Source organism: Pseudoliparis swirei, chromosome 11 (assembly GCF_029220125.1).
Source record: "Pseudoliparis swirei isolate HS2019 ecotype Mariana Trench chromosome 11, NWPU_hadal_v1, whole genome shotgun sequence".
Lineage (NCBI taxonomy): Eukaryota > Metazoa > Chordata > Actinopteri > Perciformes > Liparidae > Pseudoliparis > Pseudoliparis swirei.
This window is the reverse complement of record NC_079398.1, coordinates 16,179,019-16,251,107: the sequence shown is the minus strand read 5'-3', so window position 1 is coordinate 16,251,107 and position 72,089 is coordinate 16,179,019. Positions and strand designations below refer to the sequence as shown.

At 41.9% G+C, this 72,089-nt stretch overlaps 1 protein-coding gene across 1 annotated transcript; it reads left to right on the top strand.

Annotated features, from left to right (window-relative positions):
• Positions 1 to 16,145: 16,145 nt before the first annotated feature.
• Positions 16,146 to 61,398, top strand: prkd1 (protein kinase D1). The gene is made up of 21 exons (XM_056426332.1): positions 16,146 to 16,394; positions 30,269 to 30,407; positions 37,970 to 38,101; positions 38,209 to 38,378; positions 38,808 to 38,831; positions 38,981 to 39,191; positions 39,348 to 39,425; positions 39,916 to 40,117; positions 40,205 to 40,328; positions 41,577 to 41,654; positions 42,238 to 42,402; positions 42,969 to 43,080; positions 44,631 to 44,683; positions 50,767 to 50,839; positions 51,140 to 51,246; positions 51,737 to 51,898; positions 53,001 to 53,099; positions 54,536 to 54,696; positions 55,057 to 55,163; positions 60,345 to 60,430; positions 61,165 to 61,398. Exons 1-21 carry the CDS (start codon positions 16,146 to 16,148, stop codon positions 61,396 to 61,398), a joined length of 2,766 nt encoding a protein of 921 aa, XP_056282307.1.
• The last annotated feature ends 10,691 nt before the right edge of the window (positions 61,399 to 72,089 follow it).

Genomic DNA, 72,089 nt, shown 5'->3' with positions numbered 1-72,089 from the left:
AATTAAAGCGAGTCGGCGTGTGTGCACCAGCACTGCAAACAAAAACATTTATTTTGCGGTTTTTTCTGCGGCGCCGCCCCAAAGAAACCTCCTGAATGTCAGAATAAGTGTGTTTGTGTTTAATAAAGTGATCACATGGGTCTGCTGAACACTACCTGGGCCGTGTCATGCTTTTATTGTGAAAAGCCTGGAGGCTGCAGCAGGGATTTGATCAGAGCATCAGTGAGGTCCAACCAGGTTGAATGCTAAGGTGTCAGTGTGTGGGTCAAAGGGGGTTCAATGGGAGGTCAGTGGGGGTCAAAAGAGTGTCAAAGGGGGGTCAAAGGACCTTTAAATGACACCGCAGACCTCCTGGAAGCCTCAATTGCAAAACTTCACAATAAGACAATTCATTGTTATTTTCAAACAGACCTCTGTCGTCACCATCTTGGATTACAGCCGTGGCCATGTTGTAGTTGTTGTTGTTGTTGTTTTTTGCAACCAGTGAACAGAAAGTGACCATATTAGGACTGATGTAGGGACGTTGTACACTGAAAAAAACGATTCAAGGCCTTCTTAGAGGGGACACATTTAAATATCGTTTGATACATTAAAATAAATCAATTACAAAAATAGATATTTATATTTAATGGGTGTAACACAAAATGTAGGAATACTTTCATTTATTAGATTTATTTAGGTTAGATGGTGTGCATATCAACGCAACATGAATGTGTTTATTTGGGGACTACCCTTTGCGCATGCGCCTTCTGAAAATCAGTTGTTTGCATGAGGTGAACACACTTTAAGGGCTGGTGTAGTGGCTAGCACTGTCACCTCACAGCAAGAGGGCCGTGGGTTCAATTCCCAGTCGGGGCGGTCCTTCTGTGTGGACTTTGCATGTTCTCCCCATGCCAGTGTGGGTTCCCTCCGGGTTCTCCGGCTTCCTCCCACAGTCCAAAGACATGCAGTCAGGTTAATTAATCTCTAAATTGCCCATAGGTGTGAATGGTTGTCTGTCTCTATATGTTCCCTGGATGGACTGGCGGCCTGTCCAGTTGACCCTTCCTTCCACCTATGTCAGCTGGGGTCGGCTCCAGCGCCCTGTGACCCTAATGAGGATAAGCGGTATGGAATAGAATATTTAATTTCCAATTTATATTTCGAGTTGGACAAACACAAATTAATTTAATGAATGTCTTTATTCTAGATGTATTTGATACAAATGAGTTGGACTAACTTAATTACATTTTATTGCACTGATGTGCTAAATTTGAGTTGGAGTTGCATATAATTATTGGATGGAAAACCTGCCAACACTTTAATTGAGTTCATCCAATGAGTCATTTCTTTGAGTGTATATGCCTCAGGTAGACATCTGTCAATCACCGTGTAGCCCCGCCCCTAAAGCGTCCCCTGCTTTTTGACTCTAAATGACCATAATGTATGCAATAAGCTATACAACCAGAGGAGTCGCCCCATGGTGGTCAGGAGAGAGCATGCAGCTTTAACACATGACACATAGACTTATATACAACCAGAGGGTTGTATAGAGGGCTCTGCTGTCTTCTCCCATGTTATTATTAGAGCTTGCAGGTTGAATGGTGAACACTGGGTTAAATAAAGAAGTAGAAACCAGTGAAGTCTGGAGTGTGTTAGAAGGAAGTGAGACCTCTTTAGCTGCCGCTCATCTGTTGTGCAAGATCCATTAGGTGATAGAATAACACCGCCATCGATCAAACAGCTGTTTGTGGTGGAGTTGCATTATGGGTAATGTAAAGCCACTAAAGTGTGGAATAGAAGACGATGTCTGCTGCATCGATTTAGATCCTCTACTTGGTCATAAACAGGTGTCATATTCACATACAGACACTAGGGGGTGCTGTCACTTGACAACGCAGTATTTCTGGGTATTTTCTGAAATGACACATGACACAGACACACACACACACACACACACACACACCGTCTGACTCACATGCGCACTCCAACACCTGTGCTAATGAATCCGAACTGCAGCACACACCGTCCTTGAGTCTGTCAATCAAGTGCTTACTAATGGGCCTCTGCACACACACACACACACACACACACACACACACACACACACACACACACACACACACACACACACACACACACACACACACACACACACACACACACACACACACACACTCACAGCTGTACCTTCCTATTGAGAGGAGGGGTTTCATTGAAAGGGCTGTAATCTGCCCACACAGACTCAACCAGCAGGATAATAAGAGAGAGAGAGACAGAAAGAGAGAGAGACAGAGACAGACAGAGAGACAGAGAGACAGAGACAGAAAGAGAGAGAGAGAGACAGAAAGATAAAGAAAGAAAGAGAGATGAGGAGATGCTACATGCTACATCATGATGCTAGTACATGTAGCATGTGTGCTGGTGGGAGCTGTCCGGTGCTGAAGTGAAGAACCTCTCTTCATTGTCGTCACTTCCGTTAAAAACGAAATGTATATTGAATATGCTGTTTGCCATATTTCATTTGATTTAAAACTCACTAAATCCGTAACTCAGAAGTCATGAACATGAAATGTTCTCTTAGCAGCGCCACGTGAGACTGCAGGTCACGGCGCGAGAAGAGGAAGACGAGGAACAGTTCACCACCGTGTTTAAACGGGGGAGATGTTAATAGACACACACACACACACACACACACACACACACACACACACACACACACACACACACACACAGTGTGTACGAGCTGCTCGTCCTGCTGGTGTGTCGTTTAACTTTTCCTCTGACACGGAAAACATCATCAGAGATCCCAAAGAATCATGAAAAACAAAGAATCATGAATCACTTTGATATGAATGATACATAAAACTAATCATAATTCATACATTAAATCTACTTCTTTGTCTACATCATAAAATGCAACTTAAGTGAATTGTGACATCGACTTCCTTCCCCGTTGGACCGTGGCGATACTGGTCTGTGATTAGCTGACAGGTGTCGGTGGGTCACAAAGAAGGCGGGGCCTCGGAAAACATGTGCTTATCTCTGATTGGTCAACAGCAGCGACCCGTTTGTCCCTATAGGTTTTCTAATGGTTGCGATGGTGCGTTCAAGAGGACAGTAAATAATCTGAAAAACATCAACAAGAGGGGTCACACGATGGAGAGAGAGGGAGGAGGAGAGGAAGGAGAGAAAGTCTGGATAAAATAACACATTGACTTGAAAATAAATGATTGTTTTCCCATAAACATGTATTTTTTTGCATGGTAGTATATTTTACTTTAGTTATATCTGCTATGAAGCACTTTGTAACCTTGTTTATGAATTACTTTATAAATAAGGTGTATTCGACTTGACTTATGACTTGACTGAGAGAATAAACATGTTGGTCAATAAGCACCCAAAAAACAAAGATAGGCCAATAAAGGACAGTTGTTGTTTATTGGTAAAAATGCAAATATTACATCCCATATCTTTAAAAAGCATCTTTATGCTTTTAAATATGAAAATAAGTTTTTTTATTTGTTCTTTTTTTAACATTCTAAATTATTACACTTTTACACGATAAAAAAGAGAGAGAAACACAAACAAGGACCATGTGTGTGTGTGTGTGTACATGTGTGTGTGTGTGTGTGTGTGTGTGTGTGTGTATGTGTGTGCATGTGTGTGCATGTGTGTGTGTGTGTGTGAGGGGGTGAGGTATAATTGGTGTGAGGTTGTTTGGGAGACAGATGAGAGCAGCGTTAACGAGCTGAGCCTCCAGCACCAATTAACCAACAACCTGCAGCCGTGGACAGAGCAGGGCTGCTGCAATTAAACACACACACACACACACACACACACACACACACACACACACACACACACGCACACACACACACACGCACACACTCAGCCAGTCAGATGACCTTTTTATTTCCGATTCTTCAGGCACAAGTCAGCTAAAAGTAATTTAAAGTACTTACAACTTTAGTTTTTACCACATTTTGAGGTAGTTGTACTTTACTGAGCGTTTTCATTTATATAAACCTGGAGCTTTAAACTACCTACGATACTAAGATCTATTTTTACAGACAGTATGCAAAATAAGAAACATTAATGCATATATATATATACTGTAAATTATATGACTGTAAATTCAGAGTAAATTACTTTTAGTTGCATAATGTTTAGATATTTATATGAATAAAAATCATTCATTCTCATATCTAGAACATAATATTTCTACTTTGAGTTATTTTGTGTATATATATGTATGTATATACAAATATATATGTATATACAAATAACATACAAAATATAAAATTATGCCAATAATAAAAGGATGTCAGTAAATATATTTACATATATTTATATTAAATATTAAATATTTTGTATGTTATTTGTATATATATATATATATATATATATATATATATATATACTGCTATAACAGTTATATACTGTTGTATGGGTTGCAATAGTCATATGTAGAATTAAACCGTAACATTGCATTATAATTATAATACATTTATATAAATGGGTAATTCTGTAAAGTGTGTATTATCTTTGGTTCTTTAAGGGTAATTTAATATTAATTAATTATACTTCCCTGTGGTCACTTTGAAACAAACATACATTTATGTTTTATAGTTTAAAATACGACTTATTGTTATACATCGTACAGAAAATGACTAAGTTCTTGACTGAAGTGAAAATATGTAAATAAATCTGATGTTTGTGTATTTTCAGTTTAATTTTAATTTATATTAATATGTTTGTTTCAATGACACAAATATGGGAACTGAAGACGGTTAAAAGCTCCATAAAGATTAATGCTGCTGTGCTACTGGATGAAGTGTGTGTGTGTGTGTGTGTGTGTGTGTGTGTTTGAGTGTGTGTGTGTGTGTGTGTGTGTTTGTGTGTGTATGTGTGTGTGTGTGTGTTTGAGTGTGTATGTGTGTGTGTGTGTGTGTGTGTGAGTGAGAAATGATAAGGCCTGTGGGAGAGATAACAGTTATTATGTCTCTCTATGGAAACCCCCTTCCACACACACACACACACACACTCAAACACACACACAGGTCAATTTACAGCTAGCAACTGTAGACTTGCTCGTGTCCCAGCGGAGTCTATTACTGTGTGTGTTGGGCTAAGGACTGATTGACTACACACACACACACACACACACCAACACAAAGACACACACACACATACACATAAAGAAACACACACGCACACAGGCTGGCAAGCAGGGAAACATGCAGAATCTGGTGCAAACATGGAGTATTATGTGTGTAACACCGTGTGTGTGTGTGTCTGTGTGTGTCTGTGTGTGTGTGTTTGTGTGTGTCTGGGTGTGTGTGTGTCAGTGCAGAGGTGAGTAGACAATCATAAAACACACAGAATTAAACATAAATGAACCAACACACACACACACACACACTAACAAACAAACTGAATGTGATTGTTAATGAAATATTCTAGATTATTAAACAGTATGAGGTACTTTAAGTCAATGTTGACACAAGGAATATGTATATAAAAAGTACTTATGTGTGTTGGGCCGAGGACTGATTGACTACACACACACAAAACAAACAAATTAATAAATCATGTAGTTGTGAGTGTGTGAGTGTGTGTCTGTGTGTGTGTTTGCGTGGGTGTGTGTGTGTGTGCGTGTATGTGTCCGTGTGTGTGTGTGTTTCCTGCGGGTGGTCTGCTTCTTAAGAAACACACACACACTCATAAGCAGCTGATGCAATTGTGTCTGTTGTTGTAGTTGTTGTTGTTGTTGAGTGAACATGTTTATTCATTAAAGCTCAACAACATGAACACAGTCACAGCGGGAAGAAGAAGAGTTGATCACATCGTTGTGTTGTTGTCATTTAATTTCATCGCATTAAGTTCTATTTTATTTTGAGAAGCGAGCTCGTCCCTGTGTGAGCCTCGGGGCTTCCTGTGTTTACGTTGGTGCACACAGATGTACACACACATACACACACAAACACACACACACACACACACACACACACACACACACACACACACACCAGTGTCTCAACCTCCCTCTGAGAAGCAGGTTGAGACAGGAAGTTCCTGTCTGACACTTTATTCTGAAGGTTGTGGCTCTGAAGGAAGGGGCTCTGATTTGTTTACATTGACATGTTTAGTTGTCATGTTTGTTCTGAACATGTGAAGCTTGCTGCTCCTCCTTCAGCATCGATGTTCAGAGTGTGTGAAACATCTGCTGGTCACACACACACACACAAACACACACACACACACACACACACACACACACACACACACACACACACAGGGAGATGTGAAGATTTTATTCTCCATAAAAGGAGGGAAAATTAAAAAAATTGTTTCTTCAGAATAAAATAATATATAGATATAAATATATTGTGTATATATATATGTGCATATACATATATATATATAATACCATAATGTGTATATATAGACATTATTTTGTTATTTTCATCTGTATATACATATACATATATACATATAAAAACAATACATACAATTATATGTGTAAATATTTACAAACAAATTATTGTTATTGTTCATATTAGTTTACTTATAAATATATATATATGTGCATATACATATATATATATGTGCATATACATATATATATATATATATATAATACAATAATGTGTATATATACATATTATTTTGTTATTTTCATCTGTATATACATATACATATATACATATTAAAATTGTTATTGTTATTGTTCATATTACTGTTTATTTATATATATATACAGTATATATATACAGTATATGTATAAATAACATACAAAATATTTAAAAAATATATGTTGATATACATATATCATTTTATTATTGGCATACGTTTCTTTCTAATGTTATTTTTATATACATATATATATATATATACACACACCAAATAACTCAAAGTAGAAATATTATGTCCTAGATGTGAGAATGAATATTTTGTATTTTATATTTATATTAATAAAAAGAATGCTCATTCAATTTGGACATGTGACTTTCTGACCCCTCCCCCTTCCACCTGGACCTCCTCTTATTACTATTATCACTTATTCACGTCAAAAAGAAAACTTCACCCAGTGAAGCGTGGTTAGGTCATGTGACTCAGGAGTTTAAGATCCACTTCCTGCTTCAACCAGGGATTAGTATTGGATTATTATTGGATTATTATGCCTTCACATTCATATTGGTCTTTTTGATGTGAACTTAATATTCTTGAGTTATGGTCCGATCACGGTTTACTAATGATGTAGTAATAATTAAATGAATCATAATCACGGCTTTGTGAGTGTATTCGTCCACGGGGAAGATGTCACGACTTCAACAGGTCAAAGGTCAAAGGTCGGCGCTCCAGTCGCTCCGATCGGACGTTTCATCTCCGGGTTATTTTTAACGTACGTTAGCGCGTCGCTAACAAAAGGCTCCTCGGAAGAAAACGACACCGCTCCCGCCGCAACGCGTTGGAATAAATTACCAGCAGTCAGAACGGCGTGTGGGAGGCTGAACGTTGTGTGGCAGGCGGGCGCCGCGCCCAACGCCGAGGTAACGAGACGGAGATTAATGTTTCATAAATTAAAAACTAAACTTCAAGACATGTTAAAATGATCATTAACGGTCGATTTTTATTCATATCTTGTGGTTGTTTTGCATATTTCCATAACAATTCGGTCAAAATTAATCTTTAACAACAATACAGATACAAAAGTATTTAATTTAAATGTGATATGTATGAGATGTTTTCTCTTTAAAAGAAACGGAGCGTCTCCGACATGTTGATACATTGCAGCGAATATGGGTCGTTACGTTATCTTTACCTTCGCATTGAAAATGCCGGAAGGTTATGTTTTGATCGCCGTGTATTTATTTATGTATTTATTTATTTATTTATTTATATGCGTGTTATTCGCAAAACTCAAAAAGTATTTAACCGAATTGCATGAAATTTGGTGGGATGATTGTTTATTATCCGGGGACCAGTTGATGAGATTTTGGGATCGATCGGGTCAAAGGTCAAGGGTCAAAGGTCAAGAAAAGGTCAAAATCTTTCGCAGAATTCAAAAAGTATTGAACCGAATCGCATGAAATTTGGTGGGATGATTGTTTATTATCCGGGGACCAGTTGATTAGATTTTGGGATCGATCGGGTCAAAGGTCAAGGGTCATGAACAGGTAAAAATGTTCTTGAATCGCATGAAATCTGGTGGGATGATTGGTTATTATCCGGGGACCATTTGATTAGATTTTGGGATCAATCGGGTCAAAGGTCAAGGTCATGGAAAGGTCAAACTCTTTTTTTACCATAGCACGATACATTTTTGTCCAATTGGCATCCAACTAATGCCAAAATGTTCATAATTCAATCCCCAATCTTGTGATATGCGAAGATATGCGCTCTACCGAGTGCACATTCTAGTTACTTATTGTTTACATCATGATGCAATGTATCTGGTCTTTATTCATCAAACTATTCATGCATAACATTTTATAACGTTTTCATAAATAGCATTTAATAAAAATGTTATAACATTTTATAAAAAAGTCAAAAAACTTCAGAAAATAAAGAAGAAAAATACAATTTAAAAAAAGAAGAAGAAAAAATAAATACAAAATTAAATTAAAAAATAAATAAATCGTTTCATTTCGTAAAAAATAATCCCCCCCCCCCCCCCCCAAATGAACCAATTGACAGTTAAACAAACCAGGAGTGCAAACAATAGGAACGATCGACTTGTCTGATTGGTCGATCATCGAGTGCCGGGTTCAAACCGCCGGGCCTGCCGCCCCCGACCCCCGGAACCGTCTCCACAAGATGAAATCGGTGTGCAGAGATTTGTCATCTTTTTGTTTTTTGTTGCACCACCACCTCCATCAGCACATATCAAAGGAAATGAAGTGAGGAGCCGACAGCTCCTGGAGGTGCCGACGCTCGTCAATATTTACATACAACTCACCGGGGACACAGCCAAGGCGCCGCCGGCACCCTGAGAGCCTCAATCCAGTGTGTCTGTGCGTGTGTGTGTGTGTGTGTGTAGGTGTGTAGGTGTGTGTGTGAGTGTGTGAGTGTGGAAATCGTCATAACTTCTAGACGTGTAAGCGTTGCTGCCTGGAGGATCAAAAACAATGAACTCATGAGCGTGATCCGACCTCTCCGGCGCCGTCGGGTGATTAAAGAACCACAGATGGAAATTTAATTTAAACGTGTTTCTCTTTCTTTCTTTCTTTCTTTCTTCTTCTTCTTTTTCTTTTTAAATAGTTGGGATACAGAACCAGAGAAGGTATAGCGGACCGATGTTAGTGTGAAAATGTCCGATCGTCCACGAGGTGGAGCAGAATTGTAGAAGTGGAGCAGATTTGTAGAGGTGGAGCAGATTTGTAGAGGTGGAGCAGACTTGTAGAGGTGGAGCAGACTTGTAGAAGTGGAGCAGATTTGTAGAGGTGGAGCAGACTTGTAGGAGTGGAGCATATTTGTAGAGGTGGAGCAGACTTGTAGGAGTGGAGCAGATTTGTAGAGGTGGAGCAGACTTGTAGGAGTGGAGCAGACTTGTAGAGGGGGAACAGACTTGTAGAAGTGAAGCAGACTTGTAGAGGTGGAGCAGACTTGTAGGAGTGGAGCAGACTTGTAGAGGTGGAGCAGACTTGTAGGAGTGGAGCAGACTTGTAGAGGTGGAGCAGACATGTAGAAGTGGAGCAGACTTGTAGGAGTGGAGCAGACTTGTAGGAGTGGAGCAGACTTGTAGAGGTGGAGCAGACTTGTAGAAGTGAAGCAGACTTGTAGGAGTGGAGCAGACTTGTAGAGGTGGAGCAGACTTGTAGGAGTGGAGCAGACTTGTAGAGGTGGAGCAGACTTGTAGGAGTGGAGCAGACTTGTAGGAGTGGAGCAGACTTGTAGGAGTGGAGCAGACTTGTAGAGGTGGAGCAGACATGTAGAAGTGGAGCAGACTTGTGGAGGTGGAGCAGACTTGTAGAGGTGGAGCAGACTTGTAGAAGTGGAGCAGACTTGTAGGAGTGGATCAGACTTGTAGGAGTGGAGCAGACTTGTAGAGGTGGAGCAGACTTGTAGGAGTGGAGCAGACTTGTAGAGGTGGAGCAGACTTGTAGGAGTGGAGCAGACTTGTAGGAGTGGAGCATGCTTGTGGAGGTGGAGCAGACTTGTAGAGGTGGAGCAGACTTGTAGGAGTGGAGCAGACTTGTAGAGGTGGAGCAGACTTGTAGAGGTGGAGCAGACTTGTAGGAGTGGAGCAGACTTGTAGGAGTGGAGCAGACTTGTAGAGGTGGAGCAGACTTGTAGGAGTGGAGCATGCTTGTGGAGGTGGAGCAGACTTGTAGAGGTGGAGCAGACTTGTAGGAGTGGAGCAGACTTGTAGAGGTGGAGCAGACTTTTAGGAGTGGAGCAGACTTGTAGAGGGGGAACAGACTTGTAGGAGTGGAGCAGAATTGTAGAGGTGGAGCAGACTTGTAGGTGTGGAGCAGACTTGTAGAGGTGGAGCAGACTTTTAGGAGTGGAGCAGACTTGTAGAGGTGGAGCAGACTTGTGGAGGTGGAGCAGACTTGTAGAGGTGGAGCAGACTTGTGGAGGTGGAGCAGACTTGTAGAGGTGGAGCAGACTTGTGGAGGTGGAGCAGACTTGTAGAGGTGGAGCAGACTTGTGGAGGTGGAGGACGGTTCTCAAGCGGAGACGGTTGTGTTTTCTCGTGTTTGTTTGTGAACACTTGAAAGTAATTAAGATAAACTTTAACACGAGGTGGGCGTGGCCTATGACATGTGACAGGTTTCCCGCGGCGTGGAGCAGTCCCCCCCCCCCCCCTCCTCCCTATCCTGTTGTACCTCGCCACACGCCGCCATCGGCAAACTTCCCCTCAAAACATTTGCACAACAACAACATCAAGTTCAGCGAGTAGAAAACTGGCGGCTTTTTATCACTTTTGCAGCATCTCGCACGCCCCTCGGTGACAGGGATAGCACCCTGGGGTGGGGGAGGGGAGGAGGGGGGGGCTGTAGAATATAACAACGGGTGGTGGGTGTCAAAATCTGTCAGAGTGGTGTTTGTAAGTGTGTGTGTGTGTGTGTGTAGCTTCAGTGATGAGTGTGAGTGAACAGCGTGTGTGTGTCCGTGTGAATAACTTAGTGTGTGTGTGTGTGTGTGAGAGTGTGTGTGTGTGTGTGTGTGGTTCGAGGTGTCTGAGCATGAGGAGTTACTCTAAGAAGTCAGACGTTTAAATCACACGTTCTCGTTGTGTACCTGTGTGTTGCTCTCTGCAGGCGCTCCTGTTGTCGTGTTGTGTTCAGGGCCCGAACAAACAAACAAACAAACAGGAAAACAGCTGCAGTCCATGTTTTGAAAAAAAGGAAAAGTTCAACTGTTCTTGATCTGAGTGTTATGATCCTTCACTGGAGGGAGAGTACCAACACTCCTACCGTGTCTCCTTCCCCCTCACTGCCGAAAAACAAAGTTGCACTCCTTTCTTCCTGAACACTTGAACACTCCATCACATCCCATGAACTCCTGGAGCTCACCGATAGGCTCAGACATGTGTTGGTGTCCGGGCCCATTCCATTCTGGACCACAGAGTTCACTTGCAGCCGGATTCAGTGTCTCCTTCAATGTAACCTAGCGGTCTCCTCAGTGCCTCCTCACTTCAGTGTCCCCTCGGTGTCTCCACAGTGTTTCCTCTGTGTCCCCTTATTGTCCACTTAGTGTCTCCTCAATTCCCCCTCGGTGTCTCCTAGGTGTCTCACCAGCGTTCCCTATGTGTCTCCCAGTTGTCTACTTATTGTGTCCTGGTTGTCTCCTTATTGTGTCCTCTGTGTCTCCTCGTTGTCTCCTCATTGTGTCCTCTGTATCTCCTCGTTGTCTCCTCATTGTGTCCTCTGTGTCTCCTTCAGAGCGGAGCAGCTCACTGACCTCTCTCAGAGGAGACAGCCGAGTGTCCTGCTGTTGCATTGTGGGAAAGTGATCAGCTGCTCCTCTTATTGGTTCATTGATCAGCTGCTTTAAATTGATGAGTGGATCACATGTTTGATTGGCTGATTGATCACATATAACATGTGATCGGTCTCCATGATCAATACATTTATTCTTTAGTTTTTGTGTCGACTCCATCACATCAGTCTGAGCTGTCGTCTGATTGGCCGGTTCTCTCTCAGGGAGATCACCTGACGGAAACGGTCCAATCACACGGATGCTGCTGCTGTTGTTGGAGAGTTGCAGGGAGAGGCACACACACACCTGGATACACACACACATACCTAGACACACACACACACACACACACACACAACCACTTTGTTGTTACACAGATCTCCGTGGCAACAGGTTCGCTTATTGTCTGACCTGAAATCTCTTTTGTCGAATGTACTGTTCCAGGAGCTGTGACACGAACACACACACACACAAACACACACACACTACTTGTGTAATAACGTTTGTTATTCACAGATTCCCAAGAACAATAATTCAGATTGTTGAGAGAAAGCACACCATCTGTCATGATCTGGAGTTTGTGTCTCGTTTTGTGTCTTGTTTTGAAGTCCTTGGCTGTGTCTACTACCGCGCACTTGAGCACTGAAACCAGCAGAAAAAACCAGCAGAATTCAGTGCACTGAAAGTACCCGGATGGTGCACTGCAAACGGGCAAAAAATGTAGTGTAAAACAATGGACACTACTTGCCCTAAGCGGCCGCCATCTTGGTGACGTAGCGGAAGAGGAGGAGCCCTTTCGCCAGCTTTTCATTTTATTTCTAAAACAATGGCGGACGAGATGGCTACGGTAGCACAAGCGGTAGACCACGGAGGCTCCTGCCGCGATTGTGGAGGTATCGCAGTTTCCACATGGGGTGGAGAAAGGGGTAAACAAGGGACAACAAGAGGGCAAGAAGTGCATTCATTTTGTCACTTTAAGGGTTACGGGATCGCAAGCAGATTTGCATATGTCACTCCCGGCTTAATTTCGCGGGTGCCGTGAACAGATTTGCGTCCGTCACTTCCGCCAAGTGGTTAACGGTTAAGTGTTCCATTTGAGACAGCACTTCATCAGCGACGCAGTGCACTGCATTGCAGTGTACTTCGTAAAGTGCGCGGTAGTAGACACAGCCCTTGTGTCGTCTGTCTCCCTGTGATTGTCTGCCCTGTTCCTGATTGTTTCCTTCTGTGTGATTGCTGGTCCCGCCCTCATTGTGTCCACCTGCGTCTCGTTGTCCAATCACCTCCGCCTGCCTGTGTATGTGAACCCTGTTCGTCTCATTCCCAGTGTGGCTTCGTACTGTTTGGTCCGCGTGTTTGTCGTCCTGTTAGTAGATTGAAATTTAATATTGGTTTTTGCAGAATATGTCGGCATTTGGGTCCTCTCTCTGCGACATCCGTGACTTATCATGACACCGTCGTTATGGGAGCTGCCCAGAAGCCTTTGAGCAACGCAGACACACACACACACACACACATAAGATCAAATAAACATTAAAGAGCAATTTATGCGTTTTTTTACTTTAAAAAATCCATTAAATGACGGATGGATCGATAGAAGGAATGATGGATGGACTGAAGGAAGGATGGATGATGGATGGATAAACAGATGGATGGATAGAAGGAAGGAAGGATGGAAGAACGGACGGAAGGACAAACGGATGGATAATGGATGGACGGAAAGAAGGAAGGATGAATGGATGATGCATGGATGGAAGAATCGATGGGTGATGGTTGGATGAACAGAATGAAAGAAAGGAGAAAGAACAAACGGATGATTGATGGATGGACGTAAGGAAAAGGAAAAAAGAAAGGAAGGATGAATGCACAGATCATAAATGGATGTAAGCAAGGACGGAAGTACGGAAGGAAGGATGATGGATGGATGGAAGAAAGAAGGACAAAAGAAAGGAAGGATTAATGTATGGATGATGGATGGATTGAAGCAAGGAAGGAAGGAAGTATGATGGATTGAAGGAGGTCTCTCTGAAACATGGCGGTCACTGAGTGGAAGTGTCTGAGCGTCAACATGATGATCAGCTGTTCCTGCAGCCGGTTAGTCCACCTCGAGTAAAGATTCAGGGAAAGAGACGGAAGGAGGAAGCTGCTCCTCCACCTCCTTCACAGAATATACAGGTGTGATGGATTCTGATGGGGGTTCAAGTGAAGGAAGGAAGGAAGGAAGGAAGGAAGGAAGGAAGGAAGGAAGGAAGGAAGGGTATTGGTAATCGTCAGACTGAATAAAGACACTATTCAAGTTTTAAATGAACACACACACAAACACACACATACACACACACATACAGACACACGTACACATAAACACACACACACACATACACATAACACACACATACACATACACACACATACACACACACATACACACACACACACACACACACAGTAATAAAGGAAGTAGATGGAGGTCCGCGCGTGGGAGGCAAAGAGAGTCTTTGTGTTTATATTATCTGTCTCCTAGCAACCAACTTTGAGGGATAAACGGGAGGAAGAATGGATGGAAGGAAGGAAGGATGAGGATGATGGAAGGAAGGATGGGTGGGCCAATGAAAGGAATGATGGATGATGGAAGGAAGGAAGGAAGAATTATGATGTTGATGATGATGAATGGATGATGGGAGAGTAGGTGAGTGGATGGAAGGGTGGGGGGGGGGGGGCAATGAAAGGAATGATGGATGATGAAGGAAGGAAGGACACAAGAATAGAAACATGATGAAAGGAAGGAAGGGAGGATGGACGGATGGAAGGCAGGAAGGAAGGGTGGATGGACAGGAAGGAAAGATGATGAAAGGATGGAAGGATGGACGGATGGAGGGAAGGAAGGAAGGAAAGAAGGACAGATGGATGGACACAAGGATGGAAAGATGATGAAAGGAAGGAATGATGGACGAATGGAGGGAAGGAAGGAAGGAAAGAAGGACAGATTGATGGACACTAGGATGGAAAGTTGATGAAAGGAAGGAAGGTTGTATGGGCGGATGGATGGACTGATGGAGAGAAGGAAGGAAGGAAGGAAGGACCTCTTGCTTTTCACCAACGCTTCTTTCTATTATTCGGTAACAATTCCCCTGGCTCAGATTCAAGAAAATGACATCATCGTTGAACGATTAATCGATTATTACATTAGTTGCCGACTTATCGATCGGTCGATCAGTCAATCGGTCGAACGGTTCATCGGTCGATCAGTCGATTGATCGTTGCAGCTCGAGGGAGAAGAGAGATGAAGTTCTGAGATTAATATTTTAATCTGTGGCGAATTTTTAATCAGAACAAAAATAAACCGACAGTCTAAACCGTCTTAAATAATTCCATTAAATTGAATGAAAATGATAAATAATATTAATATGCATATTATATTAATATAATGTATTAGTAATAATATTAATATCATGAATATTATTTAATAATTAATTAATAATATATATATTATTATTTTTAGCTGGATAACTCAGACCCGAAACATAATTTATGTGGATTATATTTAAAGTATTTTAATGTCATAAACTTCACCAAAAAACTTTTTGTAAAAGTTCTATCAATTAACCCAAACATCATTTATCGATTATCCAACAGGGGATGCCAATAACATCAATAAATATTATTATTTCCATGTTGAAGTGAAACTCCAACAGCTCCTCATGCACATCTCCACCTTAAATCACCATCACCCATCAGTCCAGGAGGCTTCCCTCCCTCCCTCCCTCCCTCCCTCCTCCTCCTCCTCTCCAGCCTCTGTTGACGTCCATGGCTCCGTCACGCGCATCACGGGTCTCCACGCTGTCCTCCGGTCCAGTCATGTAGTCCCGATGGCTCTTCTTTTTCCTCTTCTTCTTCTTCTTCCTCTTCTTCTTCTTCTTCTTCTTCTACTTCTTCTTCTTCTCCTCCCCTCTGTATTCTGAGCGTCTCTCTCGTCTGCGCGTGTCCTCTCACTTCTGTTGTAGTTCATCCGTCGGAAACTCTTTTGGGTGTGTTTTTTTGCGGGGTTGTTTTCTTTCCCGCACCCCTGACGCTTTGAGGAGTTCAGTGCGTCCGTAGCGTCCCGCACCTCCTCCCGGCGGCTCCACCCGGACCCCAATTCAATCAGCCCTCCGCGGTCATTTATCACCGTCGTGACTCTTAATTGTTTTTTTCTTCCCGGCGGTGTCGGAGGGGGGTGGGGGGGGGAGGCTCACATGAGTGCGCCTCCGCTGATCCGCGCGCCCAGCCCGCTCCCGTTCTCAGGGGGGACGAACAACACCACCACCGGCACTGGGGGAGGAGGAGGTGGAGGTGGTGATGGAGGAGGAGGAGGAGGAGGTGGCGGCGATGTGATCTCCTTCCATATTCAGATCGGCCTGAGCCGGGAACCGGTGCTGCTGGACGCCGCAGAGCTCAGCCTCAGTCAGGTCCGGGAGGTGGCGTGCTCCATCGTGGACCAGAAGGTAACCCCCGAGTCTAGACCGAGTCCTGCACAGACCCCTCGAGTCCTGACGAAAGTGGCACAAGTTAAAGTAGCAACAGTTCAAAGTGCATGGAGGTTCCGGTGATGCAATACATGCTAAATCAACCTTTTTTTTAAAACTTAAAATGTATTGTATTTTCAGAAAATATTTCCATACTTTCAATAGTATACAGACAAAAAAGAAACACCAGTAAGTAATACAAACAAATGTAAAATAAAATAAATAAATTATAGGTCAAAACTTTCCTAACTCGGTTATTTGGGGAATCATGCAAGTTTCACCTGCTCAGGGAACCCCCCTGAATCTGATTGGCCAGAGTCAGAACGTTTGCTTATAAGGATCAGACTCAGTTGACTGTTAATAATTGATTTGAGAGTCCAAAGAGAAAATAAAAAGACCACAAAACAACCACAGAGATGCAAACACACAGCGTCTAAGAGACTCAGAACTACTACAAGATTAAAAACACCTCAAATTTAAGCAAAACCATCATAAAGTAATGTAAAATGATCTCTCAAAATTAGAGATGCACCGATCAGGTTTTTTGTGCCGATCACCGATCACTGAAATCAGTATCTGCCGATCACCGATAATACCGATCACCGATCACTGAAATCAGTATCTGCCGATCTGATAATACCGATCACCGATCACGGTGTCGATTGACGCATTCTATTTATTGTGTAGCATTATTGCCTAGGACTATGAGGAAATACATATATAAAGCACCTCAAACATTAAAGAAATTACAGATTTCTTTAAACATTTAGGACTTTTACTTTGAAAAATGTCCTAATTGATACATTAAAATTGTTTGATTGCTATTGTAGGGGATTTCAGATATGTATGGAACACATCTGCATTATTCATTTCCTGGAACTCTTGGGGAAATCTATATACAGGACTTTTTTTAACATACAAAAGTCTGACTTATTTTTATAAACTCTTCCTTGGTCCAGTAAAAATGTTGTAATGTTTGCATAATTTAAGCTAAATCTCAGAAACGATCTATAAAGATACAAAATCAGTTCATTGGACCTCTCACTCTGCGGCCCTCGCCGGGCGCATCGTCTCCGTTGCGATGCGCCGCGATTGAAACGTCTCTGATAGTTCTCGCAGATGTTACGTCATCTGATCGGCCGTTTTGAGAACGCTGATCAAAACCGATAATGGGAATATTGGCCGATATGGATCGGCGCCGATCAGATCGGTGCATCCCTACTCAAAATGACCACAAAGAGACTCAATGCAACTAAAAACTACAAAGAGACTCAAAATAAACAAACAACTAAAACTGACACAAATAACCACAATCTCTAATTACTACAAAGAGACTCAAAACAACTACAAAGAGACTCATAACGACAACCAAGAGACGCAAAATAACTACGGACATGTACACCGTTTATAAAGTGAAAATCAAAAGGACTATAGATAGCAACACTAGCTATAGTTAGCAACACTAGCTATAGTTAGAAAGACTAGCTATACTTAGTTACACTAGTTATAGATAGCAACACTAGCTATAGTTAACAACAATAGCTATAAAGCCTAAAAAAGGCAGGGACTTAAAAAAGAAGATACGCTTGCTTACGTCGAATATCTTACGTCGAATCTCTTACGTGTCGCTTACAATGCTCATCTAACGTAGCATCTCTTACGTCACAATGTTGCCTCGCTTACGTAGAAACACTAGCTATAGTTAGAAATACTAGCTATAGTTAGCAACACTAGCTATAATTTGAAACACTAGCTATAGTTAGCAACACTAGCTATAAAGCCTACAAAAGGCAGGGACTCAAAAAAGATGATACGCTCGCTCGCGCCGCCTCGCCTGCAGCATCGCAAACTTGCGTCATGTCGGTCGGCCATATTCTCACCGAGGTGTAAAACATCGTGAGACCCTGAGGAGGAAGATGGAGGCGGTTTTGAGACGTACTGTGTTTCTCAGATGCTCTTGGCTGTGTTTCAGCGACATTTCCCCCGTTAAGAAACACGGAAGCCTGTAAACGGGCGATTTGACGTTCGTCAGAGCGGTGACTCGTTCTCTTTGTTGGTGGAAAACGGGATGAATTCTGCTTTTGTTCGCTTTGCAGGGTTCTGTCTGTTTTTCTGGCTTTTTGCTGTATGAACCCGACGCTGTTGCCAAGCATTCACAATTACACTGCTAATTACACTCTCACACACACACACACACACACACACACACACACACACACACACACACACACACACACAGACAGTGTCAGCGTGCCTGTGAATGTGTTAGATGTCCACGATCTCACACACACACACACACACAAACCAACAGATCGGCGATGAGTTTGTGAATGCACGCTCGTTTCTGTTTCTCTCTCGTGAAGTCATTATGAATGTTTCCGTCTCGGCACCGAAACGGACCAAGAATTCACAATATTTCTTCTTCCCACGTCACACATCGAAATTAGTCTCCGTCAATCAGGCGCACGGAGGATTCGGGATGTGACGGTGTCCTGATGGTTTGGACCGCATCGGGAGGAGGGGGGAGGGGAATCGGATGAGACCATAAGGAGCTCGGGGCTGGATCAACATTGGGAAGAATGGAACCGGTGGCTGGGCGGATGGAAACCGGGTCGGACCGGTACACACACACACACACGACATGTCCATTATGTCTGTTCAGAGTCACTAATCGTCTCATTTCACCACAGTGAGGCTTCTTACACCTGAGCGCAACACACACCTGAAAGGACCACACACACACACACATATATACACACACACATACACACACATATATACACGCACACATATGTGTTGCTGTTTATTAGCAGAGGAATCTAAAGTACAGCAGGTCAACGTGACACATGTTCACACACCGATACCTGTGGGACGTCGCTTGCAACGCTCAATACTTAACACGCTCAAATAGCACGAAATTAACTGATTAACCAAAGGTGTGTGTGTGTGTGAGTGTGTGTGTGCGTCTGTGTGTGTGTGTGAAAACAGGTGTGTTGGAAATTTATTTCTATAAATGTTCTCAAAGGGTTTGCAGAAACTTCTGACAGAAGAGTTTCTCTTTGTCTACTTGTTTGATTGGCAGCTCTGAGCACCAATCAGAGCTGAGCCTGAGGAGTGTAGGTTACAGAGCTGCGTGCTGATTGGCTGAATGGTCAGATTGAGGCGACGATCTCTGTTCAAATATAAAAGCTGCTGGTTTCCTTTTCAACATGAGCAGGATCGGGAGGCAACGGGGAAACGTTCCGGTTCCTGTTAGTGGTCCAAGTGGCCTTGAACAATCATGGTGGAGCTGGCTTTTGGTTGATTGAAATGCATTCTGGGAGATTCATCTTTCTAACTGGTTTATAGTTAACTCTATTTTCTGGTCTCAACTGCATTTCCAGTCTCACGTCGCTATGAGAACCTTGTCCAACGCTGTGGTGTCATTGTACACATACACACACACACACACTCACACAAACAAACACACACCTGTGACAGTAATAATGAAGCCGTGTTTGTGCTGTGTTTCTGTCTGGTAGCGTTTTCTCCTTGTTGCCTGGCAACTGGTGATGATTGCGGCCATGAAGTGTCCTTCTAAGGGCCATTATGACACACACACATACACACACACACTGTATGAAGCAAAAGAGATCCAGTGTGTGTGTGTCATTGTTCTCTCTTTCATCTCCTCCCATTTTCATCAATTCATGTCTCTTTATTCATGTTTCTCTTCGTCTCTTTTTCCTTCTGTCTTGCTTCTTCCTTCTTTCCTTAAAATCTGATGATATTATTTCTTCTTTTCTTCTTGCCAACTCAAACATTGACTGTATCTGCTCACAAGACTTGTGTGTGTGTCACAGACTGATAATATCTTCGACAATAATGTATTGAATGAAAAAAGACAATATTTCTGCTTGGTTCTGGTGTCCCCTGTGGACTAAAGTGGTAGTGTTGGTTCTGTCGCCCCCTGTGGACTAAAGTGGTAGTGTTGGTTCTGGTGCCCCCTGTGGACTAAAGTGGTAGTGTTGGTTCTGGTGCCCCCTGTGGACTAAAGTGGTAGTGTTGGTTCTGTCGCCCCCTGTGGACTAAAGTGGTAGTGTTGGTTCTGTCGCCCCCTGTGGACTAAAGTGGTAGTGTTGGTTCTGGTTCCCCCTGTGGACTAAAGTGGTAGTGTTGGTTCTGGTGTCCCCTGTGGACTAAAGTGGTAGTGTTGGTTCTGTCGCCCCCTGTGGACTAAAGTGGTAGTGTTGGTTCTGGTCCCCCCTGTGGACTAAAGTGGTAGTGTTGGTTCTGTCGCCCCCTGTGGACTAAAGTGGTAGTGTTGGTTCTGGTGTCCCCTGTGGACTAAAGTGGTAGTGTTGGTTCTGTCGCCCCCTGTAGTCTAAAGTGGTAGTGTTGGTTATGTCGCCCCCTGTGGACTAAAGTGGTAGTGTTGGTTCTGTCGCCCCCTGTGGACTAAAGTGGTAGTGTTGGTTCTGTCGCCCCATGTGGACTGAAGTGGTAGTGTTCAGAATTTTACTTTATACATATTAATATACAAACACACACATGTAAACATGCAGATGTATAACTGTATCTGCTGCTGTCACTGCTGATGTCACGAAATAATGATGACAAACACACACGCAGCGCACCCCGTCGTCATGGCGACAGCCCCATTAGGCGGTCTAAGCCGGTTCATCATCTGTGATTCAGATGATTTCCACGTCAAAGTCAGAGGATTCCTTTTGTGGCTTTCCTTGCAGCCTATAATAAAAAACACTAACATATTGGTCTCATGTCTCTGGTCTCTCATGTCTCTGGTCTCTCATGTCTCTGGTCTCTTATGGTTATCGGGAGCTCTATAGTCAGGAACGTGAAAATAGCGAAGCCACGGACCAGAGTCGTGTGCCTCCCGGGGGCCAGAGCGGGCGACGTGGAGTCTTGTTTGAAGCTGCTGGCTAAGGATAAGCGGAGATACAGTCAGATTGTAATACACGCCGGTGGTAATGACGCCCGAGCCGGCCTCGGAACTCACTAAAATTAATGTGGAATCGGTGTGTGCTTATGCCAAACGTTGTCGGACACGTAATTTTCTCTGGCCCTCTCCCAAATTTGCAGACAGACGAATTGTATGGCCGAATGTGGTCTTTCAACCGCTGGCTGTCGAGGTGGTGCCCAGCGAATAATGTGAACTCGTAGACAACTGGAAGACTTTCTGGGAAAACCTGATCTGATGAGGAGACGGCATTCATCCCACGTTGGACGGAGCGCGTCTCATTTCTGCGAATATGACCAAGTTGATCACCGGACTTAATCTATGACAACCCAGGGTTCAGATCAGGAACCGGGAGCAGAGTTGTAGTTTAACACCCTTCTCTGCTCTTCCATTCGAACAGTTACCCACCCTTGACTTTAGAGTAGAGACTGTGTCTGTCCCACGGCCACTTCAATTAAATAAATCAAAAGTAAGCAGAAGAGGAGTGGTACACAATAACCTTATACAAGTTAACACAATTATTTCAGCAGTGCAACAAAACAGGTCTATTAAATGTGGTCTCCTAAATATTCGATCTCTGTCATCTAAAGCTGTGTTACTGAATGATTTAATATCAGATAATCACATTGATTTATGTTGCCTAACTGAAACCTGGCTGAGCCATGAAGAATATGTCTGCCTGAATGAATCGACTCCTCCAAGTCATATTAATACTCACATTCCTCGAGGCACCGGTCGAGGAGGTGGAGTATCAGCCATCTTTAAATCGAGCCTATTAATTAATCCTCAACCAAAATTACACTACACCTCATTTGAAAGCCTTGTTCTTAGTCTTTCACATCCAACCTGGAAAACACTACAGCCAATTCGATTTGTGATTCTGTACGGGCCACCAGGTCCATATTCAGAGTTTATATCTGAATTCTCAAATTTATATCAAGTTTGGTTCTTAAAACCGATAAAGTTATTATTGTTGGAGATTTTAATATCCATGTGGATGTTGATAATGATTGCCTTAGTGCTGCATTCATCTCCTTGTTGGACTCGATTGGCTTCTGTCAGAGAGTACAGAAACCCACTCACAGCTTTGGCCACACGCTTGATCTTGTTCTTACTTATGGCGTTGACATTGAGCATTGAACGTCTTCCCACAGAATCCTCTTCTGTCAGACCACAACCTCATAACTTTTGAATTTATACTACGGAGTGTACTCCGTTAGTCAAAGTTTCTACACCAGATGTCTAACTGACAGTGCTGTAGCTAAATTTAAAGCGATTCCTTCTGTATTTGATTCGATACTGCGTCTCAATATAACAGAGGACTCCTGGTCTAACTTTAGCCAGTCCTAGATTGACAATCTTGTTGACAGTGCCATAGGCTCTCTGAGAATGACACTGGACAGGATGGCACCTCTGAAGAAGAAGACAGTGAGGAAGAGGAGGTTTGCTCCTGGTATAACCTCAGACCCGCAAACTGAAGCAAGCGTCACGCAAGCTTGAGCATATGGCGTTCAGCTAATCTCGAAGAATCCCGCTTAGTTTGGCGAGATAGTCTTAAAACATATAAGAAGGCCCTCCGTGTGCCAGAGCAGCCTGTACTCATCAATAATAGAAAAATAAAAACAACCCCAGGTTTCTCTTCAGCACTGTAGCCAGGCTGACAGAGAGTCACAGCTCTGTGGGCCGAGCATTCCTATAAACCTTAGTGGTAATGACTTTATGAACTTCTTTAATGAAAGATTTTAACTATTAGGGACAAGATTAATAATCTCTTGCCCATAACCAGTGCCAATCTGTTCTCAAGTGGAATGGCCTTGAAACACGCTGTATGCCCTGGTGTATATTTGGAGGATTTTCTCCTATCAACCGTGACCAATTATTTTCAACGGGTTCTACTTCGAACACGTCTACCTGTCTCTTGGACCCCATCCCGACGAGGGTGCTTAAAGGCGTTTTGCCTTTAATTGGCGACTCTCTATTAGATATTATCAATGTGTCTCTGCTAACAGGCCACGTACCACACTCCTTCAAGGTGGCTGTTATTAAACCTCTCCTGAAGAAGCCGCTCTGGATCCAGAGGTATTGGCTAACTACAGACCGATCTCTAACCTCCCCTTCCTCTCCAAGATCCTTGAGAAAGTGGTCGCAAATCAGTTGTGCGACTTTCTACATCATAATAGTTTATTTGAGAAATTTCAATCAGGATTTACAAAACACCACTGGACTAAAGTGGTAGTGTTGGTTCTGTCGCCCCCTGTGGACTAAAGTGGTAGTGTTGGTTCCGGTGTCCCCTGTGGACTAAAGTGGTAGTGTTGGTTCCCCCCCCCCCCCCCCCCCCCCCCCCCCCCCCCCCCCCCCCCCCCCCCCCCCCCCCCCCCCCCCCCCCCCCCCCCCCCCCCCCCCCCCCTTCCCCCCCCCCCCCCCCCCCCCCCCCCCCCCCCCCCCCCCCCCCCCCCCCCCCCCCCCCCCCCCCCCCCCCCCCCCCCCCCCCCCTCCCCCCCCCCCCCCCCCCCCCCCCCCCCCCCCCCCCCCCCCCCCCCCCCCCCCCCCCCCCCCCCCCCCCCCCCCCCCCCCCCCCCCCCCCCCCCCCCCCCCCCCCCCCCCCCCCCCCCCCCCCCCCCCCCCCCCCCCCCCCCCCCCCCCCCCCCCCCCCCCCCCCCCCCCCCCCCCCCCCCCCCCCCCCCCCCCCCCCCCCCCCCCCCCCCCCCCCCCCCCCCCCCCCCCCCCCCTGGGTTTGCGCCCTGTGGACCTAAAGTGGTAGTGTTGGTTATGTCGCCCCCTGTGGACTAAAGTGGTAGTGTTGGTTCTGTCGCCCCCTGTAGTCTAAAGTGGTAGTGTTGGTTCTGTCGCCCCTGTGGTTGGTTCTGTAGCCACATGTGGACTGAAGTGGTAGTGTTCAGAATTTTACTTTATACATATTAATATACAAACACACACATGTAAACATGCAGATGTATAACTGTATCTGCTGCTGTCACTGCTGATGTCACGAAATAATGATGACAAACACACACGCGCACCTTCGTCGTCTTGGCGACAGCCCCATTAGGCGTGTCTAAGCGGTTCATCATCTGTGATTCAGATGATTTCCACGTCAAAGTCAGAGGATTCCTTTTGTGGCTTTCCTTGCAGCCTATAATAAAAAACACTAACATATTGGTCTCATGTCTCTGGTCTCTCATGTCTCTGGTCTCTCATGTCTCTGGTCTCTTATGGCATCATGGCATCATGGTCTCTGGTCTCATGTCTCATGGTCCCTGGTCTCATGGTCCCTGGTCTCATGGTCCCTGGTCTCTGGTCTCATGGTCCCTGGTCTCATGGTCCCTGGTCTCTGGTCTCATGGTCCCTGGTCTCTGGTCTCATGGTCCCTGGTCACATGGTCCCTGGTCTCATGGTCTCTGGTCTCATGGTCCCTGGTCTCATGGTCTCTGGTCTCATGGTCCCTGGTCTCATGGTCCCTGGTCCCTGGTCTCATGGTCCCTGGTCCCTGGTCTCATGGTCCCTGGTCTCTGGTCTCATGGTCCCTGGTCTCATGGTCTCTGGTCTCATGGTCTCTGGTCTCATGGTCTCTGGTCTCATGGTCCCTGGTCCCTGGTCTCATGGTCCCTGGTCTCATGGTCCCTGGTCTCTGGTCTCATGGTCCCTGGTCTCATGGTCTCTGGTCTCATGGTCCCTGGTCTCATGGTCTCTGGTCTCATGGTCCCTGGTCTCATGGTCTCTGGTCTCATGGTCCCTGGTCTCATGGTCCCTGGTCTCATGGTCTCTGGTCTCATGGTCCCTGGTCTCATGGTCTCTGGTCTCATGGTCCCTGGTCCCTGGTCTCATGGTCTCTGGTCTCATGGTCCCTGGTCTCATGGTCCCTGGTCCCTGGTCTCATGGTCTCTGGTCTCATGGTCTCTGGTCTCATGGTCCCTGGTCCCTGGTCTCATGGTCCCTGGTCTCATGGTCTCATGGTCTCATGGTCCCTGGTCTCATGGTCTCTGGTCTCATGGTCCCTGGTCTCATGGTCCCTGGTCTCATGGTCTCTGGTCTCATGGTCCCTGGTCTCATGGTCTCTGGTCTCATGGTCCCTGGTCTCATGGTCTCTGGTCTCATGGTCCCTGGTCCCTGGTCTCATGGTCTCTGGTCTCATGGTCCCTGGTCTCATGGTCCCTGGTCCCTGGTCTCATGGTCTCTGGTCTCATGGTCTCTGGTCTCATGGTCCCTGGTCTCATGGTCTCTGGTCTCATGGTCCCTGGTCTCATGGTCCCTGGTCTCATGGTCCCTGGTCCCTGGTCTCATGGTCCCTGGTCTCATGGTCCCTGGTCCCTGGTCTCATGGTCCCTGGTCTCATGGTCTCATGGTCTCTGGTCTCATGGTCCCTGGTCTCATGGTCCCTGGTCTCATGGTCTCATGGTCCCTGGTCTCATGGTCTCTGGTCTCATGGTCCCTGGTCCCTGGTCTCATGGTCTCATCGTCTCTGGTCTCATGGTCCCTGGTCCCTGGTCTCATGGTCCCTGGTCTCATGGTCTCTGGTCTCATGGTCCCTGGTCTCATGGTCTCTGGTCTCATGGTCCCTGGTCTCATGGTCCCTGGTCTCATGGTCCCTGGTCTCATGGTCTCATGGTCCCTGGTCTCATGGTCTCATGGTCCCTGGTCTCATGGTCTCTGGTCTCATGGTCCCTGGTCTCATGGTCTCTGGTCTCATGGTCCCTGGTCTCATGGTCTCTGGTCTCATGGTCCCTGGTCTCATGGTCTCATGGTCTCTGGTCTCATGGTCCCTGGTCTCATGGTCCCTGGTCTCATGGTCTCTGGTCTCATGGTCCCTGGTCTCATGGTCTCTGGTCTCATGGTCCCTGGTCTCATGGTCTCTGGTCTCATGGTCCCTGGTCTCATGGTCCCTGGTCCCTGGTCTCTGGTCTCATGGTCTCTGGTCTCATGGTCCCTGGTCTCATGGTCTCTGGTCTCATGGTCCCTGGTCTCATGGTCTCTGGTCTCATGGTCCCTGGTCTCATGGTCTCTGGTCTCATGGTCTCATGGTCTCTGGTCTCATGGTCCCTGGTCTCATGGTCTCATGGTCCCTGGTCTCATGGTCCCTGGTCCCTGGTCTCATGGTCTCTGGTCTCATGGTCCCTGGTCTCATGGTCCCTGGTCCCTGGTCTCTGGTCTCATGGTCTCTGGTCTCATGGTCCCTGGTCTCATGGTCTCTGGTCTCATGGTCTCATGGTCTCTGGTCTCATGGTCCCTGGTCTCATGGTCCCTGGTCCCTGGTCTCTGGTCTCATGGTCCCTGGTCACATGGTCCCTGGTCTCATGGTCCCTGGTCTCATGGTCTCTGGTCTCATGGTCCCTGGTCTCATGGTCTCTGGTCTCATGGTCCCTGGTCTCATGGTCCCTGGTCTCATGGTCTCATGGTCTCTGGTCTCATGGTCCCTGGTCTCATGGTCCCTGGTCCCTGGTCTCTGGTCTCATGGTCTCTGGTCTCATGGTCCCTGGTCTCATGGTCCCTGGTCTCATGGTCCCTGGTCCCTGGTCTCATGGTCTCTGGTCTCATGGTCTCTGGTCTCATGGTCCCTGGTCTCATGGTCTCTGGTCTCATGGTCCCTGGTCTCATGGTCCCTGGTCTCATGGCCTGGTCTCATGGTCCCTGGTCTCATGGTCCCTGGTCCCTGGTCTCATGGTCTCATGGTCTCTGGTCTCATGGTCCCTGGTCTCATGGTCCCTGGTCTCATGGTCCCTGGTCTCATGGTCTCTGGTCTCATGGTCCCTGGTCTCATGGTCTCATGGTCTCTGGTCTCATGGTCCCTGGTCTCATGGTCCCTGGTCCCTGGTCTCTGGTCTCATGGTCCCTGGTCCCTGGTCTCTGGTCTCATGGTCTCTGGTCTCATGGTCTCTCATCTCATGTCTCTCGTCTCTCATGTCTCTCGTCTCATGTCTAATATGTATTTAAAAGTACGTCTAACTGTCATCAAACACGTGCTAGTTATATTTATGTAACCGTTGAACCTGCGTTTAAAAACTTTGCCTTGGTGTGGAGGTGTGTAGCCAATTAGATGGCTCCTCCTCCTCCTCCCTCCACCAATCACAGGAAGGGACATCAGGACTCGCCTGAAACTCAATATTCATTATTCACTTCATGCTCGGATCCAGTTCAGTTTGAGACATTTGCTTATTGACGCGATCAGAATCCAGAAGGGAAACAACCAGTCTGAGCTCCATGACTCCAATACCCACAATGCATTGCAGGCACCGCCAGGGAGCTGCAGCCCAACACATGCTCAGTCCAGAGAGATGAACTGAAGGAGAGACGGAGGAGAGGAATCAGCCTGAATTCATGCTGCTGCCATGACAACAAGAATAGGCATGCTGCTATGGCGACACAGACACACGCACACACACACACACACACACACACACACACACACACACACACACACACACACATCTATGAAGTGTATGGTTGAGGATCTCATTGAGAGGCAGAGAGAGGTGAAGGTCTAATGAGTGAGAAGAGTGAAGAGCCTCCTCCTCTTCATCTTCCTCCTTCCTCTTCATCACGTCCTGCTTCCTCCGTGTCCCTCCTCTTCATCTTCCTCTCTCCCTCCTCTTCATCTTCCTCTGTATATGTTTTTGCAGTGCATACTGATTTAGCCCTAAACATCCACAGTCTACAGAAAGCTTTTGGACCGGTTTACCCACAATGCAAAGCTCTGGAACGGCACTATCTACGATTGCAACAAGCGTCTTTTATTTCTTCTAAAAAAAATTACTTTCCACAGAATGTTTGAGGAGAGTCAACGCTGTATATTTTAAATATGTTCAGTTTTAACGACGTGACGCGTGTGTGTGGCGTTTGTTCTGCCCCTCAAATACAGACAGTAATACATTAATGCAGTGCTCGTAAAGAGAGGGCGCCGTTGCGACATAATAAAGTTATTGCAACATCTTTTCGGCTTTCCTCTCTCGCTAATCGTCTCGTGACCTCTCTGATTCACCCGGTGACCCTTTGGAGGGGCCAGACCCTCAGGTTGGGAACCACCGGACTGAACGGTGCTCTAACATCCTCCACTTGTGTCCATATTGGACAACCCGGACCACCCTCTCCACCACCTCCTACAGGGACAGAGGAGGACTTTCTCCAGACGTCTCCTCACGCTCCGCTGCCACAAGGACAGATACAGGAGAACATTCCTGCCGGCGGCTATGAGGCTCTACAACAGATCACCTCTTGCCAGATCATAGTGCAATAACTACAACAATAACTTCATATCCACACTATGTTGATCTGCACTTCACACATTTCATTTATTTATTTTATTTACACTACACACATACACATATTTCATTTGCACTACACACATACACACACTTTGCATTTTGCACACTGTCTATATTTGGTGTTTTTATATTTAGTTTAATTGTCATTAGTAGTTTGTGTGTGTGTGTGTGTGTGTGTGTGTGTGTGTGTGTGTGTGGTCGGTGGAAGTCTCAGCGGGGCTCTGCAGTTGCTGGATGTGTTGCTCATTTCAGTGACTCATCGATCCACAACATTACAGCCAACTGCACCTTTAACTTCCTGTGGTTTCACTCCAGTGTGTGTGTGTGTGTGTGTGTGTGTATACTTACCTTCTTATACAACACTGGATGTTTTTTTCTAAATGACCAGAAACTAAAGTCCCCACTTGGTTGGAGTGTGTCACCGTTAGTTAATGTAGGAATGTGTGTGTGTCGTTGTGAGGACCGCATTTAAAAAAGTGTAGATAGGGACTCTTTTAGACAACATTTAAATGTCGACATTTTTTAAGGCAGAAACAAACATTTAAATCTTCACTGAATCAGAGGACAGTATAAAATATTACGTACGTCTCAATTTCAAAAATTATAATACATCCTCTGAATATAATGAATTTCCCAATGACAAAATAAACTTGTCGTTTAATTAATTGATTCATCACTTAATTAAATACCCGACGATGAGAACATGAACATGGTGGATTCGATTCTGTTAAATTAAAGTATTCATTTATTCTGTCCTGATGATAATTTATTCGTCTGCTGATGGAGATCAAAGCTCAATGATTTTTTCTTTTCTTTTCGTCTCTTCTATTTGCATTATTGACATTACCATAACAAGGAAATAATTATTTACTATTCTTTTCAGGGTTTATATATATATATATATATATATATATATATATATATATATACACACACACACACATACACACACACTACCGTTAAGTTTGGGGTCACCCAGACAATTAGTTATTTTCCATGAAAACTCACTTTTATTTATCAAATTAATTGCAAAATTAATATTAAATATAGTCAAGACATTGACAAGGTTATACAAAATGATTTTTATTGTAAATATTAATTTTGTTCTTCAAACTTATCGCTCAAATGAAGGCCAGTTGTATAGCTTCTCTTACCAGCATAACTGTTTTCAGCTGCGCTTACATAAAAAGGGTTAAGGGTTTTCTACCCCTCCGTTAGTCTTCTAAGGCGATGACACAATGAGCCATTAGAACACTGGAGATGGGCCTCTAGACAACTATGTAGAGACTTCATTAAACACCAGAGAATAGTTATGTACCACATTAACTATGTAGAGAGTGGATTTATGATTCATTTAATGTTATCTTTAGTGAAAAAAACAGTGCTTTAAAAAATTAAGGACATTTCTCCGAGACCCCAAACTTTTGAATGGTAGTGTATATAAACATTTTAAAAAATGATGAAATCTCTCGGCATATGAACATTAAAAGTGTGACATTATTACCCCTAAATAAATAAATAAAATGGCTCTTGAATTAAAGTCTCTTCGTGGCTGCAGTAGGACGCTCTGCCTCCCCCTGTGGCCGTTTGGAGAACTGACGGTGGTGGAACTTCTTGTCCTCTTGTCTCTCCGTCAGATTCCCGAGTGTGTTTTCTACGGCATGTACGAGAAGATCCTTCTGTTTCGCCATGAGCCGACGGCCGACAACGTGCTGCAGCTGCTGCGCTCAGCCTCCCAGATCCAGGAGGGCGACCTGGTGGAGGCCGTGCTGTCAGGTAGGAGGGGCGCCGGGTGGTGACATCACAGATGGGTGGGGCCTATGATGTCACAGTATCATCGGAGCCGTGGTTGTGGTTTTGTTTTGGCAAATCCACAGACACCCTCGAGCCGCTTGAATAGAAAACATACTTTATTTATTTTGTATTTACACTTTTTTATGCCACTTAGTTGCAGTAAGTATAAAAAGCAAAACCACTTATTTTATTAGCCTTATTAGTTGAATTCAATGTGATTTTTGCTTTGCACAACACTGATTTTTAAAACACTGAAATAGTTGAAGTGGAAGTTGAAACGCAGGGAGTGAATATATTGCGTGTAAACCCTCCTCATTATTAACCTTTTCCTCCCCCCTCCCTCCTCCTCCCCCTCCATTTACTCACTCCTCCCACGGTAAAAACATTTGTGTTAACAGCACTCCGCCGGTCCCGGTGTGGTGGAAACAAACAGGAAATTGAATTTGTTCGGTGTAACATGGAAGCTCGAGCCAAGAGGAACATCCTGATAATCCCCCGAACACTCCCCAGACAGGTTGTTACTGGCTGGGACTCCAAGCAGAGAGGATACTTTAATAAACAGTGTTGTTTTCTTCAAACAGCTGACAGTAACGTTGTTTACAATGCACAAAGAACCCGGAGGATGATGGGCTTTTGTTGTTCGGAAGACAAACACTCACATTCAATTATGGGCAAAGCCAAAAAAGTATAAAACAAACACGGAAAGTTGTCCATTTTACTACTTATAAATAGTCGTCGTGCAAACATCCATATGTATTTATATCTGTGTATATATTTATTTATTCCCAATCAGACTTATTTATAAATGAGCCCAAACAAACATGGAAGCTATCAACTGAGCCAGAGTTCATCCTTCAAGGTGATTCAACCCAACACATGTTGCTATGATGTTATTTACCTTTAACGCGCAGACAACAGATGTTTTCCACAGTAACTGTCAGTGAAAAAATAGCAAACTAAAGCTTCGTTTAGCGGTAGATTATTTAACGGTTCATTCTTTCTCTGTCACTTTTAGTTTTTTTATTGGATTGTTAAATCAACGCATCGACTGACACTTTACTATTCCAATCCCGTAATTTCAATACTTCGATAAATAAACTTTCGGAATTATTTTAACTCAAACAAAACGATCTTTGTCTAAAACACAAAGATGGAGGTATATTTTGAAAAGACTTTTGTGGGGAAAAATTTAATTTGCACGGAAAATGAGGATTCACTTTTCACGAGACGAGAAGTCGAAATTTATTTATTTTACATTAAATAGGCCACTTACATTGTTAAAACAATGTAAGTGGCCTATTTAGGTAAAACCAGGAATATAATGGCATACAATAATAATGCTTCACATCAAATTAAACAGTACAACATCATTTACAATAATTAATAAGCTGTTTTCATATGCTCCAAACACAACTCACACAATAATAAAAATAAGAACTCAACTATCATTTTTATAGTTTGCCTTAAGTCAGCTCACCGCCCAGTTGTCCGGGCCTAGCGAGCCGGAGCTACTTCCTAGCCCAAAAATCCAAACAGCAGAAACCGAAAGGATTCAACTGATTCAAGACAGTTTCAAACAATCCCTCTAAACCACAGGTGTGAAACACAAGGCCAAATCCGGCCCGCCAGATCATTTTATGTGGCCCCTGACAACTTAAAAGACATATGATCACCTTTTCTTAAAGAAATGTAAGAAAAATATCCTGTGCTTTTATTTTGAAGGTTTCAAATTATGGCCATGATGCCGTCGTTGCCCACGGTGAACATGAGTTTCACGTCCTGCTCTAAACTAAACCATCTCGAGATCAGAGCAAAAGAACAAAGCAGAGCAAAACCACATTCTGCTTAGCTTTTGGAGATGAATTGAAGTAAAAGCGTTTTTCTCGGCAAACCTACATGATAAATAAATGTTATTCAGTTATTCTGTGACTAATCACATCATTCCTGAGGTGCAGAGGGCCGTTTTGATCGGGGGAAGGAAGATACTTAACTACGGCGTATCAGATTCCAACGTTTCACAAATGGCAACGCCCATATAATCCTGATGAGCCGGCCACGTGAGAGGTGATCAATACCAGGTGGACGCTCAGTTGATACCCATATACCCCCTTCTACCTGCTTACCACATCTTACAACCAGAACACTGAGTACACATATTTATGTTTTCTTCCACATGTGTGTTTAAGTGATGAGGATGAGGAGTTTACAGTTTGTTAAAATATTTTTTTTACACTTTTCTATTCCACACTCAGTTACTTTGTGGGGTTTTATTGAATAGGTAAATATAGAGGTCTGGTTAAATAATGTTCAAATGTATTTTTATATTTAAATTTTTTTAATGCTGTTTTTGCATGTATTGAACCCCATTAGTAATATAAAAGGGAGATGTATAGTCTGGTACATGAGAGAACTCAAATGGCACAGATGGGGCCCAAATGCCCATTTTTAGGACCTCTCGCCTAAACTTTACTCATGAGGCTCTAACTCTGATCTGCTTTACTTTTACAAAGTCAACCTTTGCAGAGATACTCTTCAGGTATTTTTCTACGATCCTGAGCATTTATAGACCTTTCCGCTGCATCATTCCAAAGATATCATCATAATAATAAGTGATTTTTACAAGGAAAACCTGTAACATTTTTAAATGTCTGCTCTGTGCCGTCTTCATTTCATCTCAACCAGGAACATAAAGGCTGATATTTACACATCTGGAATATTCTCACAAGTGCTTACTTTAATTTAAATACTGACATTAATGAAATAGCTCTTGTGGTAGAGGAGATACACCTTGTTTTAGTTTGGGTATGTTTTTTTAGCATAGATTCCTAAAGTAAGTATTTTTTTTATTTATTTCTTACATAATAATATGTCAAATTTACATATTTAAAAAGCTGTTAGGAGTTAGTGGTCATATATCATTCATACATGTACTCCAATGGAAGTTTTTGTCAAATATTCAGGGATGTTTTTTGCATTATTAAAGTGTAGTGTATTTTACACCATACAGCTATTAAAGATAAAGACATAAATATAGATCTGGTCTCAGAGGCCCACAAGGTGTCCATGGTATAGAATACCATTGCTTAGAGCTGGACCAGATGGTTTACATTAGGTAGCATGAGATCATGGGAGGGGGGGCTAGAAGCCCGCTCGAAACCATTGCCAGCCCATAGATTCGAACATGACGCCTCCTCTTTCCTCTGTCTATATAACCCGTGACAACATGATAAACCATTGAACTTTCTCATCCGGACCCCGAAAGTTTCCAGTCATTCTAGATGTCTGTCTTCGGCCTGTACCTTGTAGAATAAACTTTGTGTTCTTATCAAGTACCGTGTCGCTCGAAACTTCTTCTTCGTCATCATCATCTCAAGGGACATGAAATAACCCACATATTTGGCATCACGATTACCAACAAAAGGCTGAGATGTAAATAAAGGACATTGACGGAGCTTTTTCCTGTGTCGGTTGTATCTGGGCTCATAAAACCAGACGCCTCATGATTAAAGTTCACTCTTACCGTTTCAATTAGTCGTGGAGATGAACGGCTTAACATAAACGTAATTATTACGACACCGCCGCTGGTTTACAGTTCCTCCACCCGCCGTGTTTGTTTTCTAGTTTGTGGGTTAACAAGCCACCAGAGAACACACACACACACACACACACATCTTCTGAAGCATATAATAACAGTTTGGGAGCTTGTTCAGACTTCCAAACGTATGTTGGCTCTCCAAACAAAAGGCATAAACAATAATTTGAATAAATGGAGGTAATTTCCTGCAGCAGAATGTCTAATCAGAGCCGTATTCTACTGGAGGACCACGGCACGGGGCGAGTGTGTGTGTGTGTGTGTGTGAAAGAGAGAAAAAAAGGACGAGAGAGCTTTCAGTACATGCGGAGAGAGAGAGAGACAGAAAAAAACGATATCCCAAACTACCCATCATGCCTTGCCAAGCCTGCTGGCCAACCCAACCAACCCGGGTCCATCTGCACGCTGAGAGCCTCTCTACCTCCACAACGTTGACTAAACACCGGCTCACCACCCGCTCATTACTCTTTGTCTGTCTCTCCATCGCTGGCAACTTAAAGGAATTCTGGTGACGTACTTTCAACATGTTTCAGACTCAAACGAGCACTGAGTGTATCTACTTCACGAGTAAGAGTGTGTGTGTGTGTGTGTTGCAGCCGGATATCTCCATTAAAACACGTCAATGAGCCTAGCTGTGTGACGCATCCTCATATGGCGGGAAAGTCACTCCTCGTGTTGAGTTTTTTAGTCCAGCTCCAAAAGGTCCAACAGTCCAGCTCCTATGGTCCAACTCTAAAGGTCCAGCTCCAAGTGTGATTTCTACTCGTTGCATGAAGTCTTTTCTAAATAAATTGGTTTTGCTAACACAGAAGCACAGTGAACGTGTCACAGGGTTTTGGTGTCTTGTTTCCTGTTTTATTTTGAAGTCCTTGTCTCTTGTGTCCTTTGTTTCCCTTCACTTCCTGTCCCTGTGATTGTCTTCCCTGTGTCCCCTCATTGGTTCTTCCCTTCACCTGCCCTCAGCCACTCCTCTGCTTTCTGTGTGATGGCAAGCTCCGCCCTCATTGTTTCCGCCTGTGTTCCTCTGTGTTTAGAGTCTGTCTTCTTGTTCTGGTCCAGGCCCTTGTTGTACTTCCTGTGTTCCTCTGGTTTTAGAGTCTGTCTTCTTGGTCCAGGTCCTTGTTGTACTTCCTGTGTTCCTCGGCATCTGGTTACGTAGTAAAGAGTTGTTTCCTCCGTCTCCTGAGTCTCTGCCGTTGCCCTCGGAAACGTGACTAAAATCCTTTATTTACATTGAAGCCTTAATAAAACTCACAGATCCAACACGTCTTCACACCCTTTGCCAAGAACTCCAACAAATGACCTTTATGACCTTTCGTGAGTTAACATGACATGACTTATGACCTTTAACTCTTCACATTAAATATGTCATTCTTACACATTCCATGCCGTCACCGCGGAAACAATCTAAGTTCAAGGCAACACAACTTCTTGCTTTAAGTTAGATTGAGGGAAGAAAAGATTAAAGTTTGGGTCACGTAACTTACTATTTCACCTTAAATAAACCGATGTTAACCTGAAGCGGCACACGAGTCTCCTCGGTTCACGTATCCTCCAACAGTCCAACATGAAATTTCTTCGTTTGATTTAAGAAAAAATACTTTTATTTGGGTTGAAATAAATACCCCAGTGCCGTTACTATACTACGCAGTAAATTCAGCATTAACTTACTGTATTGCACGTTGACACGTAGAAAGACTTCTGCCACATTGTCAATGTAATTCATAGTAAATATATTCATCTTATATAGCGCTTCTCTAAGTACCCGAAGTCGCTTTACAGAGTCAGTAGTCATACACACACACAGTCATCCCGGTGGTGGTAAGCTACATCAGTAGCCACAGCTGCCCTGGGGCAGACTGACGGAAACGTGGCAGCCAATCAGCGCCTACGGCCCCTCCGACCACCACCAACATTCATTCACATCCATGCGGTGCATGTCTTTATGATGGTGGGGGAAACCAGAGTACCCGGAGTAAACCCACGCAGACACGAGGAGAACATGCAAACTCCACACAGAAAGGAACTGGGACGACCGGGAGGACCGGGATTCGAACCCAGAGCCTTCTTGCTGTGAGGTGCCAGTGCTAGCCACTGAGCCACCGTGCTCAGACCAGATGTTGGTGAATCAGGGAAGTATTGTCGCAGACCGCTGTACGGCTCATTAAAGCAGCACATTCTTGAAGCCAGATGTTTTTTCCTTTACCTGTCGTCGAAACCCGAAAGCGACCCTATCGTTTCTTTGGTTCGTCTTTATTTTAGATCTTAACTTTAAAACAAATCCTCAAACACATCTTTTCTTTTTTTATTAAAATACACTTACCATTTTTGTTTTATAATATTTTGTTTCTACTGTTTGTACAGTACTATTATCTATTTATTTGTTTTTATGTATCTGTTATTGCATGTTTATTGTTTTTATTATAATATTTTTATTATTTAACTGTTTAATTATATGTCCATGTATACTGTTCTGCACTATGTTTATTGATTTTATTAAATTTTTATATGTTATTGTTATGTCTATGTTTTTGTTCTTCACCATGTTCATTGTTTTTGTTATTTTAGTATTTTAGTATTTTATGGTTTGATTCTATGTTTATTGTTCTTTGTTTGTTTATTCTATTTATAATTTTAGATGTTATAATTGTATTCTTTTCGTCTATGTCTATGTTTACTGTTCTGTACCATGTTTATTGTATTTATTATATTTGTATTATTATATATTTTTACTACATGTCTATATTTATTGTTCTGTACTATGTTTATTGATTTTATTACATTTTATTTATTTACTGTTATGTCTATGTTTTTGTTCTTCACCATGTTTATTGTTTTTGTTAAATTAGTATTTTATTATGTTATGGTTTAATTATATGTTTATGTTTATTGTTCTTTAGTAATGTATTTATTCTATTTATAATTTTCGATTTGATAATTTTATTCTATGTTTAGTGTTCTGTACCATATTTATTGTATTTATTATATTTTTATTATTTTATATTTTTACTAAATGTCTATATTTTTTGTTCTGCACTATGTTTATTGTTTTTATTATTTTACTGTTATGTCTATGTTTATTGTATTTATTATATGTTTTATTACTTTATCATATTAATCTACATATTTGTTTATTGTATTTATGAAATTTGTATTTTTTATTATTTTATATTCTCTCTTTTATTCCGTGTTTATTGCTTTTAGTCAAATCATCAGTCATCAGCGGGAGGTCCAGTTGCTGCCCGAGTTCCCCGCAGAGTTTTTGTGAAAACAGCTGGAGGACGTTTGAGCTCACGTGGCCGTCATTTCCGCCGGCTGATTTTGAGTCCTGTCAGGGCTTCAACGCTGACATGAGCTATCCTCTCATGACTTTAACTATAATTCCCGCTTCCACTCCTTTCATCTGTTGCACTTCAACTGACATTTAAATTCATCCCAGTGCCCACAGTTCATGCTGACAGTTGAGACTTTCTCTTCAGTTCATACTTCAACTCAGGACTGATATTTAAAGTGACACTTCGTATCGTCTTTAAACCTTCTCTTTGACTTCTTTTGGTCCTTAAGTCTCAAATACAAAATAAAGTTCATGCAGCTCCTCCGTTTCCACTTCATGTCCTTTTAGGACTTTCTCTTCAATTGATACCTCAACTGCTCTATCGGTTCTCATATCGAAACGTAAACTCCAAATTAGTTTAGCGCTTCCACTTTTAACTGCCACTTCAACTCTTTTCTGTGTCTCATGGGTACAACTCCTTTAAGTACCTCAACTTTACAGCAGAAAACAATTACAAAAGCTCCAAAAGATTAAACATTTTTAAGGCTTTTAATCTGTTATAACCATTTCGACTGAGGGGAAAAGTGATTGCTGGGTTCATTGGGGTCTCCTTCCCCCGACCAAAAAAAATCACTTCTCTCATCGTGGAATTTATTTGCATCCTTTTTTTTCTTGCAGCTTCGGCCACGGTGGAGGACTTCCAGATCCGTCCGCACTGCCTATTCGTCCACTCGTACCGAGCTCCGGCCTTCTGCGACCACTGCGGCGAGATGCTGTGGGGACTCGTCCGACAGGGACTCAAGTGCGAAGGTATGAAAACACACCGACGGAGCTCATTGGTTCTAAAAACAACAAGGTTTTCACTCAAAGACAAAAAAACGAGACTGAATCCCAATGTGGTCTGTTTTTGCGATCAGGCTGCGGTCTCAACTATCACAAGCGCTGTGCCTTTAAGATCCCCAACAACTGCAGCGGGGTGAGGAGGCGTCGCTCGTCCAACGTCTCCCTGACAGGGGGGCTGGCCAACCTGGGGCGCCACCTCTCCGCCGAGCCCTCGCCGCCCCTCTACACCGACGACGCTCTACTGGTCAGTAGATTGTCCTCAACGTGGATTATCTCATTTGATTAGCGGTATGAGCCTCTGGTCCGAGCTAACCAGTTCTTAATGATGGTGCGTTTGTCGGTGGTGGTGATTGATACGAGATGGAGGCCGAAGCTGAGAGATCCCAGGCCAAAAGTTCAAGGACAGAAAACATCATCGTTCTTGTATTTCGGGGTCAAGCCGTCATATTACTGATCGGTATTGGCCAATAAAATATATTCACGCTCAATCAGACTAGAGAAATAAAAGATGAGATTAGTGTGTACAAGCAAACGTACTAACTTTTGCAAAATCATCCCAGTGTGTGTTTTAGTGGTACAGTGAAAAGTAAAGTAATATCCATAAATCTTCCTTCATTCAAAAATTAAAACCTCACCAGTAAATCCCTTTCTTTTGTTCTCCTTCATTGTCCAGTCTCCCGTCAGTCCCAGCATGGAGGTGAGTTACACCACCTTTATCCAGAGTATTAACCCTTTAGAAATGGTACTTAATATTTACAGGATTTAAAAATCTGCTCCTTTTTTTGCTCATGCATGGCCGCTCCTCCTCATTGGTTTCTTGATCGTTGTCTCCGCCTTTCCTCGCAGCAGAAGAACCAGATGGATTACTTCCCCGGTCGAGAGCGGCGCTCCAGCTCCCAGTCGTACATCGGCCGTCCCATCGAACTGGACAAGATCTTTTTGTCGAAGGTCAAAGTCCCCCACACCTTCCTGATCCACTCGTACACCCGACCCACCGTCTGCCAGCACTGCAAGAAGCTGCTCAAAGGCCTATTCAGACAAGGCCTGCAGTGTAAAGGTGGGCGTCACAGCCAAATGTTCCCTATTAGCTTTTTTAAAAAACATTGCACTATTTCCTGCTTAATGAATAAAATGGCTTTGTGTCCAAACCAAAATGTCGAACTGTGACCTTCCGAGACCTAATGGCTGCTCTTCCTAATGGTTACTCCCTCAGATTGTAAATTTAACTGTCATAAGCGATGTGCTCCGAAAGTGCCTAACAACTGCCTGGGAGAAGTTTCCAAAAATGGAGGCAAGTTTCAACACACACACACACACACAGACACACACAGCTGACCCTTGACCTGTAGCTACACTTTATATATGAAAACTAAATCACAACCGCGTAAGTAAACCTTAGTGCTACGATCAGGTCTTCATGTCCCCGCAGTGATGGTCTAAAACATATGGTCCCCACAACGATAGAAAAACAAACTACACACACACAGATCTGACCCTTGACCTGTAACTCTACTTTATATTTGAAGAACTACTATCATAACCACGTAAACAACCCTTAGTGCTACGATCGGGTCTTCATGTTCCCCGCAGTGAAAACAAAACACACACACAGATCCTACTTTATATTTGAAGAACTACTATCATAACCACGTAAACAACCCTTAGTGCTACGATCGGGTCTTCATGTTCCCGCATTGACGGTCTAACATATGGTCCCCACAACGATAGAAAAATAAAAACATCCATGTGTGTGTGTGTGTTTTTTGTTAATTTTTTTGTAGAGCTCCTAAGCCCGGGGGCGGAGTCGGACATCATCATGGTGGAGGGTTGCCTTGACGACCACGACGTCGACCACGGCGGCGGCCTGTTGGATGACATGGACGAAGCTCTAACATCAGAGGGCGGTCTTTCGCTGGAGGCGGGACCCGGCGACCTCTGCGACCTGCACGACCCCGACCTGGACGAGTCCAACCGAGCCATCAGGTACAGAAACACACACACTAAAACACACACACGCACGCACACACACACATCGACGTGTGAGATAGAGCTTTGTCCCGCCCTCTGCAGCCCGTCCACCAGTAACAACATCCCTCTCATGCGAGTCGTTCAGTCCGTCAAACACACGAAGAGGAAGACGAGCAATGTGATGAAGGAGGGCTGGATGGTCCACTCCACCAGCAAGGACACTCTGGTACGGCGTGTTACTTTGTTTATGTCTTCAACACCTTTACCTTTCATACATTTAGTGTGTCGATGTCGTCAATTAATAATTGAAGAAAAAATACCAATAAATGGCAAAAAAAACTAAAACATATTTCCGTGCAGATTGTGTTGCAAATTTAACAAAAATATTTTTTTTGTATAGTTTCCACCGAGACAACAATGAGATATTTTCGTAGTTATACCTACGAAAAAATTGTGCACCATAAATTGAATTTAATATCCTCAAAAAAATGTTTTAGATAGAATCCAAGTAATCAGAAACAAATCATGAATGTTTTTCAGCAACAACGAGCAGAAATGTTGCTGCTCGAACAATTTATTGAAAAAGATCTAACACAAACGGTTGTGTGAGGATACATTGTTGAATAGATGTTTATTTATTTATTTAATGGGGACAGAATGTTAATGAACACCAGCGTAAAATAAATGATGTAAGTGAGAAAATAAAGCTTATTAAACAATTCATATTTGTATTCAAATCCACGTTGGAGACTGTTTTTATAGTGAATCTTTCAAAGCGCACACATTTTCTTAATGATAATTAGAACTTGGAATGATAACACGAACCATCAGGAATTTAATCTCCGCTTTATTGTGGGGACATTTTTTTTTGCGACAGGTAATGAAAAGTGCACAATATTTACAAAAAATAGAAAAGAAAATCCAGAAAAGTGCACATTAAAAGAAAAAGAATATAAATATGATATTGAATCAAATGAACTAACAAACAGTAGTAGTGTGCATATATATTTAAAGATTATCTCATTTATTATGGACACAAACATCTTTATCGACTAGAACTGCTCACACCGTTTGATTGGCGGATGAGGAGTTAACGATTAGATAATTTAAAGATCATACGTGTTATTATTAACACGTGAATATGCTGATAACCGCTTCTCGAGTGAAAATCATTAGTAATAATACGAGCAGGGTGATTTAATTAGCAACAGCGCGAGAAATAAAAATGATGACAATATTAAACAGAAAGGTATTATTTTTTATTCCCAGTCGTCTCTCCAAAGTGTTCGTGGGAGTGTTTTCCGACGGAGGTGTAATGACATCGGTATTCTTTTCCCAGTCAGACGAGGTGTTGCTGCTCTGCACTTTTCAGCTCCCTGTGAAACAAAGTTTCTTTGTGATTCCGTTTAAATGACGTCAGCATTTCTCTTCCTTTTGCTCTCTTTCCATCTCTTCTTCCTCCTCTACGTTTCAGAGGAAGAGACATTACTGGCGGCTGGACAGCAAATGCATCACGCTGTTCCAGAATAACATGGGAAGTAAATACTACAAGGTAAGAAGAGTCCTGGGAAAGTATGTTAAATGTGTATTTGGAGTGTTCTGTCCCTTTAAGGTTGTAGGAAAAGTCCCAGAATCCTTTTAGTTCCACCAATGCCCACATCCTCTCACATATCCTTTAACTCTTTCCTCAGCCTAGTTCATTCTGGAAATGAGGGGAATATGTTCACACCAAAACATATGATGCACACAACCTCAAGTGGAATTATCTGCCTCTATATTCAAGGAGTTAGCCAATAAAAGAGATGATGTTGATGTTAGATCAAAGTTAGTATCTTTAAAACAATTTGCTTCACTTTTTACACAAAAGGAGGCTGTGAGGATGAGAATCCATTAAAGTGTTGGCGGGCGAGAAGCCGATGAGGGATCATGTCCTTTTTTTGTTTCGTTTCAGATTTTCCCAGATTTCAGAGAAAAACTTAAAACCAGCGATGCTTTACGTTTGTGGGGATCTATTTCGGGGGTCCATCGTAGTTCTTTTGCAGCCACACACACTCTGTAGTGATACACCAATGTTCTGAAGTAAGGAGTGCGATGCTCAAACCTTTTTTCCTTCCTCCGTGCCGTCTCTTCTGCAGGAGATCCCTCTGTCAGAGGTCTTGTGCCTGGAACCGGCTCAGACCTTCTCGGTGCTCCCCGATGGAGCCAGTCCTCACTGCTTTGAGATCGTCACTTCGTCGCTGGTGTACTACGTCGGAGAGCACCTGCAGAGAGCCGAGTCCTCTGTGACCAGCAGCATTCTGGTGAACGCACGAGTCAAGATGTATTTAGATCTGTCACTCACGTAAAAGTAACAACAAGCACGTATAAGTATTCCATTATGTGTAAACGTGTTAAAATATACATAAAAATACAAATTTGTATATATATTAAAAAATTATATATATTCTATATTGCAATATATTCTGTATATAATATATTACAATGTTCAATATAATATAGTACATATGTTATATATAGATACTGTATATATTTTTTAAATTATATATTGTAATATATTTCATATAAATATATATATATATACATTACAATGTGCAATATAATATATTAAACATTATATATATACACATATATATTCTGTATATATATTAACAAATAATATATTGCATATTGTAATATAATTTATATGTATAATATATTACAATATACAATTTAATATATATTTAAAAAATTATATTACAAAAAGTCTAATGTAAAACTTAATCTGAAAGGTAACTAGTTTCTACAACATATGAGGGTAAAATGTACTTGAGGAAATGTACTTCACACGTCTGTTTGGTACACTGACCTGTTTGTTGTCCGTCTTCAGGTCAGCGGAGTCGGACAGGACGTGGCTCGGATGTGGGAGATGGCCATCCAGCACGCTCTGATGCCGGCCGTCTCTACTGGAGTCTCCCACAACTCCCACCGCACCGGACACAGTAAGAGACCACTACCGCTCATGAGCAGCTTAAAACCCTGAGCAAAGTTGATATTGTTGGGAGGATTTGTCTTTAAATCTGACTGTTTGAAGCTCAAATGTGTGGTATTGCTCAATAGAAAATTGCCTCGACCTGCTCTGTTGATCCCAATGTATTTGAATGGGTCAGACATGAGTCGGGGTCTTAGACTGAACCCCCAACTAGTTTTGATCCAAGTCACAACTTTATTGTCTCAATTTAAACAAATATATTTCAGTCAAAGTAAGAATAAACATTTGTATGGAGTGCCACAATGCTCGATTAAGGATCCACTACTTTTATAGGTCTGTGTGGTAAGATGAGGGGCCGTCATTGGTGAGCATAATGTTAATGTTATTGATCGATATGTAGACGACACCCGGCTCTATAGAGCAGTTGGTTCTGATGACCTGAGCTCCTTTTACTGTCTGTTTGGACATGTTCCTGTACCTTTTATACTATAGACATTAAGAAAAACAAGTGTATGTTTCTGTTTTGACTCGGCAAGAGTTGAATCGACAAACTTTCAGCCTCAATCTGAAAAAACCTATCCAACCAAACTTTACCATCACTTTGTTAAAAAAAAAGGTTGTGTTCATGTTTTTCAAACTTTATTTCAATTAATTAAAAAAGAAAAAGATCACAGACACACGTAGTCAACATATATGGTTCAGTAAAACTATGAATTAATAGAAATAAATAAAACAAAAAATTGAATTAATGAAATTTATACTATTTAAAATAATGTGATGAATAAGCTAATTTTAATTTTTTTAAACTTGTAATTTATGGAAACAAAACTACATTTTCAGTATTATAAGTTTCTAAGTTATAAGTTTGAGAGTCAAATGAGCAAATATAACTTAAAAGAAAGAAAAATGGAAATACATATAAAGAATAAGTAGAATATGAAAAAAAAAGTGATTAGAAATTATCTCCAAAAGTACAACAATATGTCAGGGTTGAATTTGGGGTAAAATGTTTGTAAAATAATACATCATAAATATGTAATATAAATATAAATGTATTTTCCAGCCTTTGATCTGCTTACGTGGAAAAATAAACAGGAACATATCATGTTGAGAGGTTAAGAGCCACGAGTATCTTTTTCTGGCGCTACGATCACATTTCCAGCTCAAGTATTAATGTTCATGTTGAATTGTCCCGCAGACTCTCCACGATCCCCTCATGGCCGTCGACACACACACACACACACACACACACTAAACATCAGAGATATTTCAGACCTTCTCTGACGTCAAACTGAGGGTGACTAACGGCTCACTGTTGGTCTCGGTGCGTTCATCTGCGGGGGAAATGCACCGAAATAATACCGAGTCCGGGCCGGCAGAAGGCCACAGGGTTCATATTTATCATCTGTTGTTCAGTAGATGTACTTTGTAGAAAGTAACAGACTCTCCTGGTCTGCTGTGTCATTTAGATTGTCTGTGTTTATTCAGTATTTCCATTTAAATGTAGGATTTACCACAGTTTTGAATTAACAGCCGGTCACGCTCTTGTCTCATCAACAGAGGAGATTTCCATAAGCATCTCCGTCTCCAACTGTCAGATCCAGGAGAATGTGGTGAGCACACACACACACACACACACACCACAGGATGCAAATATTCCATTTTAATATAAATACTCGTCATAAGTAAACGTCCGGACTTCAAAACGTTACTTCATTAAAATAAACTAGTAGTAAGTACTCATAATACAGAGCGGCTACTTCCAGTGATAAACTATGAAGTATCGGATCATTATTATTGATATATTGATAAGTATGCGGTAATACTCACCGCTTCAGATACTTTCGTATACTTTTGTATGTAATATCTTAATTGGAAAATTGACTGTAGTAAATAGTGAAGTATAAGTACGAATATCTAGACATTTTACTGAGAGCATCAACAGGGCCAATGGCGTAGTTGGTTGTAGGCATATTCCACAATCCAGACCTTGATGATCCATCAGGCAGATGGAGGTAGAGAGGAGGAGTGGGCGGAGTCTCAACAGGGCCAATAGCGTAGTTGGTAGTAGGCATATTCCACAATCCAGACCTCGATGATCCATCAGGCAGATGTGTCACGAATTCCCCACCTTCCTAGCTAAATTCAGCCTGCTTATATGTTTAATTAACTGTCCTGTCATTCCAGATCCTGTCATATTCACCTGATTTTCCCTCATTCCCTTCACCTGGTCCTTACGCCCTTCTCACCTGCAGCCCATCCCCTCATTAGTCCCTCACTATTTAGATCCCTCACTTCCACTTGTCCTCTGCCAGATTGTCTTGTGTGTCACCGCCAAACTTTCCAGGAAATTCCTAGTACTAGTTCTGATCTGCCTGTTACGACCCTGTTTGCCTGTTAACCCGACTTGAGATTTTTGCCTGCCCCTTTTTGGATTTGTTGCCCTGTTTGACTTACCACCCGATTTTGACCCTGCCTGAAACATTGAGTAAACTGCCTCCTCCTGCATTCCTGTGTTTGTCGTGCTTTTGGGTTCCAGTACCTGTAACCTTTACAAGATAGAGGTGGAGAGGGCGCAGCATCAGCCGGGTCCGATACACCCTATGAGACCTGAAGTCAAAAGGACTCCGGGGAGGAAGCAGAGTTAGTAATGTGCAATAGAGAGATGAAAATTCATCCTTAAGGAGAGAGAAAAGAGAAGAGAGGTGCTCGGTGTATCCTAAACGTTCTCCAGCAGCCTATAAGCCTATAGCAGCATATCAAGGGGCTGGACCAAGTGAACCTGATTCAGCCCTAACTATAAGCTCTGTCAAAGAGGGAAGTCTTCAGTCGACTCTTAAACGAGGTGACTGTCTGCCTCCCGGACTGAAGGTGAAGCTGGTTCCATAGAAGAGGAGCTTGATAACTGAAGGCTCTGGCTCCCATCCTACTTTTTAAGACTCTAGGAACTACAAGTAGTCCCGCATTTAGTGAGCGCAGCTCTCTAGTGGGGCAATATGGTACTACAAGCTCCTTAAGATATGATGGTGCATCACCAATCAAGGCTTTGTAGGTTAAGAGAAGAATTTTTAAAGTGATTCTTGATTTTACAGGGAGCCAGAGCAGAGCAGCTAATGCAGGAGTGATGTGATCTCTGTTCTTAGTTTTAGTGAGAACACGAGCTGCAGCATTCTGGATCAACTGGAGGGACCTAAGAGATTTATTAGAGCAGCCTGCTAATAAGGAGTTGCAGTAATCCAGTCTAGAAGTAACGAACGCGTGAAACAATTTTTCTGCATCTTTTTGAGACAAGATGTGCCTGATTTTTTAAATATAACCTAGATGAAAAAATGCAGTCCGTGAGATTTGCTTTTTACGTGGGAGTTAAAGGACAAGTCCCGATCAAAGATAACAGAGATTCTTTACAGTGGTGTTGGATGCTAGGGCAATGCCATCTACAGAAACCACATCACCAGATAATTGATCTCTGAGGTGCTCAGGGCCGAGTAAAACTACTTCAATTTTGTCTGAGTTTAACATCAAGAAGTTGCAGGTCATCCATGTTTTTATGTCTTTAAGACATGCTTGAATTTTACTGAGTTGGTTGGACTCCTCTGGTTTGATCGATAGATATAATTGAGTATCATTTGCATAACAATGAAAGTTTATAAAAGAAATCCTGATAATATTGCCCAAAGGAAGCATGTATAAGGTAAATAAAATTGGTCCAAGAACAGAACCTTGTGGAACTCCGTGACTAACGTTGCTGGTTATCGAGGCTTCATTGTTTACAAATACAAACTGAGATCGATCTGATAAATAGGATTTAAACCAACTTAGTGCCGTTCCTAAAATGCCAATCGACTGCTCCAGTCTCTGTAATAGGATGTCATGGTCAATGGTGTCGAACGCAGCACTGAGGTCTAACAAGACCAGTACAGAGATGAGTCCTTTATCTGATGCCATTAGGAGGTCATTCGTAATTTTCACCAATGCTGTCTCGGTGCTGTGGTGTTTTCTAAATCCTGATTGAAACTCCTCAAATAAACTATTATCATATAAAAAGTCACACAATTGTTTTGCGACCACTTTCTCAAGGATCTTGGAGAGGAAGGGGAGGTTAAAGATCGGTCTGTAGTTAGCCAACACCTCTGGATCCAGAGTGGGCTTCTTCAGTGGAGGTTTAATTACATCTATTTTAAAGGAATGTGGTACGTGGCCTCTTAGCAAAGACATATTAATAATATATAATAGAGAGCTGCCAATTAAAGGCAAAACGACTTTCAGCAGCCTCGTCGGGATGGGGTCCAAGAGACAGTTAGACGTGTTAGAAGTAGAAACCGTTGAAGATAATTGGTCACGGTTGATGGGAGAAAAGCAATCCAAATATACACCAGGGCATACAGCAGTTTCCAAGGCCATTCCACTTGAGGACAGATTGGCACTGGTTAAGGGCAAGAGATTATTAATCTTGCCTCTAATAGTTCAAATCTTTTCATGAAAGAAGTTCATAAAGTCATTACCACTGAGGTCTATATGAATACTCGGCTCCACAGAGCTGTGACTCTCTGTCAGCCTGGCTACAGTGCTGAAGAGAAACCTGGGGTTGTTCTTATTTTTCTCTATTACTGATGAGTAATAGGCTGCTCTGGCATTACGGAGGGCCTTCTTATAAGTTTTAAGACTATCTCACCAAACTAAGCGGGATTCTTCCAGATTAGTTGAACGCCATATGCTTTCAAGCATTCGTGACGTTTGCTTTAGTTTGCAGGTCTGAGGGTTATACCAGGGAGCAAACCTCCTCTTCCTCACTATCTTCTTCTTCAGAGGGGCTATCGAGTCCAGTGTCATTCTCAGAGAGCCTGTGGCACTGTCAACAAGATGATCCATCTGGGACGGACTAAAGTTAGACCAGGAGTCCTCTGTTATATTGAGACGTGGTATTGAATCAAATGCAGAAGGAATCGCTTCTTTAAATTTAGCTACAGCACTGTCAGTTAGACATCCGGTGTAGAAACTTTTGACCAACGATGTACACTCAGGTAGTATAAACTCAAAAGTTATGAGGTTGTGGTCTGACAGAAGAGGATTCTGTGGGAAGACGTTCAAATGCTCAATATCAACGCCATAGGTAAGAACAAGATCAAGGGTGTGGCCAAAGCTGTGAGTGGGTTTCTGTACTCTCTGACAGAAGCCAATCGAGTCCAACAATGAGATGAATGCAGCACTAAGGTAATCTTTATCAACATCCACATGAATATTAAAATCTCCTACAATATCAACTTTATCAGTTTTAAGAACTAAACTTGATAGAAACTCAGAAAATTCAGATATAAACTGTGAATATGGACCTGGTGGCCGGTACAGAATCATAAATAGAATTGGCTGTAGTGTTTTCCAGGTTGGATGTGAAAGACAAAGAACAAGGCTTTCAAATGAGTTGTAGTTTAATTTAGGTTTAGGATTTATTAATAGGCTCGAGTCAAAAATGGCTGCTACTCCACCTCCTCGACCGGTGCCTCGAGGAATGTCAGTATTAATATGACTTGGAGGAGTCGATTCATTTAGGCTGACATATTCTTCATGACTCAGCAGGTTTCAGTTAGACAACATAAATCAATGTGATTATCTGATATTAAATCATTTACTAATACAGCTTTAGATGACAGAGATCTAATAATTAGGAGTCCACATTTAATTCTCCTGTGGTATTGCACTGCTGAAATAATGGTGTTAACTTTTATGAGGTTATTTTGGATGACTCCTCTTCTGCTTATTTTTTATTTAATTAATTGAATTTTAAGTGGCCGTGGGACGGACACAGTCTCTATGGAGCTATGGGGGGGGACTGGGTGAGAGGGGGCGGGGGAGGGATTTGCTATGGGGGACACTGGGTGACAGGGCGGGAGGGGCGTGGGGCTGCTTTTTTCTGCTTTCTGACATGAACACAGATATGGCTGTCCGTTGATCAACTTGGTCATGTTTGCAGAAATGAGACGCGCTCCATCCAAAGAGGGATGGATGCCGTCTCTCTTCATGAGATGAGGTTTCCCCCAGAAAGTCTTCCAGTTATCTTTGTAGCCCACATCAACCAATCAACCAATCGACACATCAACCAACCAAACAATCAACCAACCAAACAATCAACCAACCAAATAATCAACTAATCAAACAATCAATCAACCAACCAACCAATCAACCAATCAATCAATCTTTCAATCTTCATCTGTATGGCACCTTTCATAGAGGTTTGTGCAATCCTAAATTACCGAAAAAGTGTCCTGCTTCGCTTCAGCTTAACGTTCTGTCTATGAAGATGAAGATGAAGGTCTCAGTCTTGTCATCTCCCTCTTGCATTTGAAGACCCGGAGGACGTGTCACGCTCCTGGACATTAACATTAACATCAACGATTTTCTTCTTTTTTTTTTCTCACACGAGGCTGAAAAAATTTCCGAACTCTACTCAAGCAAATTTAAAACCTCCGAGTTCAAATCTTCCGCGCGGGCGCCGCCCCGCTCACATTCTTTTTCCACCAGGTGAGCGGGGTCTCCTCGAAGCGCCTCGCATGGAGATTACTGTGATTATTCACTCAGCCGAAGCGGTTTCCATGGCGACGGCGAATGGTAATTAGGCAGCGAGGCTTCTGGGGGGGGGGGGGTTATAATATTGTATTTCTGTCCTCTTTGCTCGGAGGTGTGATATTAGGCTGTCAGCTAACGGGGGAGAGAAGGGAGACGGGATTGCAGACAAGGAGAAAATATTTAGCAGTTTTGGTGTCAAAGCTGTGGCAGATCGGTGACGCCGAGGAGGTACACTCAGGGGGGGGGGGGGGTACACTTAGTGGCTCCTCTGGGGGGGGGGGGGGATCTGGAAAACTCCACCAGATGATGAATTGATTTCTTTGTAGTCTCTTCAGTTGCTGTTGAGCCCACTAGGTGTCAGGCGGCCTCCTCCTCCTTCTCCTCCTCTTCCTCCTCTTCTTCCTCTTCAGCCGAAAAACTCTTTTTTTATAAAATCTTTTCTCCGAGTGCAATTTTATTCTTTTTTCCACGTTCTCACGTGGAAGCGTCACGCTGTGAACATGAATCACTAAATGAAGTGCACGTTGCCGTGGTGACGACCCATCAGATGAATACAATAAACCCAATAACACAAAACACATTGTTCTACTTTTGTTAAGTTACAGGTCATAATATCAAGTTGTTGGTCTTACTTTATTACCTTTTCTCTTCACTTCCTTCACTTCCTTTACTTCTTTTCTCTTTACTTCCTTTACTTCTTTACATTCTTTACTTTCTTTACTTCCTTTACTTCCTTTCCTCTTTACTTAATCTACTTCCTTTCCTCTTTACTTTCTTTACTTCCTTTCCTATGTACTTCTTTTACTTTCTTTACTTCCTTTCTTCTTTACTTCCTGTACTTCCTTTCCTCTTTACTTCCTTTCCTCTTTACTTTCTCTTCCTCTTTCCTTGGACCAAATGGGACACTTGCTCTTTACTTCCTTTGCTTCCTTTACTTCCTTTTCTCTTTACTATATTTACTTCCTTTCCTCTTTACTTTCTTTACTTCCTTTACTTCCTTTCCTATTTACTTCCTTTCTTCTTTACTTTCTTTACTTCCTTTCCTCGTTACTTCCTTTACTTCTTTCCTCTTTACTTCCTCTTCCTCTTTCCTTGGACCAAGTGAACAGCTGATGTCGGTTCTTCTGTTCTTCAGGACATCAACTCCGTGTATCAGATCTTTCCGGACGAGGTTCTCGGCTCGGGGCAGTTTGGCATCGTCTACGGAGGTGAAACGTAAAAGTTTAAGAAGTTAAAGACTCAAAGTCTTGATATTGTTGCTCTCAATCTCAGATATAGAAATATTCAGAGAGAGGAAATGTATTCGGAGGGCGGTTCTTCAGACTTTTTTCCCCAAATAATGTATTTCAATTTAAACTCTTATCTCTCATTATTATTAAGATCATTTTGAAAAAAATAGAAAAAATATATAGAAATAAATATAAAAAAATTCAAATAAATGTTTTTGTTTACATACTTAATAATGATAATAATATTAATAATAATAATAATAATATTGATCATTTTAGGTAAACACAGAAAGTCCGGCCGAGACGTCGCCATCAAGATCATCGACAAACTCCGTTTTCCCACCAAACAGGAGAGTCAGCTACGCAACGAGGTGGCCATCCTACAGGTACACACACACACACACACACACACTCACACTCACAGCAGAGCCTATTGGCGGTGAGTGAGACTTCCTGTCGTGAACGACTTCATTACCGTGGCAACACCGTAGGGGTGTGACATCCTGTAATATCGCAGCGCTGCTCAACCTGCAGAAGCTGCTGCTGCACACACGCACACACACACACACACACACCTGCAATGAAAACACTTGTCTTTTCTCGGTTTCTGCTTCTCCTGTACTGCAATCTTGATTCTCAAGAGTATTTTATTCACAAAAATGCCCAAATATAAACTCCATGAAGCCGCGGTGAACGCTGGTGTTTATATTTCTGGCTCATGGATGACATCATACATTTTTCCATGAATCATTCGCGTTGTTACCACGCTCCCTTTTTGCGTTGCTCACGATCCGATCACCGGGATGAACAGCTGCTTCCTGTTTCCCAGTGAGTTACCATGGTTTCTTCCTCCTCTTCCTGCTCCTCTTCCTCCAGAGTTTGCACCACCCGGGCGTGGTCAACCTGGACTGCATGTTCGAGACGCCGGAGAGGGTGTTCGTGGTTATGGAGAAGCTCCACGGAGACATGCTGGAGATGATCCTGTCCAGCGAGAAAGGACGACTCCCCGAGAGGATCACCAAGTTCATGGTCACGCAGGTAACGTGGCCAAGTCCTCGCTTCATTCGTATTTTTTTCTTCATTTTTTCCAATTTTTTTGTGAAAAGCCACAAAAAAATGTACGTTTTTTTCGTCTTCTGTTTTTAAGAACCTTTTTGTTCTTATTTTTTAAAAAGTTGAATTTTTGTTATTGTTCTTATTGAAACAAAAAAAATATATTCTTAAAAAAAAAAGCAATACATATTTGTTTATCTACACCCAAACAAAATTCCTGAAATTTCTTCTTAAATATGTTTTTTACAACTTTTTTTAAAGCTGATTTTTTAAATGCTTTTTTCCGTTTTGAGTTGTTTCCGTTTTTTCCAGGGCTGTATATCAAGGTGCGCGGTGCACCTGCAGCTGTCATTACTTCATCAGTTGGGTTTGTGTCTCTGGAGAGACGAATGCACTCCAACACATCTTAGAAAGCTCCTCTGGACCAATGGGAGAAGGCGCTCAGTGTCACATGACGTCCTTCGTCCAGCCGGTCACATTCCTGCCCCCCTGTGGGTTTGAATGACACCGTGACCTTTCCTCCTCCTCAGCGCCTCCTTGAACTTTTATTCTCTTGATTGCTGAGACAAAGAGAGAGAAGTCTCATTCAGAGTTCTCCACCAGAGCAGCTCTTCTTTATTTAAAAGACCTGCTCCTCAGAACCACAGCAGCTAGAAGAGAAAACCACAACATGTCTTTAAAGCAGAATAAGACGGTTATAGTGACGTAAATCATTATTAAAAAAGTCTGATTTATATTATTTATTTTGCTAAACAATGTAATCTAGATATGTAAGACTTTAGTAAGTGTCCAAAAGTGTTGTTAATGTTGGAAAAATAAAAAACTTCTGTTTTCAGTCAGAGTCTCTGATCTGTTGTCACGTGACTGTTGGTCTCAGATGATTCAATCATGATGTCATCGTTTCCCGGAGGAGCTCAGAATTTTATGATTTTTACAGAATTTGTTTAAAGTAAACGGTTTAATTTAAACGAGACGCGTAGAATAAAATGTTTTAGATGAAATGTCACAGAGGGATTTCTATAGTAAACTATTAAGTTTGTGTGTGTGTGTGTGTGTGTGTGTGTGCATGCGTGTGTGTCACCCTCAGATCCTGGGGGCTCTGCGTCACCTCCACTTCAAGAACATCGTCCACTGTGATCTGAAACCTGAAAACGTGCTGCTGGCTTCTGGCGACGCATTTCCACAGGTAGTGTGTGTGTGTGTGTGTGTGTGTGTGTGTGTGTGTGTGTGTGTGTGTGTGTGTGTGTGTGTGTGTGTGTGTGTGTGTGTGTGTGTCTGTCTGTGTGTCTGTCTGTATTATGATATATTATATGTATTATGATATATTATATACTGTATATAAAATTGTAATCTAATCTATAAGATAAAAGTGTTAGTGTTTTCCTTTAAACACACACAAACAAGAGCATTTCTCAGTGTAATATTCTCTGTCTGATGAGTCTTAGAGTCTTTCCTCTGAAGCTCTCTGATGAGTTTAGAGTCTTTCCTCTGAAGATCTCTAAAGAGTCTTAGAGTCTTTCCTCTGAAGCTGTCTGAGGAGTCTTAGAGTCTTTCCTCTGAAGCTGTCTGATGAGTCTTAGAGTCTTTCCCCTGAAGCTCTGAGGAGTCTTAGTCTTTCCTCTGAAGCTGTCTGAGGAGTCTTAGAGTCTTTCCTCTGAAGCTGTCTGATGAGTCTTTCCTCTGAAGCTGTCTGATGAGTCTTAGAGTCTTTCCCCTGAAGCTCTGAGGAGTCTTAGTCTTTCCCCTGAAGCTCTGAGGAGTCTTAGTCTTTCCTCTGAAGCTGTCTGAGGAGTCTTAGAGTCTTTCCTCTGAAGCTGTCTGATGAGTCTTAGAGTCTTTCCTCTGAAGCTCTGTGAGGAGTCTTAGAGTCTTTCCTCTGAAGCTCTCTGAGGAGTCTTAGAGTATTTCCTCTGAAGCTGTCTGGTGAGTCTTAGAGTCTTTCCCCTGAAGCTCTGAGGAGTATTAGTCTTTCCCCTGAAGCTCTGAGGAGTCTTAGTCTTTCCTCTGAAGCTCTCTAAAGAGTCTTAGAGTCTTTCCTCTGAAGCTGTCTGAGGAGTCTTGGAGTCTTTCCTCTGAAGCTCTCTGAGGAGTCTTAGAGTCTTTCCTCTGAAGCTTTCTGATGAGTCTTAGAGTCTTTCCTCTGAAGCTCTCTAAAGTGTCTTAGAGTCTTTCCTCTGAAGCTGTCTGATGAGTCTTAGAGTCTTTCCTCTGAAGCTCTCTGAGGAGTCTTAGAGTCTTTCCTCTGAAGCTGTCTGATGAGTCTTAGAGTCTTTCCTCTGAAGCTCTCTGAGGAGTCTTAGAGTCTTTCCTCTGAAGCTGTCTGATGAGTCTTAGAGTCTTTCCTCTGAAGCTGTCTGATGAGTCTTAGAGTCTTTCCTCTGAAGCTTTCTGATGAGTCTTAGAGTATTTCCTCTGAAGCTCTCTGAGGAGTCTTGGGGTCTTTCCTCTGAAGCTTTCTGATGAGTCTTAGAGTCTTTCCTCTGAAGCTCTCTAAAGTGTCTGAGAGTCTTCCCTCTGAAGCTCTCTGAGGAGTCTTAGAGTCTTTCCTCTGAAGCTCTCTGAGGAGTCTTAGAGTCTTTCCTCTGATGCTCTCTGACTCTAACCTCTGTCCTGGACCTCCAGGTGAAGCTCTGTGACTTCGGCTTCGCCCGCATCATCGGGGAGAAGTCGTTCCGCCGCTCGGTGGTGGGCACGCCGGCGTACCTGGCGCCCGAGGTGCTGAGGAACAAAGGCTACAACCGCTCCCTGGACATGTGGTCGGTGGGCGTCATCATCTACGTCAGGTGGGCGGGGCCAGATATTCCCCTCGGGTTCCTCCTTCTTATTATTAACTGATTTAAATCATACGTTCTGCAGTCTTTACTTATTATTTCTTTACTTCCTTTATTTCCTTTGCTTCTTTTCTCTTTACTTCCTTTTTATTGTTTTACGTCCTTTTCTCTTTACTTCCTTTACTTCTTTTACTTCTTTACTTCTTTTACTTCCTTTAATTCCCTTTCTCTTTACTTCTTTTCTCTTTACTTCCTTTACTACCTCTTGTCTTTACTTCCTTTACTTCTTTCTTCTGTACTTCCTTTACTTCCCTTAATTCCTTCACTTCTTTCTTCTTTACTTCCTTTACTTCTTTACTTCCTTTCCTTCAGCCTCAGCGGTACATTTCCTTTCAATGAAGACGAAGACATCAACGATCAGATCCAGAACGCTGCCTTCATGTACCCTCCGCACCCCTGGAAGAAAGTGTCCCAGGAAGGTACGTGACCTCCGACCCGTAATGCCAGAGCAGCCTATTACTCATCAATAATAGCAAAAAATAAAAACAACCCCAGGTTTCTCTTCAGCACTGTAGCCAGGCTGACAGAGAGTCACAGCTCTGTGGAGCCGAGCATTCCTATAAACCTTAGTGGTAATGACTTTATGAACTTCTTTAATGAAAAGATTTTAACTATTAGGGACAAGATTAATAATCTCTTGCCCATAACCAGTGCCAATCTGTTCTCAAGTGGAATGGCCTTGGAAACCGCTGTATGCCCTGGTGTATATTTGGAGGGATTTTCTCCTATCAACCGTGACCAATTATTTTCAACGGTTTCTACTTGAACACGTCTACCTGTCTCTTGGACCCCATCCCGACGAGGCTGCTTAAAGACGTTTTGCCTTTAATTGGCGGCTCTCTATTAGATATTATCAATGTGTCTCTGCTAACAGGCCACGTACCACACTCCTTCAAGGTGGCTGTTATTAAACCTCTCCTGAAGAAGCCCACTCTGGATCCAGAGGTATTGGCTAACTACAGACCGATCTCTAACCTACCCTTCCTCTCCAAGATCCTTGAGAAAGTGGTCGCAAATCAGTTGTGCGACTTTCTACATCATAATAGTTTATTTGAGAAATTTCAATCAGGATTTAGAAAACACCACAGCACCGAGACGGCACTGGTGAAAATTACAAATGACCTCTTAATGGCAGCAGATAAAGGACTCCTCTCTGTCCTGGTCTTGTTAGACCTTAGTGCTGCATTCGACACCATTGACCATGACATCCTGTTACAGAGACTGGAGCAGTCGATTGGCATTTCAGGCACGGCACTAATTTGGTTTAAATCCTATTTATCAGATCGATCTCAGTTTGTATTTGTAAACGATGACGCCTCGATAACCACCAACGTTAATCACGGAGTTCCACAAGGTTCTGTGCTTGGACCAATTTTATTTACTTTATACATGCTTCCTTTGGGCAATATTATCAGGAAACACTCCATAAACTTTCATTGTTATGCAGATGACACTCAACTATATTTAAAACCAGAGGAGAGCAACCAACTCTGTAAAATTCAAGCATGTCTTAAAGACATAAAAACATGGATGACCTGCAACTTCTTGATGTTAAACTCAGACAAAACCGAAGTAATTTTAATCGGCCCTGAGCACCTCAGAGATCAATTATCTGGTGATGTGGATTCTGTAGACGGCATTGCCCTGGCATCCAACACCACTGTAAAGAATCTTGGCGTTATCTTTGATCGGGACTTGTCCTTTAACTCCCACGTAAAGCAAATCTCAAGGACTGCATTCTTTCATCTACGTAATAATTCAAAAATCAGGCACATCTTGTCTCAAAAAGATGCAGAAAAATTGGTTCACGCTTTCGTTACTTCGAGACTGGATTACTGCAACTCCTTATTAGCAGGCTGCTCTAATAAATCTCTTAGGTCCCTCCAGTTGATCCAGAATGCTGCAGCTCGTGTTCTCACTAAAACTAAGAAAAGAGATCACATCACTCCTGCACTAGCTGCTCTGCACTGGCTCCCAGTAAAATCAAGAATCACTTTAAAATTCTTCTCTAACGACAAAGCCTTGATTGGTGATGCACCATCATATCTTAAGGAGCTTGTAGTACCATATTGCCCCACTAGAGAGCTACGCTCACTAAATGCGGGACTACTTGTAGTTCCTAGAGTCTTAAAAAGTAGAATGGGAGCCAGAGCCTTTAGTTATCAAGCTCCTCTTTTATGGAACCAGCTTCCAATTTCAGTCCGGGAGGCAGACACAGTCACCTCGTTTAAGAGTAGACTTAAGACCTTCCTCTTTGACAGAGCTTATAGTTAGGCTGAATCAGGTTTGCCCTGGTCCAGCCCCTTGATATGCTGCTATAGGCTTATAGCTGCCGGGGACGTTTTAGGATGCACTGAGTACCTATCTCCTCTTTTTTCTCTCCTTAAGGATGAATTTTCATCTCTCAATCACACGTTACTAACTCTGCTTTCTCCCCGGAAGTCCTTTTGACTTTACGCCTCATGGGGTCATCGGACCCTATGAGACGGCATAGATCCTATCTGCCTGATGGATCGTCTGGGTCGTGGAATTCCTGCTCATGACTACGCCACTGTCCTGTTGAGACTCCGCCCACTCCTCCTCCCCACCGCCATCTGCCTGATGGATCGTGGAGGTCTCCATCGTGGAATATGCCTACTATGAACTATTCATACACTCTGTCATATTCATTGAATGTATTTTAACTCTAAATCTGTCCTTCTGTACACATTACATCTATTGCATCTGTCCATCCTAGGAGAGGGATCCTCCTCTGTTGCTCTCCTTCAGGTTTCTTCCCTTTTTTTCCCCCTGAAGGGTTATTTGGGAGTTTTTCCTGGTCCGATGTGAGGTTTTGGGGCAGGGATGTCTATGTGTACAGATTGTAAAGCACTCCGAGACAAATTTGTAATTTGTGAAATTGGGCTATACAAATAAACTGAATTGAATTGAATCTAATGTAGTCCTAGAGGATCTGATGTAGTCCTAGAGGATTTGAGGTAATCCTAGAGGATTCAGTGTAGTCCTAGAGGATCTAGTGTAATCCTAGAAGATTTAGTGTAGTCCTAGAGGATTTAATGTAGTCCTAAATGATCAAATGTAGTCCTAGAGGATTTAATGTAGTCCTAGATGATCTAATGTAGTCCTAGAAGATTTAATGTAGTCCTAGATGATCTAATGTAGTCCTAGAGGATTTAAGGTAATCCTAGAGGACCTAATGTAGTCCTAGAGGATTTAAGGTAATCCTAGAAGATCTATAGTTCTAGAGGATCTAATGTAATCCCGCTATTCAAGTTTGAGGCTCTCTTATTGCGCAACATCAATCACAAACAGAGTCAATGACAAAGACGCCAAATGGACGCCATCGACCTTCCGAGGACACGAGACATTTGGGTCCTCGGAGCCTTTGACACCTGTTGTTAGTCCATAGACCCGAAACCATGTGTATAATTGTTTGTGTATGTATGTGTGCGTCATGTTGTATTTACCCCTAGATCACGGCAAGATGAGCGCACATGGAGTGGCTACGTATTTAGCTTAGCATCCAAACTCCATCAAAGAGAAAGAAACATTAAAAAGGCTGCCAGACCTTCAAAACGCATTAATTGAGACTTTTTAGATTCGTTAATTGTTCTGCTTCAATTAGTTCAAGGTATTTACAAAAACTACTGAATAAAATAAAAAATTTATTGTCTCTCGCGGTATAACTATTTAATGCCAAACATAAGCACACGTTAAAAAAATCAAAGACAAATTTAGAGACAGACATCACTTTCTTTTGCAATCAAGGTTTTCTGAGGGTCCGGGACCCCTCCAATCCCCCAGAGACCTCTCTTTATTTGTATTCCTACAGGGAATAAGAAGGTGTTATTGTGAGGTGTTATTGTGTTCAGAATGTGAGTTTCATGTCTGGAAAACTTTTAAAACGTGTTTTTCTTTTTATTTAAAAAGAAGAAAAACATTTTAAAGAGTTTTTTTCTGCTTTGTTTCTGTTTCTGTTGTTTTTTGACGTCTTTATGTCTTTAAAAAATTAAAATTATTTAAAAACTTTTTTTTTAAACGTTTTTTTCTTATTTTTTAAAATACTTTTTTATTTTCCCAAAAAAATAAATATATATTTATATTTATTTTTCCTTTTTCCTTTTTCAACGTTTTTTTCTTCTTTTGAAATTGTATTTCCTTCTCTTTTTTTTAAAACGTTTTTTTCTTCTTTTTTATTTCTATTCCTACAGGGAATAAGAAGGTTTTGGTGTATTCTGAATGTGAGTTTCATGTCTGGAGAAACTCATATAGATATGTCCGTGGCTCGCTGCCGAGGGTCCAGACATGGACTGCCTCCACCAACAGGTCTCAAGATTGGGAGCATTCCCCGTAAAGAAACCTGGATCACAGACGAAGGCTTTGTTCCACCTGTCTGAGTCACACAGGTTGACTCAGAGGGTTCTAGTCCTCGTCCGTGTCGGTGACTGACGCTGTCGGCCTCGTCATCGTCTCTAAATTTGTCGTCCTGCCGACTGAGAGACGGATTTAAAGCCTTTGACTCACTCACTGCTCGGCCCGAACCCCCCCCCCCCCCCCCCCCGAAGGCTCTCCGCCTCCTCTTCCATTCAAAATAAACCTGATGCGAAGATGTCAGAGAGGGTTGAAAGTCAGAGAGATGCTGGAATGAAGAAGAAGAAGAAGAAGAAGAAGAATAAGTTTAGGCACATTCCTTAGTTTTTCTAATCACATGGATAATCTTTTTTTTAAAGTTTAAAACATGAACCATAGACTTCTATACAACAAAAGGAGTCGCCCCCTGGTGGTCACTAGAGAGAATCCAGCTTTAACACATCACGCATAGACTTCTATACAACCAGAGGAGTTGTCCCCTGGTGGTAAGGAGAGAGAATGCAGCTTTAACACATCACGCATAGACTTCTATACAACCAGAGGAGTTTCCCCTTGGTGGTCAGGAGAGAGAATGCAGCTCTGGCTTCATGTTGTTGTTAGTTTAGCACAATTGGAATACCAGCTGAACACAAAATGGACGTTTGTTGTATTAACTTCTTTCAGACAATTTCACATTTAATTCAAACGTTTGGTATCTGACTTTTTTTTTTTAAATCTTAGAATTGTTAATTTAATTAATTGAATGTTCCTTATCATGCAATTACTATTCAATCACACTCTGCTGGAACAAAAACTGTCAAGAATAATTCACATGAATACATTTCCTGGAACAATGGGACTGTAAATCCGGTGGAGAATCGGTTTGAAAAAGAAGAATTCGAGAGGGGTGGAAGTCTTGAAAAGCGGCGAGAGTGTGAGGCAGTTCCTGGAAAGAGAGAGTGAGACGGACGGATTCGGAGGGTATTCATGTGCCACTCCGTTCATGTGCATAATGCCAAGCGATGAAGGGCCCCCCTTAGACCTGAGGGGCCCCCGGGGTCCTCGGAGCTGTTCAGACGGCTGACCCTTGAAGAAATGTTAACATCATGTTAGCTTTGCTCATTAGCCCCGACGAGCCCCTCACAATGGGGGGGGGGGGGGCTCTTTCCTCCCTCCCTCTATTTGACACTCGCTTTAAACCCTCAACATTCATCCCTCATTGCAGCTTTTCTTCCTCTTCCCCCCCGCAGCGATCGACCTGATCAACAACCTGCTGCAAGTGAAGATGAGGAAGAGATACAGCGTGGACAAGACCCTCAGTCACCCCTGGTTACAGGTACCCTTCACCACCACAGACTGGACTTGAACCAGGCCTAACTATAGACCTGACCCAGGCCTAACTATAGACCTGAACCAGGCCTAACTATAGACCTGACCCAGGCCTAACTATAGACCTGAACCAGGCCTAACTAGAAACCTGAACCAGACCTAACTAGAAACCTGAACCAGGCCTAACTATTACCCTGAACCAGGCCTAACCCTGAACCAGACCTAACTAGAAACCTGAACCAGGCCTAACTATAACTCTGAACCAGGCTTAACTATAAACCTGAACCAGGCCTAACTATAACCCTCAACCAGCCCTAACTATAACCCTGAACCAGGCCTAACTATAACCCTGAACCAGGCCTAACTATAGATCTGAACCAGGCCTAACTACAGACCTGAACCAGGCTTAACTATATACCTGAACCAGGCATAACTATAACCCTGAACCAGGCCTAACTATAACCCTGAACCAGGCTTAACTATAACCCTTAACCAGCCCTAACTATAACCCTAAACCAGGCCTAACTATAACCCTGAACCAGGCATAAATATAACCCTCAACCAGCCCTAACTATAACCCTAAACCAGGCCTAACTATAACCCTGAACCAGGCATAAATATAACCCTCAACCAGCCCTAACTGTAACCCTGAACCAGGCCTAACTAGAAACCTGAACCAGGCTTAACTCGAAACCTGAACCAGGCCTAACTAGAAACCTGAACCAGGCCTCTCCCCTCCAGGACTACCAGATGTGGCTGGACCTCAGGAACCTGGAGTCCCATATGAACGAGCGCTACATCACACACGAGAGCGACGACCTGCGCTGGTGCCGCCACGCCCAGCTCAGCGGGCTCGATTGCCCCGCCCACCTCAGCAACGGCCCCCGCGGCGAGGGCGGCGGTCAGGCGGTGGAGCGCTACCAGGAGCTCGCTGAGGAGCTGGAGACCCTCAGTGAGAGGGTCAGTGAACTCTGAGGACTCGTAGGCCCGGACGCCGGGACCTCCGGCAATGGAAACGAAGATTAGGGAAAAGCACAAATTATAACTTGACACTTCAAAAATGTTATTGAAATAACTGAACAAATATGTCAAATTATAATGTTCTTCATTCACTGAATGGAAATAATCAAATACGGGTGATTTATTAGAGATATATTAGGGAAGCATTCACTACTAAGAGTAAGAATCTCCCTTTCTTTGGTCCTTATCTCTTTTTTTTCTCTGCAAGTTCACTTAAGCCTAAAATGATCTTTTATGACTTTCTCAAGTATTGAATTTGTAAATGTGAAGTCCTTGTTACATAATAACAAGGTTATAATTTAAGTAAGATCCCCGTTTAGAAAGCAGAATTATTTCAATTAGGAATATTTCAAAATTAGGAAATCCTTTTTTTCATGTAAATATCTCTAAATAATATTTTTACAACATTTTTCTTTTCATTATTTTAAATCATGAAATTCTTGTTTGTTGATCCCATTGTGAGGATTTCTCATTCATCTCATCGCTTTATAAACAGATCCTTGTTATGTTAGTATTTCGTAATTATTTTCTAGTTTCATGGTAAAACATTTATTTCTGTTGTTTGTTACAAATAAACAAGCAAACAATATAAAATTAACATACTTCGTAATTAAAAAAGAATACAAGAAAATAGAGAACTATATATTTCATGACGTACCTTTACCTTGTAATAAATAAACACAAGGATCCACAGCTTCTCGGTGTCTTTAGGATAGCTAGACATGAAGTACTTATTAAATGTCGTAATGAATATTCTTTTCCTGTGACAGGTTGTTTATCAGAAAGAATTAAAACCGGCGCTTCTCATTTCAGACAATCAGAAAAAAAGACCTGCACGCTTTTGGACAAAAAACACGGAAAACAAAACTCGTGAAATACATCGTAAAAATTATCGCGGTTGATTTACGAAAAATGAGCCGCAGCTTTAAAAACAAAAGTAAATCACGGGACTCGGAGGCAGATCAAGAACCAAAACATGTGCTCCATCTTTAGGATATTTAAACAATATTCTACAGTGGAGTTTAACTCTCTGTACCTTTAACACAGCTTTACGTTAGAACTTCTGGCTATTCGTTCATTGTTTATTGTAACTTAGTGATATTTTCATTGATTCTAACTTTCACAAACCTCAGTCAGATAAAGGATCAATAAGTCATTTGAGATTTTACCTGGTGTAGAATAAATGTTTAAACTCTTAATCGACTAACTAGTTTATACTATAATCAAAAGTCAACAACAATTCCAAGTTACAGCTTTAAAACTGGTGAAACTTCCAAAAACTAAGAACATCGGCTTTCAGTTTCATCCTGACGAATAGTGTTCTGTGTGTTATGTAATTAGATTTAAATGTGACTTCTCGTTATGGAACTCAAGCTCTACGAAGGACAATTAACTGATGGATGAAACGTGTGTGTGTGGGGGGGGGGGGGTAATTCCAAAAGAAGATATCCAAAGTATTAAAGAACCAACCCGCTGCGTCCATGAGAACTAAGCTCTACGCTGATGATGCTGTACTTAATGTTTCTGGTACCTTTTCTTTTGTTTCTGAAAATGGAAATGTACAGTAAGTCCTCAAAAAACCTAAAAAAAGATAACAGTGGCAAAAAATACAACAAAAAAAGCCGTACTGATTTGACTTTGTCTGTATTTTATTTATTTTCCACAGTTGAACCGAAACCGACTGAAAAGGTTCAATGTTATTTTTGCATTTCGCGGTAATTTCTTTTGTTTTCACCTTGGTGAGATTGTGGTTTCATGTATTTCTGTCTGAACTCACCTCTCAGAGGGTGTTACCATCTTTCAATGTGTCGCTAGCATCGGTTCATTACACTAAATGAATGTTTCTGAGCACATTGACTGGGCCAGGAGCCCAAACACAGCTGTTTGTCAAACTTCTACACGCCCTAAACTCATCAGAGGATTTTTAAATAAATCAATATTTCACCCAGCATGTTTTTTTGAATCATGTTTAAAAAAAAATCTGAAAAGTAACTGCCAACTTTTGGATATTCTATTAATCTGATAACAGTTCATGAATGTCTAAGTTGTGGACTCACGGAAGATGTTCAAAAGCTTCACCTCGGACTTGAGGAACTAGGATCCAACATGTTTCCTTATTCTCTGACATTTTTTTACTAAAACCAAATATGTAATTAATCTAAAAAAAATCATCAACATATTAACTTTTGTACTTTTAGTAAATGTTGGCCAGACAGCACCCGGTGTTAAACTCTGTCTCCGTCTCTTATCACTTACATTTCACGGTAGACGGGTTAAAAAAAAGAACGAATATCTGATAATTTTTGGAACATTTTGTGAGCAAACAGTCGACCTCGTCACCGAGTTTCAATGTAAACGTAGAAAACGTGTTTTGTTAGAACTTTGAAGAATTCCTCTTGCTCTGCTGACATCACATCTGCCTCCTCGCTGTGATTCTATGTTTCTGGCCTAGAAACTGAAAACATTCAACAACAGAAAATGTCTCCGCTTGATAAAAACTTGACTTTCTCCAAATGTCGTGATGCTTTTAGCACTTGAGCGTTCAAAATGACTTTAAAAAAATAATAATTTAAGAAGCCTCCAGATTACGGGCCTTTAGTACCGATACGCCAGGAAGAGTGGAGCGGCCACATCTCAAACTCCCCCCGGGCGGAGACACAGGAGAACAGGGGGGGGTATCAAGGTTATTACGTTGTTATCATACCACCAGGGGACGACTCCTCTGGTTGTATAGAAGTATTTGCTTCATGTGTTAACGACGCATTCTCTCAACAATGTGTGCCAAACACCGTTAGCTCTGTTGCGGTTGTTTCACCGTTAGCCCTGATAGCTGAAAAACAAGGGCTGCTCCTTTGAAGCCTTCACGGCCTTGTTGTCTTCTTCGTGCCTCTCTCTCTGATCGGGTTCAGGAACGTCACCTGTCTCATGTGTTATATTGTGTAACACTTGTTTTGTGTGTGTGTGTGTGTGTGTGTTACCTGTAAAGAAGCTGGAGGTGACCACTCAGCTGCAGTCTGCTACCGAAGGTGTGAACAGGAAGTACTATTAAAGGGTGACCCGGTAAAAGTTGGTCTCATTTTCCCGGAGACAAAAAAAAAGCCTTTCTCAAAACAGAGCACGCCAAATCAGAGTTTTCTGGGGGGAGGGGGGGGGACTCAAATACCGAACCACTACTCTGCCAATGCTTGATGTCATACGTACTGTATATATTTATAATGTGTGATGTGGCGAGATCTGTAAATATGGAGGAGGAAAAAAAGATAATTTATTGTAGAAAAGTTTACGTGTTATATGTTAAAGATGACGGGACGAGCGCAACAACAGACAGGAAGTCCCTCCTCCAGGACAATAACAGGTTGTTTTACAAATGAGATATACTACTCTATTTATTGATGATCGATTTCTTTCCTCACAGTCACTGAACAAAGCCAGGCTAACAGTGCTTTAAGTCTTTATGCTAAGCTAACTGTGTCCTGATCATTTCGTCTATCTTAGCCAGAAAGAACATTTAACTTGAGTGCAAATTCACAACTATATTAATTATCCATGGACAGGAAGTAGGTGTACTTCTGGTTGACTAGATATTTATGGTTTTTTATATCTCAAGACAACCCTCTGATTTAAAATGTACCTGATATTTGTTAATATTTAATTTTCGTAAATGTTTTTATTTGGACTTTCGCTTTGCCTGTTGACTGTGGTGTGTGTGGAAGGTCACAGGTGTGATGCTGTGAGTGTCCTTGTATATAAACACAGGGCTTCAGCTCAGTGTTCAGCTGTCCACGTTTCTGTCGTGGCTTCACTCGTCTGCCCAAAACCAACCTGCTCAGCCTGAACAGCTCAGTGTGTTTGCTGCCTGCAGGAACATTGAAGATGTATTTTGTTTGGTTCTGGATCATGTTTCAATAAAGATATTTTAAAAATCAACCTGGAGAAGTTGTTCAATGGCATTTCTGTTTGAAGCATAAATACAAGACACTGATAATTAACTGTCATGTGGATTACTTTTGTTCCTCTACAGCCATTAGTTTGAGTATAGTAAGTCTTAAAAGGTCAACCAGGGGGCGACTCCTCTGGTTGTATAGAAGTCTATGCTTCATGTGTTAAAGCTGCATTCTCTCTCCTGACCACCAGGGGGCGACTCCTCTGGTTGTATAGAAGTCTATGCTTCATGGGTTAAAGCTGCATTCTCTCTCCTGACCACCAGGGGGCGACTCCTCTGGTTGTATATAAGTCTATATAGTGACTCTACTTCTCTCTTGATGTATTTCCTCAGTAAACATTGTAACCATGAGTTTAAGTCTCAGTCTCTAGTTTCAAGTCTTCTTCTATACAGCATGATGTCATCATTTAGTACATTATGGTCATTTAGAGTCACACAGACCATAAAGCAGGGGACGCTTTAGGGGCGGGGCCACCAGGTGATTGACAGGTCGACACCAGAGACGTATACAATGTCACTTCTCACTCCAGATTCGCTCACTTTCTGTTCACGCGGCGGCCGTAAACCAAAATGTCGAGGTCAACAATGTGCGCCCTCTTATTTAAAGTATATGGCAGTTTACGGTTCATGTTTAATAATTAAAGAATAAACACCGTTTGTTCTGCCGGCACTTTGGGCGTTGTTCCACCGTTAGCACTGATAGCGCCGTTAGCAGCGGTAGCGCCGTTAGCGGCTAGCCGTCGGCTGGCTGCCGACATCTTTTAGATCCGTTCTCGGATCTCGCACCTTGAGGCTCGGCTCTCTAGTTTTTCCAATTTCCCGTCTGCAGATGGAACAACAACAAGCCGCGTGTGAGTGACAGCTCCTTTAATGAACCACCTCCACGGATGGCAAGACACATCTGCTGCCGCCGCACACGGTGAATATGGAATTAGAACAGATCATCTCAGATCCAATATTTACCTTTTTTCTCCCCCACACGTTGTAACGACGGCTCGAATGTCTGATGCAAAGTGGCAGCACGATAGACATGAAGCGAGTATTTACATCCAACTGTTAACAGAAAGGAGGTTTCACAGTTAGATGGAGAGGTCTAAAGTCGTACGTTCACCTCGTGTTTTCAGGCACTCAAAGCTTCGGGAAAAAAATATTTTTTTGACTTGTTTTTCTTATAATTTAAGGAAAACAATTATTATTTCGTTGGCGTGGCTTTTCGTTAAATTCGATAAATTGAAGCAATGACAGGTTTTTAAAAACAAGAAGAGTGAACAATTTAATAATAAAATATATGAATATACAAAAAAGGTTAATAATAGCTGACAATTTGAAAGTGTTTTAATTGGAAAAACAACCACAAAATGATGAAGAAATATATTTAGTTACATCACAATTAAAAATAATAATCTTTTAATAAAAGTTTTTTATTATAACTATCAAAAGTATTACTAATAATACATAAAACATGAAACCTCGAATGTGTACAGTAGTTTGATGGATGTAGCATTGATGCTAAGCTAGGCTAACTCTCTGTATATGTGTGTCTGTAATACTTAACGTTAGTTTAAATGTAAACTTGTTTTACAATAATGTAGAAATACTTTTTATTAGAACTATATCAATGCCACTGCTACAACGGCAGTACAATTACATGAGTGTGCATGTACAATAATACTCTTACCTGTACCTGAAGTCCTTCTACAAACCTCAAACATTCATAAATGCTTATTAATATCTGTTAAATCTAGTAGCTGCATTTAATTTATGTATTCTTAACATCTTTTTTATTGTTTTTTCTGATAATCTTGATTGTTTTCCAATGTAAATACACTTACGCTCAAAAAAGTGAACAAAAATGTTCACAAACAATCAAGAGAGCCAATACAAATAATGAAGGGTTTTATTTTTGAGGTTCTATACTTTATATGTACATTAGAAGGTTATAACTTGGTTTAATCTTTTATTTTGACACAGATCTTCATTACTGTCAAGATACAATTATATATAATATTGCAGCAGTTTAAAAATCTTTTTAATAACGTTTTTTTTTAGCTGCAACTTTAACTAAAAAAAACAAAAAACAGATCTCATCATTTAAAACAAGAGGCAATAAATATGAAGGTCAATGTCGCCACTAGATGGCGCCCCTTGAGAGGCAACCGCTTCCATCTGAGTGTGTGTGTGTGTGTGTGTGTGTGTGTGTGTGCGTGCGGGTGTGTGCTTCTCTATGAGGATGTGTGTTTTTATTGTTTTGTGTGTTTTAACGGGTCGTGTGTGTGTGTGTGTGTGATTTCCCATGGTATGAGCCTTTGTGTATTTGTTGTCTTTGTGCGTTTCTGTGTGTATTTCCGTCTTTGTCATCCATTTTCATCTAGTGCACTTCCTCCTGTGTGTGTGTGTGTGTGTTGTCTTGTTGTGTGTATTTGTGCCGCCGAAAGCGCCTCCCAACACCTACCGCGGTGCTTGTTGGGACACCGGGGGCCACATGAACACGAACACACACATTTAAGAAACAGCAGACAACAAAAACAAACAAGCCTCCCTATATGCCAATTAAAAAAACACACAGACAGAGAAAGAGAGAGAGAGGGAGAGAGGGAGAGGCGGGTTTAAGACAAAAAACTGAATTATTTTAGAGACTCAGTGTGAGCCATTAAAGAAAAGAAAAAACAATTAGTTGGATTGAGCGTCTTCGTTCTTGCAGCTCCGAGGATGAAACCCTCCAGATTCGTATTTTCGGATTGTGAATACGAAAAAAGACGATAACCACAGAAGAAGAATCGCCATTTTTTAAACTAATGTGTAAAACACACAAACAGTTTGGGATTTTTTTTGCATGCATGCATGCATGCAAAATGCATGCGGTCCCCACCGGGCTTCATGTCCTCACGCCCGCTGCTGAACAAACACAAACACACACACACACACACAAGCACGCGCTGTGAAACCTGTCACATGTGTGTAAATGAGCAGCTGCAGGAAAACTGAACTGAGTCCTCGTCATATTCAGTGCGTGTAACATATTTAAATAGTATATACAATAATAAAAAACACTCTAATATTCACTTTATTAGTAATATGACATTAATAAATATATATAAAAACCTGTAACACGCCTTGTGTGTGGTGTTTTTTCAGTTAGTTTATTTGATTCTCAGCTCAGAGTGAATGAATATAGTAAAATAATGTGTGGCTGGTTTTAAATTAAATGTATTATAATTATTATATAAACTTCTGTAAAATATTAATAATATTTAGTGTATTCGGCCTAATCTAACAAAATACAAAAAGTATACGATGAACGAAATGTAATTCGTAAAGAAAACACAAAATGAAACCATTTGATACATTAATGCAATATGGGTGTTTGTGTTTATTGTATAAATTTTTCATGATTTACATCATATTTATTATACCTAATATAAACACATCAGTAATAAGAACTTGAATAAAACATGTTCAAATTCAAGTTAAAAAAATTATAAAATAAAAAAGCATTTCTAACTTGAGGAATAATTGATTGACCATTGTTTATAATACTTATGTATGTTTATTAGTCATTTATAAAAACTAATTATGGAAGTAAAACAATAACAAAAAGTAATACACTTGATTTGCCATAAAGTCAATGCAGAACCATTTAAAAACAAACATGTATGATCATGTTGTTATTATAATCATAATCACAATAATAATAATACAACAATAATAAATGTGGTCTTATAATATTTTTTTTAACAATTTCACTATTAATGATCTTCTATTTTTTACAACATGTTTAAATTCTACAGTTGGAAAAGTACACCTGCTTCAGGAGTTCATTTTAAATATATAGTAATATTATAAATGGTTAAATGTGATATATATGAATATATATATATATATTATGTGTGGTAATATATTATATTTAAACTAAATAAAATAATGATAAAAATACTGATAACAATGTGCTCCACATTATAACGTTGGAATAAAATTCCCAGGAGGCATTATTCAATATTTAAGTACAATATAAAATAATAGAATCCTTATTTATATAAATATAAATATATATACATATATATGAGGTTTTATTCTGAGGTCTTTGTATTTTAATTTCGTTTGTATAAAATTTCCCATTTCCCCATTTGGTCTCTTTTCGTTTTTCTTCACTTTCCTGCCGCAGAGAGAAGCTTCTGCTGAGGAAGAGGAGGAGGATGAAGAGGAAGGAGAAAAAGCCCACCTTCATTGTGTGGAGACTCTCGTTAAGCGTCCGCCCGCTGCGGCAGCCACCGACCCGTAAAGGAGCTCGCGCAGCCCGGTACAAAGCGCGCGCCGCGGGGCCGGAGCCGCGCATGAGGACCTGCGGGCCGCAGACCGGAGGAACGGTGATGGTCCTCCATGTTTGAATATCATCGTTAGGAGGGTGAAGGGGGAGGAGGGTGGGAGGGGGGTTCATGCAAACAGTGAAAAATCAGATAAAACAAATAAGAGAGAGAGAGAGAGAGAGAGAGAGAGAGAGAGAGAGAGAGATGCAGGAACGTATTTCTGTGCCCGAGGTGAGAAAATGCTATTTGTGTTTTTAAATGTGTATTAATCCTGATTATTTCTTTATTTTATTTCTTTATTTTTATTTGTAAAAATATTTTCATTCGAGAAATAATTTAGTATATGAAGCAAAACTGGTTCATTGTTATATTACATATGATTACAAATGGACTCCTGTCTTATAATTCATTTATTTCTTTAGTTTATTTTGTTTCTATATTCATCGGTTATATTCTTTTCTATTTAATGTTCATTGTAAAAAATAAAAATAAAAGATTATCCTTACATTTTGAAATCAATAAAATATTGTTTTCTCAGTTGTTTTGCTCCTATATTCTAAATATGTAATGTGTGTTATTTTTATTGTTTTAATATTTCAAGAAGAAGAAATAAAAACAAAAAAGAAAGAAACCACTTTAGTCCACAGGGGGCGACATGAAAGCTCCTCACAGTTATAAAGTAAAATAATTCTGAACCCCATTTCTCAAAAACAAAACAATGATAATAATTTGTATCTTCAGTCTCTTAAGGAATGAAAGACAACTTATTTTAAATTTGTAATTTTTATTATTTTCTGTTATTTTTGTTGTGTAAACAACACAAAGGCATTGTTTACTCCGATTCTGTTACTCCCGTTTCCTGTCGCGGTCTCACAGATCTCTCTCGCTCTCTCTCTCTCTTGCTCTCTCTCTCTCTCTTCGTCTCTTTGTCTTCATCCCTCCCTCCTTTTCCTCCTCTTCCTCCTCTTACCGTCTTTCACATCTCTCTCTGGCAGACGGCGAGGGATGATGGGTCTGTTGCCGTAGTAACTCCTCCATTCAGCCCTCGGTGACGACACACAAACACAAACACACAGTTTTCCCACATTTAAATTATTTTGTTGTTGTTTCTGAGACCACAACAGCCCCACCCCCTCCCCACCACTACCACCACTTGTTGATAACACAGCAGCAGAAAAGACATCAACTGAATCCAGCGGCACAATTATCGCCCGTACGGTTTAATAATTCACAAGGGTAGATGAAATATGACTGATCACTGCAGGTGGAGGAAGACGATGAAGACGAGGAGAGAGAGACGATGACCGAGAATGAGACAAGACGAAGCACGTTGAAGACGAGCAGCGTTGTTTTTATATTTTCTGTTGATAGAAAAAAATTACAATCTTTCCAGATAATAAAAACAAAGATACTGTCTTCATTTGCTATGTCCTGTCTTTATCTCCTACATTCTCTCTTCATGTCCTATGTCCTGTCTTCATCTCCGAGAGTATTTCCTATCATCATCTCCTATGTCCTGTCTTCATCTCCTATGTCCTGTCTTTATCTCCTACAGTACATCCTGTCTTCATCTCCTTATTTTCATTTTTTTATTCTTTTTATTTTATATATATATATATATTTATTTATTTATTTATTTCATTTATATATATGCTGTATATATGAAATTATATTTATTTTATTTATATATATATATGAATTTGTATTTTATATTTATATGTATTCATTTTCTTAATTGTATATATACATATACACTACCGTTCAAAAGTTTGGGATCATTTAGAAATGTCCTTATTTTTCAAAGAAAAGCACTGTTTTTTTCAATGAAGATTGAAGATAACATTAAATCAATCAGAAATACACTCTATACATTGTTAATGTGGTAAATGACTATTCTAGGTGGAAACGTCTGGTTTCTAATGAAATATCTCCAGAGGTGTATAGAGGCCCATTTCCAGCAACTATCACTCCAGTGTTCTAATGGTACATTGTGTTTGCTAATCGCCTTAGAAGACTAATGAATGATTAGAAAACCCTTGTGCAATTATGTTAGCACAGCTGAAAACTGTTTTGCTGATGAGAGAAGCTATAAAACTGGCCTTCCTTTGAGCTAGTTGATTATCTGGAGCATCACATTTGTGGGTTCGATAACTCTCTCAAAATGGCCAGAAAAAAAGAACTTTCATGTGAAATTCGCCAGTCTATTCTTGTTCTTAGAAATGAAGGCTATTCCATGCGAGAAATTGCAAAGAAACTGAAACTTTCCTCCAGCGGTGTGTACTACTCCCTTCAGAGAACAGCACAAACGGGCTCTAACCAGAGCAGAAAGAGAAGTGGGAGGCCCGGTGCACAACTCAGCAAGAAGACAAGTACATTAGAGTCTCTAGTTTGAGAAATAG

What these genes read in the sequence shown, in the direction of transcription:
- prkd1 (XM_056426332.1), top strand. Translation starts at nt 16,146, where the DNA reads ATGAGTGCGCCTCCGCTGATCCGCGCGCCCAGCCCGCTCCCGTTCTCA. An exon ending in ACAAGGCCTGCAGTGTAAAG is followed by an intron (nt 39,192 to 39,347) that starts GTGGGCGTCACA and finishes TTACTCCCTCAG; the next exon opens with ATTGTAAATTTAACTGTCAT. An exon ending in AGAAGTTTCCAAAAATGGAG is followed by an intron (nt 39,426 to 39,915) that starts GCAAGTTTCAAC and finishes ATTTTTTTGTAG; the next exon opens with AGCTCCTAAGCCCGGGGGCG.